The sequence below is a fragment of the Taudactylus pleione genome, unplaced genomic scaffold, assembly GCF_031769625.1.
Source record: "Taudactylus pleione unplaced genomic scaffold, aTauple2 ptg000656l, whole genome shotgun sequence".
Lineage (NCBI taxonomy): Eukaryota > Metazoa > Chordata > Amphibia > Anura > Myobatrachidae > Taudactylus > Taudactylus pleione.
The window spans coordinates 1,521,090-1,593,178 of NW_028285058.1; the positions used below are offsets into that span (position 1 = coordinate 1,521,090).

A 72,089-nucleotide genomic window follows, 5' to 3' on the forward strand; every position below is an offset into this window, starting at 1 on the left:
TTCTCCCCCCTTAGGTGTTTTTGGCTCAAAAGTGGTAATACTACCTACTTCGGTTTTTTTGATTGAAAAGTAGTAATAATCCCCCCTTCGGTGTTTTAGACTCAAAAGTGGTAAAACTCCCCTCCTAGGTGATTTTGGCTCAAAAGTGGTAATACTCCCCCCTTCTGTGTTTTTGGCTCAAAAGTGGTAATACTCACCCCTTAAGTATTTTTTGACCAAGAAGTGGTAGTACTCCCCCCTTAGGTGTTTTTGGCTCAAAAGGGGTAATACTCCCCCCTTAAGTGTTTTTGGCTCAAAAGTGGTAATACTCAACCCTTAGGTTTTTTTTGGCTGATAAGTGGTAATACTACCTACTTAGGTTTTTTGGATTCAAAAGTGGTAATAATCCCCCCTTCTGTGTTTTTTACTCAAAAGTGTTAAAACTCCCCCCTTAGGTGATTTTGGCTCAAAAGTGGAAATACTCCCCCCTTAGGTATTTTTATAACAAAAGTGGTGGTAATACTCCCCTCTTAGGTTTTTTGACTCTAAAGTGGTATTACTCCCCCCTTAGCTTTTTTCTTACTCAAAAGTATTAATATTCACCTCTTAGGTGTTTTTGGCTCAAAAGTGGTAATACTCACCCTAGTTTTTTTTGGCTCAAAAGTGGTAATACGAGGGCGTGGTCTAGCGGGCAGCAAGAACGTACATGCGCATTTGGAGCTCGTGCCCAGCACCCTTAAATTCAGCGCTATTTAGCCACCAAAGGCTTACTTGTGCTCCCTGACTTGCCCTGGCACTTAAGGGTGGCTTACCCATACTGAGGGACTAGGTGCGTGGAGCCGGGGTCCGTTTAAAAGCGGTCCCGCGTGTTGCAACCTGCCCTCTCACCTCAAGCCGGGGTGTTGCCTGGTTGTTGGATCCGGCCAGGCGTCATTTGGAGGCGCGGACTCTGGACTCCTTTCTGCTACAGCCTGACTCCGGTGGAGACGGGCAGACTCTTCTCCCTCCGGCTTACTACTGAATGTGGGCGTCTTGAAGCCGCGTGTCCCGGGCGTTGGCGGAGATCAAAGCTGGTGGCTGCTTCACCGCTCCTCCTTGTGGCTGCTGCAGCGTGTGCTCCAGACTGGAGGCAGCTGGCACACTGACAAAATTTGATTGGCTCTTCCAGGGGCCTCTCTGCGGTGATCCTCTCTGGCTTATAGGGAGCCCTGTGAGGCTGGAAGGTTTTGTGCTGGTCTCCCTCTTAGAGGTTGCATTTCTCATGCTACCAAGCCTACCATTGCTTATGGCACCATACACTTTACTCATTTACCCTCTTGTATATATCTGAAAGTATAGTGTTGGGAATATCTATACACTCTCCTTTTCTTACAGTATATCACCCTTCACATGGGAGTATTGGTGCCTTAGTGTGTGACAACTTATATGAATATATATAACAGGCTCCCCACATTTGAAACCATCACTGTTGTAAGTGTCAATTAATATTATAACATTTCTGGGCTTGGAGCTCCCACATGTGGTCATATTTGTAACTCCATACTTTTCTATTTGGAAAAGCCACTCTCTCTTATTACATAGTAGCTGCCTCTGATATTTTATATTGCCTAATATTACTACTCAATCTCCCACATGTTTATGTGGAGATATATGCTGGTTTATATATGCTGACATATGTGCTGTTATATGGTCATGATCCCCTGACTCACCCATATAATATGGGGAGGGGTATGCAGTGATTACACCCCGGGAATGTCTCTCCAGAGGCTATACATGTATTAATATTCTCAACCAACATTAATGCTGTGTTTACTCTTTTTCTTTATCTCTCTGATGGGAAAAACCAAGAAAGCAGTGCGGACACCCAGTGTTTAGAAAATCACAGATACGTCATCACAACCCAATTTATTCCGCTATCTCACTCCTGACGGTGGTGCTTTTGGTGATAACGCACGTTCTGATTCTAATCCGTCTACATCATCTGATAATACTGGACTTATGGCATCACCGACTCATACTAGTTCAGGACATGTGGCGGACACTACCATGGCTGACGTGCTGGCCCACCTCCACTCTCTTCCCACTAAACAAGACTTTCTAGACCTCGATAGGAAAATTGGGGCCACAGTAAAGGCGGAAATTGCTGCCCTTCAAGCGGACATTTCTCACGTTGCCCATCGGGTGTCTGACATGGAGATACACATAGAGGAAGTAGATTCTTTTCAACAAGAACTCCGAGACATTGTTTCTACACATGCACAGGAGATGAGAATAATGCAGCGAAGGTTAGATGACCTCGATAATAGAGGTCGTCGCAACAATTTACGTATCCGGGGAATCCCAGAAGATGTTCAAGGTTCGGGTATCATTGATGTTCTTACCAAGGTATTTAATGAACTTACAGATGCAGAGCCGGACAACACTATTCTCTTTGATCGTGCTCACCGGGCCCTTCGTTCAAAGGGTCTCCAATCTGAGGCTCCCAGAGACATTATCTGTCGCCTCCTCTACCATCATATTAAAGAAGAGATCCTCAGCAAATCACGCAAATTAGATGGTATTGAATTCAATGGCAGCAAAATTCAAATTTTCCCTGATCTCTCCTGGAACACCCTCCAACAGAGACGCCTCCTTAAACCTCTGACGGACATTCTCAAACAGAAAAATATCCGTTTTTGTTGGGGTTTCCCTTTGAATATTCAAGTCTCACATGATGGTCGTCAAACCATCTTACAGACGCCCGATGACCTAGATAAGTTCTGTGACGCACTTTCTATTTCTATACCACCTCTTCAAGACTGGCTACAATTATTTTCTCGTCTAGATCCACCTAATCCACCCACTGCACAAGCTCCTTGGGCATCAGCAAAGGGACCGAAACGTGGTCTGCCCTCTCCACGAGTTTGAACGGATGGCTTCCGACACTTGACGAACTGGGATGTTTTGATGTGACTATTTGTATCCATCCTGGGCTTAGACAAGGACCTTGTCCAGAAGCATATCCTTTTCAAATCTTTAGTGGTCAGTTTATTCACTGACTATATTGCTACTTATAGTTTCTCATAACTGGTTTTGTCCAAGGGTTCTTTGTTATACATTTATTGTTGCTCCCATTTTTCTTTTTCTATACACACAGCAGTTTTGTAAAGACTTTTGCAAATTTTTTCAAAAATATTTCACAAATATGCCTCACACATTTATGATAATGATGTAAACGGTATTATGGCTGTGTTTTTTTTTTTTTTTACTTAGATGATATTTTAATATTGCTGTTTACCTGATATATTTTTTCAATCCCGGGGGTGGTCGCGGCTGTCTCACCCCAGTTGGGTCATTCTGCATTCCGACCTTGGAGCATGGGTCAAATGTTGTTGCCTATCTGCTCCAACAGCGGTAATTTTCCACTATGGATATGTTTTTCTATATGTCTTGTCAAGATTGTTTGTCTTTTTTTTAACTTTTGTTTTATTTTCTATTCTTTATTTTTTCTTCCCCATTTTTTCCCTCTCCAGTCGCTATGTCCTTATTTCTCTTGAACCACTTTATAGGGTCCATATAATGGTATACTTTTCATATATATCTCACCCCTTCCACAGATATACCTATGGCCTCCCTCAAATCAGAAGATATAAAGTTATGTTAATGTAAAGGGCCTGAATATCCCTGAGAAGCGTTCCACTCTGTTGAGAGAACTTAGTTTAGAAAAAGTAAATGTGGCTTTTGTGCAAGAAACACATTTTAAACAACTAGTTGCTCCTAAGCTTGGAAACTACTACTATCCCCATGTGTTCTGTAACAATAACTCTCAGAGTAAGTCCCTGGGAGTGGCTTTACTTCTCTCTCGTAGGCTTGCAGTTTCAGACGTATCTCATCATACTCTAGTGGAAGGCAGATGTCAGGTATTGAAATGCAAGATATATAACCAATTGTATACTATTGTGAACACTTATTCCCCTAATCAAAAACAGAGGCAGTTTTTTAGCAGGGTCTTAAGACTTCTGGAGCCATTGAGAGAGGGATACGTAGTGTTAGGTGGGGATTTCAATTGGTCCTTAGACCCTGTTCTAGATTGTTCCTCGAGATCACCCCGAGCCCCATTACGAGACCATCGTAGAGTACGTCAACTTTTTTCTGAATATCAACTGATAGATTTATGGAGGACTCAACATCCAACGGTTAAAGATTATACGTTTTATTCTTCTCCACATGCTGTATACTCACGTATTGACTACTTTCTTGTAGATCATAGGAACCTTCAACATTTCCCCCATAATCAAATAGGTTAAATCACATGGTCTGACCATGCTCCAGTTTTTGCAAATATGTCTCCTCCTACTGCGACACCTAGACCATGGACATGGCGTTTTAATGAGCGCTTACTTAGTGACCCTCATACTAAGAATGACCTCCTTAAAGCCATTACTGAATATGTTGATATTAATGATGCTCCAGATATTTCTGCAGTGATGGTGTGGGAGGCGCATAAATGCGTGATCAGAGGACACTGTATTCAGCTAGGCTTAAACTAAAAAAGGAAAAGAAGGCCCAACGAAAACAACTTTTGGCCTGTATTAAGTCCCTGGAAACATCTCATAAATCTTCCTTAGATGAGTCTATATTGCATGAACTTACTGAAACTAGACTGGCTCTTAATAAGCTTCTTCAAGACAGAACTAAATTAGACTTACAGAAATGCAGGTACAATTTTACCAATGGGGTAATAAACCTGTCAAAATGCTTGCCAGGGCGCTAAAAACTCAGAGGCTACAATCTTATGTTTCTTCTGTTCGGGAGTCCGGAGGGAATACTGTACACATTTCCCCAAATTGCAGCCGCCTTTCAAAATTATTACATGAAACTTTATAATCTACAAAAGGAACAGCCCCTTAATAATCCCTTATCACATCAGGAGGCAGTCAGAGAGTATTTCTCCTCGGTTAATTTTCCACGAATTGAGGAAGATGATCTGACCTGTCTTGATTGCCCCTTTACTGACGAAGAGTTAGATTTGGCTCTGTCAACTACCCCACTTGCAAAAAGTCCTGGTCTGGATGGCTTCCCTGTGAGTTATTACAAGACATTTTTCGTTCCATACTTATGCCCCGTTTTTTTAAGGCCTGTAATGGAGTGTCTGACAAGGTGGGGTTTTCTCCTCAGACTCTTGAGGCTCATATTTCTATAATCCCCAAAGAAGGAAAAGACCCTGCCCAATGTGCAAGTTATAGACCTATCTCTTTATTGAATAATGATTTAAAATGATATGCTAAAATGTTGGCAAATAGCTTGAGTGTCCTTCTTCCTGGTTTGGTCCACAGAGATCAAGTAGGATTTGTTCGGGGTAGGGAGGCTAAGGATAATACCTCTAAGATCATTGATATAATCCATCATGTTAAGGGTACTGGGTCTCCTGTTATCCTACTGTCAACGGATGCGGAGAAGGCCTTTGACAGGATCGATTGGCAGTTCATGGAAGGTCTTCTACGGTACATGGGATTAGGCTCTCATTGTCTTCACCGTATTTTGGCCCTTTATCACTTTCCTACTGCTAGAGTGAGGGTTAATGGGGCCCTCTCAGATCCCTTCCCGATTCATAATGGCACACGTCAAGGATGCCCACTGTCTCCCCTTATATTTGTGCTATGTATGGAGGCATTGGCGAGGGCTATTCGGTATAATAATGATATTAAGGGTGTGCAGATGGGCGATTATGATTACAAACTGGCACTATTTGCCGATGATCTCCTTGCTACCATCTCTGCTCCGGTGACCTCTCTCCCTGCCCTCATGCATGAGTTCAATAGATTCAGTGAGGTCTCCAATTTCAAGATAAATTATTCCAAGTCTGTTGCCATGAATATATCATCCCCTGACAGTATGGTTGCGGGTCTCAAAAGCTCATTTCCTTTTCTCTGGACCTCTTCTAGCCTTAAATATTTGGGTGTTCTATCTCCCTCTAATAATAATTTGTTTCAGCTAAATTTCCCCCCCTCTTATTAAACAAATTAAGACAGATTTTCAAAAATGGTCTCTCCTGAAGTTATCTTGATTGGGTAGGATTAACACGGTTAAGATGTCTATTTTGCCTAAGGTCCTATATTTGATGCAAGTTTTGCCTATTGCAATCCCAACCTCTTTTTTTAATGAATTACAAAGTTTAGCCATTTTGTTTATTATGGTCATTAGATCCCGATTGTCACAGGCTGTAATAACTCAAAGTCGTACAAAAGGTGGCCTTCAGCTGCCTCATTTTCTTACTTATTATTACTCGGTTCACCTAACCAGGATTGTTGAGATGTCCAGATTGCCTGTTATTAAACAATGGATACTTATAGCAGGTCATACAGTTGCTACGCCATCCCATGTTCTCCCCTGGATTGTTAAATGTCCACCTATATCTCACCCGACACTAGGTCCCACTCTTCGTTGTTGGAACAAATGTAGGAATCCTCCTTTGTTTAGCCCAGGCGTTTCATTACCTACTCCATTGGTGGGTAATTTGGATTTTCCCCCAGGTCTTTTGGCCCCTAACTTATCTAGTTGGTCCTCAGCGGGTATCTCACGTTTATCCCATTTGATTACAACTAGTGGGTTACGATTCTTTCTAGATCTCCAACAACTATACCATCTTCCATCTCGTTCATTCTGGGTTTTTCTCCAATTAAGACACTACATTAATTCTCTTAAAACTGGTAGTCCTCGTTGGACTCCGACCAGGTTTGAAGTTTAATGTATGAAAGAAGACCCACCTTATTTCTCTAATATATCAGTTATGTCTTGAGTGTTCCAATCCCTCTATGCCTTCCTATGTTTCTGCTTGGCGTGGTGAATTGGGAAGGGAACTGACAGAGGATCAGTGGTCAGAAATATTCAGTTTTACCTTTGCTAGTTCCTCTTCCCTACAAGTTTTGGAGACTCAATACAAGATTTTGGCTAGGTGGTATAGGTGCCCTGTTCACATTCACCGGATGTTCCCAAATCTATCTGAACTGTGCTGGCGCTGTGGTCAAGCAGTGGGTACTCCTGTACATATTTGGTGGCAATGCCCAGTAATAGCCAACTTTTGGAAGAAGGTCCGACAGATATCGGAGTTGATCACTGGTCTTCCCTTATCTGATAAACCTGAATTTTGGTTACTAAATCTTTCAGCCCTCTCTATCTCCATATATAAAAAATCCTTGCTACGTCATCTGGTGAATGCTGCGAGGGCTACTATACCATGTTATTGGAGATCTCAGATTTGCCCTCCTGTGTTTCGATGGTTCCAGAGAATAGATCAATATATGTCTATGGAAGATTTCTCCTCCTTGAGATCACCTCCCTCTGGGTTTACAGCAATTTGGTATGGTTGGTTGAATTTTAAAGTCTTCTGAGTACAGAATACATAATACCTCAACGCCCCCTAGGACATAGTGACTTTCCCTATTGATTTTCTTTCCCTATGTATTGTTATATATATATATATATATATATATTTTTTTTCTTTTCTTCAATTTTTATACACTTTATTTTATTAGTTATGTTTGTTTTTATTTTATTTAGCAATGTCTGAAAGTATGAATATGTTTGTCTATTGAATTTATATTGTTATTTGGACTTATTTGATGTCTATGTAGGCCGTTGTGGGCCATATATGTACTATGCTATTTTGATTCCAATAAAAACAGATTGCATAAAAAAAAAAAAAAAGTGGTAATACTTCCCCCTTAGGTATTTTTGACTCAAAAGTGGTAATACTCCCCCCTTATGTGATTTTGGCGCAAAAGTAGAAATACTCCCCGCTTAGGTTTTTTTGACTCAAAAGTGGTAAAAGTGGAGCAGATTTTCTGGATCGCACTGGAGCAGAATGAAGTAAAGCAATGCTAGAGCAGGTTTTCGGGCATGCAGTGGAGCAGATACTGAACCAGAAGCCAGGTTACTAATCCTCAGAGAGAAATGTTGATCTGGCAATGAGTAGTCAGCAGTTTCTGGTTTAAATAGGGAACAGATAGGCTGGGTGAGTCATGTGACCATAGGCGCTGGAGATGGGTTTGCCAGATCATGTTGCACATTACAGATGAGTGCCTACGGTTCTCAGGGATGCCGCAGACAGCCAGTGGGGACATAGATGGCATTAAGGTAACACCGCCGGACCCGGTAACGGGGACCCGGATCCCGATGTGTGACACCTAAACCGCCACAAAATGCCCTCAAGTGTCACTACGCCCTAACAATTACTACAAATTACCTTGAAATGCTATTCGTGCCACAAAATGCCCTCAAATGCTACTCAGGCTTCTCATTTGTCACAAAACGCCCTCAATTGCTAATCACGTCTCCATTTGCCAAAAAATGCTCCAACTAATCCCAAAATAATGCCCCACATACCCTTATATCTCACAGGCACTCCAAAGTGCACTCCAAAACTCCCCTTGTCACAGCCCACTTACAACACTGCCACTGAGATCTCGCTCTAAATAATCATATAGGGGTTATCTCCTATAAGGGGTGTCCTAGGCAATATGCTGAGCTGATACCCCGAGAAACCCCTGATCAACGAAGTCTGCTGATTGGCGGATGGGAATGGCATGGGAAAAATCAGGGAAACGGCCCATAGATGTATTGGCCCGCATTAGATTAAGCAGCCGCTGGTGGAAACTCACTGGGCGACCTGCGGCCAATCACTGGTTATTTATTTGTTACGCTCAAATTGCAGACAGAGACTGATATTTTCTTCTCAGTGTGATAACCCGGATAAACGTTATCAAGAGAAAAAGTGGTAAATGGATAAATCATGAAGCGATGACAACATATTTTTGTTATTTTTTTATCTATAAAAAATTATTAAATGAAAAAATAGATTTGTACTAAGCTTCTTTGACAAAAACATGAGATCATCATTAACATCCCAAAATGGCTTTCACACAGTTTACATACAGTTTAAAATTTGTACCGTTTATGTACATGTAAAAAACAATCCTACACAAAGTAAACTAAGAAAACATCATTAAAACATAAAACATTGCTTGAACAGTTTTTTTTGTTTTTTTTTGAACATCATCCTAACAGCAAACGTACTTCACAGCAGATGGATAATAAATAACTTGGAAATAACCATTAGCTGAATTTGCCACTAGCTAATTGTGATTCAGTATTAATGTGCTGTAAACTCACAATAACAGTCGTCCTGGCAACACAAATGCAATCGCACTCACTATGTGACCGACATGACATAACCGCACACAGAGGAATGTATCTTTTGGATTAGAACCAGAGTGAGACATAATATTCCCTGTAAAGTCCCAGGAGTAAGAGCACTTTCTCAGATAAGCAAACACACATAAATACTCCCTAACTTTCATTTTCGTACCAAAATTCTGGATACAAAAATATAAATATCTAAAAAATACCTTCAATTTACCTGTGTAATATGTAACCTGTGCTTGTGTGACACCTTTTTAGTTAATAAGAGGTATCAGGGTCATTATTAGCAAAATGTATGGAGCTAGCTCAATGTTTGTTTTGTACCTTCCTATGTGATCCATCACTATAGGTGGGAGGGAGTCAGCCATATCCTCTCATTTAGCCAAAACTCAGTATACAGTAATAAGGTGTCCGGACTATTCCAGTGATTCTATTTGCATATGGGTTGGGATTTATTCATTGAGTGACTATCATAGTTAGGATATGTCCTTATGATCCTCCCTTTACCAACCTATTGTGTACTGCTAGCCTCTAATAAAAAAATAGTTATGTTTAGCAATTATTTTTTTGTAAGTTTGTAATTGTATATTAATTATATTAACTGTAATATCATGAAGAGCTCCGCAAAGAATGGGTGGGAGCCTGGTGGGCGTTCCTCCCTTGCTGGAAGCAAATGCTCATTTCTAAGACTAATAACAGCTGGAGGGGTGTAGCTGTTGGGTAAAACTGATCAGAGAATTTTTGGCTGACCATATAATTGGACAGGTGCAGTCATGGTCGGACTGGCCAGCAGGTGTACAGGGGAATTCCCCGGTAGGCCCCACTGCCTAAGGCCCCACCCCTTCTCCTCTTAGACTGTGCATATGTTACATTATACTGCATTCCCAGGATTATGGTGTATTCACTACAATGCAATGTAGTTATCAATCTGGTACATTATCATGCATGCACTAGCAGTATTTACTATATATTTTTATAAAAGGGCACAGACCATGCACTGTCTATGGTTAGCCAACCCTCTGGAGGCTGGCCACACCCCTCTGGAGTCTAGTCAAACCCTTTAAGCATGGGCCCCTATCACTGCAGTCTTCCGATAGGCCCTGTATGCCTCAGTCCGACACTGGGTGCAGACAGCACACCCCCGAGCAACAGTATGAATTTTGACTAGTGGTTCCACTCTACCTCCTACAGGACTATGGAAGTTGGTGGGGCCATGGGCGATAGTGAGATAAGTGATTGAGTCAAGGGAAGGGAATCCCAAAGGGTTTCTACAGAGTGGCTGAATTAACTCTAATTTTGTGTGTTGTTCATCTTTCATGTATATACAGGAAATATGCAATTAAGAGTACATTATTATCTCTAAATGGAATCGGGCCATGAAGATGAATCACCGACATAGTTTGGGTGCCAGCCAAAATAAATGATGTGTAGACATCTCTAATCTAGAAAAGACAAGAGCCCCGCAGATTACGTTGTACGCTGAGATCCATAGTCAGCGACTGGCACATCCGCCTGCTGGTTACTTTCAGTTCCTTGGCTGCCGCTAATGCTCGATTCAATGGCCAGCTCAGGTCATCCAGCTCTACGGTGTCTGGTTTAGGGGGAGACGTCACAGTATATGGAGGTCGGAGCTCAGCTACGTTATATCCGACAGGAACATAGAGACTGGGTGAAGTGCCATATCTAAAAAGAGAGGTGGAGAACTTAAATATGCATGCATTTTAAGAGTGCAATGTGACAATCGGAACGTGAGGTCCTGCACCCATCATCACTGGACCCAGATGTTTAGTTAGAACATAAGGACACTCCTAAGAATAATAGGAATGCTCAGGCAGAAGCAGGTGCGTTTCTAGAGAGGAGGGGGCTTGTGTGCAGTCTCAGACACTGGCCCCCTCCTCTCCGTCCGGCGGACGGCTGCGCACTGAGTGGTGCGCGGGCATGACCGAACTTATAGACTCTGGGCACTAGAGTGTGCCCAGAGTCTATAGCGCATACACAGGTCACCAGGAAAATGGCCGTGGTGGCCATTTTCCCTGTACTGCGCATATGATGGGAAAATGGCTGCGGCGGACATTTTTCAGCCATTTTTACAGGCACAGACACCGGAGCTGATGTGGGACTCCGGAGAGGTAAGTTTTATGGTTGCAGGGTATGCGGTGCGGGCCCCCCCTGGATCCAGGGGCCCGTGTGCCCCCGCACACCCTGCACCCATTATAAATACGCCCCTGGGCAGAAGGGAAGACCTGAACAGGTCCAGGCAACAATTCTACAGCCAACTAGAGAGAAGTGTTGGGGGGTCAGGGTCCTAGTGATGCAAGGTGCAGGTTGTGAGGTTATAGCCAAAAAGATTTATGGCTTCTAGTAAGGCTGATAACTACATAAAATCACATGTGGACTATAGGCCTGATTCAGAAATTTGCGCTAATGCAATCACATCTGCGATTTCACACGGAACGCAGCTGCAATAATATGCTAATGTCTTCCAAAGCTTACCCGAGCATAGGAATGCCCAATGCTGCCTTCTCATATCCGTCTGACGTCACGCACCAGGGTAAACATCGGTAACATCGATAATAGATTGGGCAGCCATGCAGCATATGAGGCAAGTCTGACCTATCTCAAACACAGTGTCTCTATGCACGCCCACAAAACGCCATTAAAACGGTCAGGCATGCCTGCGTTTGCCTAGCCACACCCTGTTACCTCCCCTATACACTGACTACCTGCTACCTACTTTGTGCATGAATCCTCTGTGCGGGCGTTATCACAAAACAATCGCACACTGTCTTACACACATGCGCAATGGCAGTCAATCGCTCGATATGCGTAAATATTGGCAAAGCGTACATCTCTGAGACAGGTCCTATATACCCCATTTATTCCAATTTCATCCAATAGGACACATGTTGTATTTGTACAATATGTAAATAAGTAACAGGTGATGGGCAATTATTTTTTTTTGGGGGGGGGGGGGGGGGTTGATCCCCACTGAATCTCTTCTCACTTTTAGGTTATGATTGGATAAGGCTGAAGACATGAACAGTTATTTTTAGCCCTTTATGTATAAAACACACACAAGATGGATAACTCACATTACTGGAGGGCTGTAAGGGACAAGAGGAGTCTGTATGTAGCTCACGGGAGGCGCGAGGCTCGTGATCCTGTGCCTGCACTGCGGATGCCTCCTGCGCCTGTGGTGTGGGCGGCTGTTAGACTCCCTGTGAGACATTCCTGTAAAAACAAAATGGAGTCAGACGCAGATCTCATCCTGGAGACAATAAGGTGAAACAAGTGCAGGTAGAAGAACGGCTTCTCAGTGGACATACGCAGTCCAGCACCTTTGTCAGGCACTATTCAGCTGCCATCTTTGTGAGGTGTGATTCACGATTCAGAATATTGGCTGTGAGTATAATTTATGAAGCGACAGCGCGGTACAAGGGCACCGGGAGTCATGGTGACATTCCTAACCCGTGTTTGTGACCTGAGGAAATAGATTTACATAACCATGCATGTGTTTCCACAGCAAAATGGCATCTGGAGCAGGGTGAGCAAGTTCTGATCCAACTAATGGGAAGGCCTGGGAGAATGAGGGAGGAGCGTTCCTTATAGCTGTCAGACAGGGGCAAGCATGTACTGTACTATGTGCAGGAACCACAATAGCAAGACACTTAAATCATTAGAAAGAGGTGGAGACTGGATGACAATCACGTCGGACGCCTGGGTTCGCGGCGTAGTCTCGCAGGGCTTTGTTCTTGGAAGACGTTACCGTGTTCCAAGAAAAGTCCCACACACCTAGTTATATAACAGGGGTGCTCAATAGGGAATAGTGCACTGAATTTAGGGGCTGCACAAAATTAACAATGAGTGGGGCCACAGAGGGGGAGTTAACCCCTTTCACAGCTATAGAAAAAACATAAACAAGCACACAGTCACATTCAATGCAATAGAATAGGCAAATAATGCTCAACAATCCAACCCCAGTTGGCTGGATGGAGCTAGACTGTATAACTTGACCTGAGGGGAGGTATACAGGGAGACAGGAGCCAAACCTTTCAGAAGACCAACAGCAAGCAGCACAGCTCTGTAAAATGGCTGTTCAGTGACTTGCAAGTAAGGAGAGAGGAGGAGGAGTAAGCCCATGGCGGGAAGCCTCCATGAGGGATCACGCTAAGGGCCGGGAGAGGGGCTAACGTGGAGATCCTACCTCCCCCTGCTGACATAGATCCCACGGACAATGGCCGCCTACAGATCTGCTGGCGGTCACTAGAATCCTTCAGTGATCCACCAGCACTGCAGACTGCCAGAGTGCCCTGGTGGTCTAGCAGTGGTGCGGGCGACCCAGCCTCCCACTTCATCAGCACCTCCGGTGGTCTCCCTGCGGCAGGGAGCCGTTCTCTTTCCTGATGTTGCCCCCGGCGTCTGACTGCGGCTGGGTCCTCCGTGTGCTGTGAGGACCCGGCCGAGTTCTCCAACCCGCTCGCCGGCTCCGCGCCCACCGGCGATGGGGGTTGGTGGAGAGCCAACACCGGCGTCCTATAGCCCATAGGCTTCTATAGGGGAACGCCAGGTTTTTCTGGCATTAACCCCTGCACTGATAAAGGGCGGCCGGGGCTTAGCACATATGGAAATGCGGTAAAAACCCTGAAAACGGGGGGTTTACCGCATTTTTCCTTTAGTACATCCCTGCCTAAGTGTGGTAGCAGGAGGCATTGCTTGTGCTGCTGATGTGGTTACTTGTAGTGAACATGCGCTATAAAGACCACACTCAAAACCGCCATGATCGCTTCAAATGGCTGTTGCAGGTAGACGATAAACTAAGCAAGGGTGCAATTGTGTGAGATGGTCATGCATGTCTTCTCCTTGTCAGATCTTGCACTGATCATGTCTCACTGACCATCTATAAGCACAGCCAGAGGTGTGATTCACTGACAGGGAACGTTGGCACTTGCTAGAGATGTGACACACTCATTATTGCTGCCTGCAGGGATTATTCAGTATCTGTCTCTACAAATGAATGTGATCCTGCAGAGACTCACCAGTTCTCTGTGTATTATCAGAGTCATTGTTCCCATGGCAAAGTGGACAGGCTGGATGAATGGGAAGAGCGCTTTCATCCTTCCTTGATGCTTTCATGGACACTGCAGAGCACACAATTTATGGAATGCGTTATTACAGAAAACAGATAAAAAGGCATTGTACCACATTCTAATGAGGGCCCACATCTGCAGACGTGCTCGGCAGTGGCTCTGTAACTCCCATCTCCATTCTATTATATTCTAATGAAGGCCCACATCTGCAGACGTGCTCGGCAGTGGCTCTGTAACTGCTATCTCCATTCTATCATATTCTAATGAGGGCCCACATCTGCAGACGTGCTCGGCAGTGCCTCTGTAACTGCTATCTCCATTCTATTATATTCTAATGAGGGCCCACATCTGCAGACGTGCTCGGCAGTGGCTCTGTAATTCCTGTCTCCATTTTATTATATTCTAATGAGGGCCCACATCTGCAGACGTGCTCGGCAGTGCCTCTGTAACTGCTATCTCCATTCTATTATATTCTAATGAGGGCCCACATCTGCAGACGTGCTCGGCAGTGGCTCTGTAACTCCTATCTCCATTCCATAGTGTACACACATGCGTCTAAATGTGCAAGGACTGAGACGCCCGCTTTCAGCCTCTCTGCACGCAGTAAACCGACGGCGGTTAAATAGACGCCACCATTGACACTTGCACCAGGCCTATGGCTGCGGCTGTGCGTCTGCGAAAGCTGCCGCTTGCACTGACATTCCCGCCACGCTCACATTACACGCCCGTGAGACGGACATTTTCCGCTTTCATTTCTCAACTATGTGAAAATCGCTCAGTTATGAGAAAATCGGCCCAGTATGGTGTCATAATTACCCCATAACAATCCTTCCACCTTTATTGTTGCCGTTTTCCTTTATTTCATTTATAGACAATAACCCGGCATGCTTATGTCACTGTATAGAATAGGGGACATTGTTCATACCAGGATTGCTCTCAGTTTCCTGACATCTCTGACAGTGTGGGACGCTAGCCTGTTCAGTGCGGCTTGGGGAAGGGGATCCTGGAAGTTGGTACCGAGACCCTAAAATAAAATACACAGAAAAGTTCTGAGATGAAGGAACCAGAGTTATGTCGGTTTGTTTGCCGCTACATTTAAAGAGGCAATCAGTTATATAGCTGGTTTTGCCTTATAACTGATTGACAATTTAAATTTAACAGCGACCTGGCTGAAATCATGCCTTAGTGATTTATTCCAGTAGCTCACCTGTGTATGCCCCCCGGACTCCTCTCCCACCCTGTGCCGCTCGCTGATCGGGATCACGCCCGTGTGACACGGGGCTGCCCAACAGGTGCTCTGTGCGGAAAATAAAGAAGAATGATAAAACTCAGCTTCTGCCTAATAACAAATCCTGGGATCGTTTCAGTGGCAACTGACAGTGATTCTCTCTTCCCTGAGGAACTTACCCACTTTTGGTTCCCTTGAAGCAGCCCCACGTCTAGGAGAACCCAAGCCAGGGGCACAGTGAGGAGCTTTCCCTTCATGAAGCTTCCTGAAAAACAATGAACAATCTTTGACATAATATCCATACTGTCACCATACCTATACTAAATCATACCTATATAGTCATCATATCCATACTGTCACCATACCTATACTACCACCATAGCTATACTACCACCATACCGAAACAGTCATCATACCCGTATACCCACAATATCTATATGGTCACCATACCTATACAGTCACCATACCGATACAGTCATCATACCTATGTGGTTATCATACCCATATAGTCACCATATCTATACTACCACCATACCTATATAGTCATCATATCCATACTGTCACCATACCTATACTACCACCATAGCTATATTACCACCATACCGAAATAGTCATCATACCCGTATAGCCACAATATCTATATGGTCACCATACCTATACAGTCACCATACCGATACAGTCATCATACCTATGTGGTTATCATACCCATATAGTCACCATATCTATACTACCACCATACCTATATAGTCATCATATCCATACTGTCACCATACCTATACTACCACCATAGCTATATTACCACCATACCGAAATAGTCATCATACCCGTATAGCCACAATATCTATATGGTCACCATACCTATACAGTCACCATACCGATACAGTCATCATACCTATGTGGTTATCATACCCATATAGTCACCATATCTATACTACCACCATACCTATATAGTCATCATATCCATACTGTCACCATACCTATACTACCACCATAGCGAAATAGTCATCATACCCGTATAGCCACAATATCTATATGGTCACCATACCTATACAGTCACCATACCCATGTGGTTATCATACCCATATAGTCACCATATCTATACAGTCATCGCATCTATGTGGTTATCATACCCATATAGTAAAAATATCTATATAATCACCATACCTATACGGTCAACATATCGATATGGTCTCCATAGCTATACAGTCACCATACCTATACGGTCAACATATCTATATGGTCTCCATATCTATACAGTTACTATACCTATATGGTCTCCATAGCTATACAGACACCATACCTATGTGGTTATCATACCTATATGGTCATAATACCTATATAGTCATCACACCAATGTGCTTATCATTCCTATGTAGTCACCATATCTATACGGTCACCATACAGTCATCGTACCGATACAGTCACCATAACTATACAGTCATTACACCTATACGGTCATTATACCTATGTATGTATTTATCATATCTATATAGTCACCATAACTATAGGGTCACCATACCTATATGACCATTATACCTATATAGTCACCATGCCTACAGTATATTGTCACCATACCCATACAGTCACTATGTGGTTATTTAGTCGGAAAAACAAAACAATTGGCCATCATGGTAAACCCCCAATCATCCTGCTGCCTAGTCAATTGATCCATAGCAAGAAACAATATGCAAATTTATGTAGGGTGAATTTATGTTTGCTAAGTAAATATCCAATATTTTCTGGAACCTTATTTTAACATTGTTTGGGTCTATCAACACCAACGTGGGTGTGCATCCCATAGAGAACTGCTCTTATTGTAAAGAACCCTTTCTGCAGCTAAAAGTCAGGCGGTTTGTTCTCTGCAAGAACCTGACAATGAATATCTTGCAGCCTTTGGGATCTGCATTAAGACGCCCACGAGCGGCATCACAAATCCAAGCGACTGCGTACACAGACGCAGCTTGGTAGCAGGTCAGCGGATTATCAGACTTCTGAGTAACCCTATAATGATGCAGAATGCATAAACATTAATTGCATGACATTATTAGTCATGCAATTATATATGGAGGTCATATCTATGCATAAATAAAATTGCATAAATAAACCCAGCCGATGCAAGCATCCCTCAGCTCTCCCACATCTTATGCATTGTCACAAGCAGCCGCACTGCGAATACCATGCGAGGCGAACGCTAACGCTGGAGAAGTGTTCGCTGCAATCTCCTCCTTCCTCCTGTTTGGGCCTGTGGTTAGCAGCATATTGTTTGCAGTTCCAGTCTTGGTTGCTGCTGAGCCTCTGCACTAATTACTGCCTGTCTGTGTGCACTATCAGGTGCACACTGATTGATTCTCCAGTCTCTGCACAGCCCAGGTGCTCACTGGTCTGTCATTAGGGAGACTTGCTCTGGTTGGGCCCTGTTTCTGTTAAATTCCAGCCAGCCCTTCATTTCATGCCGGTGAGAGAGTTTCGTGTTCCGGTTTATGACTGTCTCCTGTATGCCAGTAGAGTTCCAGTGTTCCAGCCTCTCCATTGTTCCAGTCGTGATAAATTACCTTGGCCGCTGTGTTTCATCCAGGCGGCACGATCCGCATTCCACCTGCTGTGCGCTACTTGAGTCATCCAGGCAGCACAGCGTGCATCTCTGCGCTCAGCCGCGTGTGCCATCCTAGCGGTACAGAGTGCACCCCCGGGTGCATGTTAGCGTCCGGCGGCTTGTGTCAACTCGGCGACATTAGCCGCACTTTAGGTTTTATAAGGGAGCTGCATTATATGATTTTGGGGACCATCCTGATGCAATATAATATCCTGCTACTAACTGAACAAAGCAACATGTTGGTGAGTTCTAAGAGCATTTATGAGCCCAGCACAAGACTGCATCGAGTTCGAGGGCCATTTAAACTATCTGATCCTAAGCTGTTAATTCACAATTTATGCATTCAGGTCAGTGGGAAACCGGATACCCAGCTAATGCTCTTATAATCTGCAGCAAATTATATTGTTGGGTCGGATCTGATCTACCAGTTCCCTGTACATCGTGCAAAGTCCGGGAACTGAGAGAGACAACTAGGGCTACTGAGTCTGGTATCAGATATGGGGTAGATGTATTATAGCGGCACTTAACGTGCCGCTATAACGCTTCCCGCTTCGCCTCTTTACCGAGGCGAAGCTGGAAGCACTACCAATGAGATTCATGAACATCTCATCGGCCGGAGAGGGGGAGCGATAACTCCACCCTCCGGCACTACCCGCTAGTGACTACAGCGCATCAGCCTAGTGCTGATGCACTGTGTGTCAGTCCTGGACGGCTCCATTGAGCATGCGCGGGATCTCGCAAGTATCGTGAGATCCCCGCGTGCAGCCTGGAGCCGGCAGCCACCACAGCAGGGACAGCGCTGTCCCTGTTGTGGGGATAGGCTAGCGCCAGGCTGTAGCTGTCGATAACGACAGCTACAGCCGGCCGAACGGTCATGCGTTGTGACCGTTCGTACATGGCCCTGCCGCTCGGCGCTGCTATCTTGTAGATAGCAGCACCGATAATGACAGGGGCGCATAGCGCCCCTGTCATTTACTGCCCAGGCCCCCGATCATACATCGGGGAGAAGCGGTATCAGCGCACACAACGTGCGCTGATACCACTTCGGGGCTTCGTACATCTCCCCCGTGACCTGTTGGGGCCATATAGAATAATGGGGTAGATGTATGAAGCCCTGAAGCGGTATCAGCGCACGTTATGTGCGCTGATATCGCTTCTCCCTGATGTATGATCGGGGGTCTGGGCGGTAAATGACAGGGGCGCTATGCGCCCCTGTCATTATCGGCGCTGCTATCTACAAGATAGCAGCGCCGACGGCAGGGCTCCTGAAGTAATGTTGAGGTCTGAGAGACCACTGAAAACTATGGCAATAACTCTTGTTAGGTCATAGCTTGGTAAAAGATTTTTTGACACCTTAGTTAAACATTCGGCAAATTGTGAGCAAAGCAGGAGAGTTGTGATAGGATCAGTAATCCTACATATAACTACATTTTACAATATGTGTTAGGTCAGAGGTTCCCAAACTCGGTCCTCAAGGCACCCTAACAGTGCAGGTTTTAAGGATATCCATGGTTGAGCACAGATGGTTAAATCAAAAGACTGAGGTACTAATTAAGTCACCTGTGCCCAATCATGGTTATCAATAAAAACTTGGACTGTTAGGGTGACTTGGGTACTGAGTTTGGGATCCTCTGTATTAGGTAATGTATGGCACTAGCGATTGATCAGATGCCAGCGCCCTGATGTAAACACGCTCAAGCCCCTAAATCTGCACTCACTGATTGGCAGCAGGCGGCCCCGGGATTCCTCGCGTCGGAGATCGGTGCAGGCTGCTCTCTAGATGTTGTCGAAGATGCATCACCTCTTTCTGCAGGTTGCTTATGGCCTGACTGGAGGGAGAGAATGGAGATTACAGGGAACGTAGGTAAAGAGACATACATAACAGAGTGACTGAGGAGGTTCTATAGTTAGGAAAGTCGCTGAGAAGTTTCTTTGCAGCGGTTTTCGGCACATTGCCTGTATAAATGACAGTCACACCCCAACACCAATTTGCTAATATTTGTAACAGATAAACACTGGTGAACCCCAAAATATAGGTCTCATTACCATTTGGACAAAATCGCAAACTTTTTCTTCTTTTTCTTTCATTGACTGAATCCAGATCATCGTTTGTGATCAATACGTATACTACTCACATGCGCGCCTCTGCTACAATTTAGGGTCTATCTTCCAAAATAAGTGACTATTGCTTTCAGTACTCCATCATCTATTGTGATGTGTTCTATTATGTATGTATAGCAAATTGAGGAAAGCAAATCGCACCTACAGATGATGAGTAATTCACACCTAGAATTTTATCAATTTAAAAAACTTTGTGACATAACTCAATTTTTTTTAAAAATTGATAGAATTACAATTATAGCCGAGTTACATATGTACTAAGAACACATGAAAGTACCGATGTGTCCATATATCTTCCTTTGCGCTAAAAGTCGCGTTACACATAACGCGTGAGCGCTGTGCAGAGTGTCTTTTTGTGTAACTTTTTCCTCCTAAAATGTGTCTTATTCGCAAAGGACGCACAAGAAGCTCATGCTTATTAAACTGATATGCGGCATGCGTATATTCTGTGTGTGACTGCGGTTATATCTGCATGCAAAATGCTACGTTCTAGTGCCACAGCCACTGACATTGTAACGTAGCATTTTGCATGCAGATATGACCGCAGTGGCGCACACAGAATATAGGCATGCCGCATATCATTGTAATCAGCAGACGCTGCTTGTACGTCCTATTTGCATAACTTTGTAAATAAGACACATTTAGGGGAAAGCACAAAAAGACGTTCGGCACTACAGAGTCGCACGGCGATCACGCGTTATGTGTAACGTGACTTGTAGCGCAAAGGAAGATAGATATATATAGACACATCTGTACTTTCATGTGTTCTTAGGGCCTGATTCAGACCCACTCGCAAGCGGGTCGATTGTTAGGCAGTGCGCGTGAGCGCAAAAAGCACTCGCTCTGGCGCTCGCATCCAAAAGGGGCGGCTGTCGATGTTGAAAGGGGCGGGGGGGAGGTGGCTGGGCAAACGGAGCAGCTCGTGATGTCAGTAGGTGGACTTCCTGCTCTAATAGAGCAGGAAGTCCACTGGGGCTTGCGGCCACGAGACCCTACCGCAAGGGTCTCGTTGCAAGCCCGATGGCCGCGATGGTCTTGACCATTGTGACCATCACCTGGCCGCTCGCATAAGCTGTGGGTGGTAACCCACAGCAATGCGAGCGGCCAGGAGGCCGCAACTAAAAAAACAAGCGGCCGCCCTGATTCAGAGTGAGCGCTCGCTTTTTGCGAGCACCTCTGAATCAGGCCCATAGTTCCATAATTTTTTTTTTATTTGATATATATGGAGAGTGTCTACTGAAAGCAATAGTGAATTATTTTGGAAGATAGGCCCCAAACTGTAGGAGAGGGGAAAATGTGAACAGTATATTGATCACAGATGACGCTGCTTGTTTGTCCTATTTGCATCGTTTTTCGAATAGGACGCATTTTAGGGGAAAAGTTAGATGAAACGACGCTCGGTGCTACCGAGACACAGCATGGCATGGCGCGCCAAGAATGGCTGTTTAATGCTCAAGGAGGCTACATGTATGTGGACACATCGGTACAGATACGGAACTGCAAACTAACTTTCTGTACAGACAGACAGGGCCCGTCTAACAGACAAAGAAAGAGTCTATGAGGGAGATGAGAACAAAGACAATATGTACACAAATAAATAAAAAACAAAAGAAAGAAAATTGGGAAGAAAGTGATATGTAACAGTGGCCAATTGTATCTATGTTCTAGGTGGTAACAAAATCTTCCCAATTCCAACTTCCAATGATAGTGATGGAAAACACAGTAATGTTACGATGAGGGATTTGCAGTACATGCACTTGGGGAGATGTTACTGTCTGTGTAAATTAATACATTTGGGATGAAGAACTTGCAGTCAGTGCTAATAAACGTAGCAGCACTGTGGTGGGGGTCTCTCCCCCGGATCCCCCTCCAGGACTCTGGTCTGTGAACAGCTACAGAATAAGTATATGGAGGTGGGGGGGGGCATTGCTTCAGGACTGTCCGGGGCTCACTACATTTAAGAGATATACTGGAAGAGAATTACACATAGGGATAAAAAGGTGGAATTTAATGATACAATCTATTTCTAAGAACAGATCCGGGAGGACATATAAGTACACAGGTGCATCAGCAAACAGAAATACCATGGGGAGCCAATTAGATGAAAGTCTGCCTGGGTAAAGTAAATCACCTGGAATGCTTTGAATCTCAGTCTACTGCTTAGCCTATTTCTTTACAACATAATATTTATTCACATGAATTAATTCTTACATTTCGGATCTAAAAACATAAGGCTCAGTATTATTATGTTCGTTTTCTCGAAGATATGTGATACCTTGTAGTGTTTTATTTTATTGTGTTCTAACCGATTTACGAATTAGATCAATAATATAATTAAATATCAAGGTGAGCAGGTAGTTAGGAACTTTGGGTCTGATTCAGAGCCGGACGCTATTTGCGCTCGCTCGTCCAGAAAAAGGGGCTGGCTATTTAAATTGACCGTTCGCTCTTTGCGGTCTGTTGACGCCTCTATGTGTGAACGAGCGAACAAAACATGCGGACGTTTTTTTGTAAAAAACGCCCCCTGGCCGCTCGCATCCTACGTCATCTCCGCTATTTATTTGATTAATCGAGTACATAGAAAGGCGTCTGAACTGCTCGCAGTGCTTGTGGTTGGATTTTCCTACCGCAATCATGCGAACAGTTCAGGCTAAGAGACAACCAAGTGACGTGGTCGATGACGCTGCTTTGTTAATTATGCACACCCTTAAAACGCCCGTTTTGACCTTTTGGCACGCCTGCGTTCGGATCACCACTCCCCGTTTTCAAGCACCTTCCCCTGTTACCACCCACAAACGTCTCATCCTGTCACTCAAATTAGCAGACATTCGCTATTTTGCGAGCACACGATTTTCGGGCCGCACTGACTGGTTCGCGCATGCGTATTAAAACCCATACGCATGCGCAGATGTGCGAACATCGCTCGGAGCGAACGAGCGGTCGCTTACGAGCGGCTCTGAATCAGGCCCTTTGGGTGATATTCAATTGTTTTCATGGTCCGGATCTCCCGTCTAAAGTGATGGGAGATCGCGGGCCGCTTTCAATTGATACTGCTGATCGCGCCCAAAGTGGTCAGATTTAGCCACGCAATTCTGCTTCCCCCGACCAAAGTGCTGGGCGCGATCGCGAAAAGTGCTGTTTGGGCGCCCAAACAGGTCACTTTTCGCCCATTTCAGTTCGCACCCCCCTGGGGCTGCGAGCTGAAATGGTGCGCTGGCAGCTGATCGCATCCGACAGGAACAACAATTGAATGGCTCCGGCAGGCACGAAGGGGGCTGGAAACAATTGAATTCCGCCCTTTGAAGTTACTAACTAGAGTATTGGCTGGGATTCTGAAACATATCAATGCTGCCCAATTGCCTTATCTATCTAGCCAATCAGAAGGTAAGGAATCACAAAACAATTATAGTGAGGGCAATCATTATGTATTGATTAAGGAGTCACATTTAATTAATAATATTCTTATGGTGGTAATATTACTTTATTAATATGGCAATCATTATGTATTGATTAAGGAGTCACATTTAATTAATAATATTCTTATGGTGGTAATATTACCTTATTAAGAGAACAATGTTATTTATTCGTTATATTAAAGGGGCAATATTAATTAAATGTTAATCGTGTAAAAAATAATATAATGGCAGTGGCAATATTTATTATTCTATGATATGGCACCATCTGTAGAGCCATATAATATGAATGCTGTCCCATCATGTAAAGAGATCTCAAATAAAATCAAGGTGATGTGTTTAGTGGCATCTTCTAAGGGTGGTTTCCGGATGTTATAAGACTGCTAACCAAATCAACTTTACATAGCATGTTGATACCGAACCCTTGGCACCCTACAGCCACAAGGCAACTGTCTTACTAGGCACAACTCATCTACATACAGGGGGGTATCCAATTAGTCGCGATCCTATTATTTCGGATAAAATAATAGGATATTTCTCCCGAAAACACATAGGTCCGTGACCTTATCATGGATCCTATGTGTTTTCGCCATTGAGGCAGTGAGAAAGCTGAGATTTAGATATGGGAGGAGTGTGCCCAACTCAAATCTAAATTGCAGTGTACAGCTGGGTACACATTTAACGATGCGTACCCAGCCGACCTATCGTGCGGCATGACCCGGCGGGGGTCACGACATCAGTAAGTGCATACATACTTGCCGATGTAGGGAGCAACGGCGCGGCAGCAGGGTCCATGCTGCAGCCCCCGCTGACAATGTCGCTGTCAACGCACGGGAGCGCGCATCGTCAGTGACATTGAGTGTACACACTGGACTATGTGCCCGATATGTCGTCCGATCCGCTGGATCAGACGGCATATCGTCTGCATATCGTCTAGTGTGTACCCAGCCTAACAATAAAGCTGTCCAGCATTTGTGGGCTACATGCAACAGCAGCTATTATTTACCTTGCATGCAAAATAATACATGTATTTGCCTCCGTTGCATTGCAACTTGGGGCCTGATTCAGAGCCGTTCGCTATTTGCGGTCGTTCGTTCAAAAACAAGGGGTGGCTATTCAAATGATCCGTTCGCAAATTGTAGTCTGTTCACGCCTCTAAGTCTGAACGAGCGAGCAAAACATACGCTCGTTTATTTGTTAAAAACGCCCCCTGGCCGCTCGCATCCTACGTCATGTCCGCTATTTATTAGATTAATCGAGTACATCGACCAGCGTATGAACTGCTCGCTATTCTTGTGGTTGGTGTTTGCTACCACAAATTTGCGATCAGTTCTGGCTATAAAATAACCCAGTGACGTGGTCAATGACGCTGCTGAATTAATTATGCACACCCATAATACGCCCGTTTTGACCTTTAAGCACGCCTGCGTTTGGATCTCCACTCCCCATTTTCAAGCACCTTCCCCTGTTACCACCCACATACGCCTCATTCTGTCACTCAAAATAGCAGGCACTCGCTATATAGCGTACAAACGATTTTAGGCCGCACTGACTGGTTCGCGCATGCGTACTAAAGACCGTACGCATGCGCAGATGTGCAAACATCGCTCGGAACGAGCGTACTGCCGCTAACGAGCGGCTCTGAATGAGGGCCTTGGTTTGTTCCAGATAGAAAGTTATTGCTTGTTTCCATTATTGCCAACTCAGAAGCAGTACCAATGTTCTAACTAATTCAAGTAAAGATCACTGAATTCAATTTAAATACAATATAAGTACAACATCTAAAAATATAAATAAAAACGCTTCATTATGGTACATTCATGCTTGAGATTGTGCTCTACTTTGCAGAATTTGGAAAATTACCTTAAAATTCATGTTTTCTTTGTGTGTGTGTTTTCAATAAAAAGAGTGAGTCACAAATGTATTATAAAATGTACAGTAAAGGGATGCTCTAAACAACGTAGTAATTAAACCTATTGGCAGCACAGATGGTGTAATGGTTACTGCCTTACAGCACTGAGGTCGTGGGTTCGATTCCCTCCAAAGCCCTGTGTGGAGTTTGTATATTCTCCCTGTGCTTGCGTGGGTTTCCTCCCACACTGGCAGGTTAATTGGCCCCCAACAAAAAATAAAAAAATAACCCTAGTGTGTAATGGAGCATACACACGGTCAGATTTGTCAGATGAACGATTTTACCAAAGATTTGAACGACTGAACGATTTTTGACTGCATTAAAGTGAATGGAATCGTCCAAGTCTGACTGCAAACATCAGATGTCAGATATCGTTATCTGACCATCGGGAACGCGCATCGTTCATCGTTCAGGCATGTCAGATATGTCAGATTTTCCTTCAGATATGAACGATTGAACGATTTTTAAATCGTTATCGTTCAGATCTGAAGAAAAATCTGACCGTGTGTATGCACCATAATCATGTGGTAGGGAACATAGATATTGGGGCAGGGACTGATGTGAACGGCCAAATATTCTCTGTAAAGCGTTACGGAATATGTGTGTGCTATATAAATAACTGGTAATAATAATAACTTGGTATTCTAAATAGACCATCATCTAAGTCAGGGGAAGGCAATGTGTGACATCCCAGCATGCTCTTCCACAGTTTTTATGTTAGGTATGCTAAATCTGTGGCAGAGCATGCTGGAATGTGTAGTTCCACTGCAGCTGGAGTGCCAGACATTGCCTACCCCTGAGCTAAGTACAGTGGAGGCAAGGATTTTGTGCACAGAGCTAATACTAAAATGCATGTACATTTTCCCCAGAAACCAGTGACAACAGTTGAAGTGTAGTGCTCCAACAGAATATTCTGGGAACAACCAATGCTATAGGGAGGTGGGGAAAGACATTAAAATAATGAGAAGTAGAGAAAAGTAACAAGGAAGTATAGAGGAAAATAAATGAGCTTCCCCGGACTTACTCTCTCGCTGCACGAGACTCTACAATATTTCCGTCAGGCTGGGATAGTTCCTCAGTAGGTGACAGCAATGGGGAGGCTCCTGAGGAAGGTTCCCCCATGACGCCGTTAAGTGCTTCCTGCTCGGAGTCCGACTCATCTATCGTGGAGAGAAAAATGGGTGAGTAAGAAGCAACTATTGCTGTAGTGTAGAGTCAGACATGGACGTATACAGTATTTTATGTACAGTTATTATCCATATGAAATATGACATCTCTATGTGACTTTTATTACTACATTAACGAATAGAGACATTAGATCGGTATACGTTCGGGAAGCCGGCGGCCGCAATGCCGACCATCGGCTTCCCGACTGCTTAATCCCGGTGAGGGTTAAATGACAGGTGTCTAAATCTAGACGCCTGTCATTTTACTGACGCTGGGAGACCGGCGCCCAGCATCCCGATCGAAGGGATGCCGGGCGCAGAGCGCGGACAGCTGCACGGGGAGGGGAGGGTTAGGTTTAGGGCTCCTCGGGGGGACTTAGGGTTAGGCACCCCCCCTGGAAGTTAAGGTCAGGCTAGGGGAAGGGGGGGGTTAGGGATAGGCACCCTAAAGGAGGGTTAGAGTTAGGGGGTAGAATGAGGTTAGTTTATACTTACCTTTAGGACGATCGGGATTTCCTCCTCTGTCGGGCTGGCGCGGCCGGCGGTAATTCATACCAAATGCTTTAGATCTAATGTTCACTATACATATATACATTTTTAAGGCATGTTCCAGAAAGTTTTGCAGATTAGATGAACTATGTTAATTATAATGAAAATAGCAACAGAATCCTCTCTGGTAGTGCCGCGATGTTCCGCTTGCACATGTGAGTGAGGGTATTGCTAAGCACAGACTGGGCACACTAGTGCAGGGCAAACAGGAGCTGGGCAAGCCTGAGATTTCATTGTCCAGAGCAAGATTATTGACTTGAGATCAAAGAGCGGAGAGACGCATTTTTAGTGGTGGTCCTTACTGTGCGGAGAGGTGCATGGCCTGTCCCAGTACGCAAAAGGACTGTCATTTGCGCACACATTGTGTGTGTGTGTGTCACAAATGAAGGGTGTAAGGACTATGGGGGTCAGGTTGCATGTGAGCCCCAAAACCACGGTGTAGGAGCCCCTAGCCCCAGATTTTTATTACTATATTAAATCCGCAATTGTGCTCAATATTTAGTGAGGGTAAAAGGAATATTTACAGGAAACGGTGACCGTTTACATATCTATAACTACTATGGGCCTTATTCAGAGATGGACGCTATCGCAATTTTCACGTAGATCGAGCGATTGTTTGCCATTGCGCGCACATATACATCACAGTGCGCTTAGGCAGCTCTGCGATCGCACTGCAATCACGCAGGCAGCGACGACCCACTGCAGAATGACTGACAGGAAGTGAACATTTGGGGGTGGTTGGAGAGACACAGGGGTGCCTGGCCATTTGCACACCGTTACATGGGTGTGCATAAATTAGCCACTGCTTTTGCATACGCAGCGCTGCGTGTCAGAAGAGCAACCAAGGCTGCTGCAGATCAGACCTGCCGCAAAGGTAAGATGGCCGCCGATGTGCTTCGACGTTACCGATATTTGCGCAGGTATGAGTTGTCACACGCAGGTGAGAAGGCGGCAGTGGGCGTCTTTATGCTCGGGTGATACTTGCTAACATTAGCAGCTGCGTTCCGTACGAAATCACAGCTGCGATCACATTAGCGTACATCTTTGATCAGGCCCTATGGTTGGTAATTTACTGTGACTGAGCAGCCTCAGGTGGTGGATATGAGGTTGGTGATAGGATAAAGTACTGGTGGAGGAGCACAGTAACTTCTGGATACACCTCTGGAGGCAGCCATCTTGTAGACTAAACCAATATAGATGATAGCTAAGCCTGGCAATTCACCATGAACTGGAGACAACAACATGTCAAGACACCAGGCCTCTATTTATTAAAGGGGAAAACGTCCTATCTCTGGCATGATACGCACTATTTATCACCACCGGCATGGCAAGGGTAAGTACAGCCCAATGCTTCTTTTAAGCATCTTAGTTTGGCCATAAAAGAACAAAATAAATGAATAATGCCTTTAATTAACCTTCAAAAGCTTGTTGTCGCCCAGTATGACCCAGGAGTATCGCTCAGCTGCCCCGATGACATCTTTTTGATAAATTGCGGTGATCAGTGAAATCAGACATAACTTCTGCAGATTGCTAAATAGGCCCGACAGTGAAGGAACAATTTTGGGAGATGAAACAATATACTATAGATTCACTGTGATATCAGCTCATAAAGATTTACTAAGACTTCTAAAGATAAAAGTGGATGTCTTGCCCTTAGCAGCCAATGAGATGCTAGCTAATACTTATCTAGTACATCCTAGAAACTGATTTGGTTGCTATGGGGATCACCTCCATTTTTTAGATGTTTTAATGAATCTACTCCCTAGACCAGGGATGGGGAACCTCAGGCCCGGGGGCCGTATAAGGCCCGCGGAGTCATTTGGTCAGGCCCTCTGAGATTTTCTCTGCTAGCCTCATCTGCAACCAGAATCTATGCAGCAGTGCCACCAGGAGTGTCTTTAGGATGCTTCAGACGGTCACACCGCTGCCCTTACAGCTCCCCGGATCATCCTCAGGATGCTCCGGGCATTGCTGTAATCACCGGCGATTGTGGCCCTGTTCCGTGTGGGGGGGTTAGGGATAGGCACCCTAAAGGAGGGTTAGAGTTAGGGGGTAGAATGAGGTTAGTTTATACTTACCTTTAGGACGATCGGGATTTCCTCCTCCTCTGCATCGGGCCGGCAAATAATGTTATATCAAAATGGCCCTTGGCAGACAAAAGGTTCCCCACCCCTGCCCTAGGCGATAAGCAGATTGTGGCTATAGATTAGTGATAAAACAGCAAATGGTACAATTGCAAAAATCCACCCCCCAAAGTCTGAACAGATTCGTCAAAACCACTCACCAGGCTCGCTGGCTTCTCTGCTGTCACTTTCAGTCAGGCTCTTGGGGCCCGGGGAAGGAGAGCTGGCTTCTGAGGGACCTGTCCAGGGGCCGTTCTCTGTCCTATTCTCCCATAATGGGTTACGTGTCCTGGACAAGTGATCACTTTCGGGTTTAGTGGGTTGTCTCCCTCTGTTCAGAGGAGAATTGGCCGAAGAGTCTGGTAATTCTGCAGGACTGTCCCTGAGAGGAGATGGAAAGTCAGATGTAAGACTTTGGTTGTACAGGGAGGATATAGAAATGGGATGGAGAGCATCATGGCGTCCGAGGGTGGGGTCCAATGGTCCTTTTTAGTTTTTCCCATGATGCTTTGAGTGTCACTTTCAGTATTGGAGCATACGACGAGACGGGTATTTGCATAAGTACTAATAGCAATAATGACGACTACTCAGAGTAACACAAGGCTTTGCATTACCATTATTAACTATTTAGCTATGACTAATCTACATCTGTAACCCAATGCATATCACTGAGGATTATGCTGCATACAACTCCTCTGAAATATATCACTAGACCTACAATAAAAGTGAAATCATTTATACTTCCACTAAGCATGAAGAATGTAGAAGGTCAGTGAAAGGGAAGAAATCTGATATATTAATGGCTTAATCTAGTGGTTTCCAAACGTGGTCCTCAAGGCACCCTAACAGTCCTGGTTTTAAGGATATCCATGGCTGAGCACAGATGTTTATATAAAAATGAATGGGGCACTAATTAAGTCAGCTGTGCTCAAGCATGGATATCCTTATAACCTGGACTGTAAAGCTGGCCACACACTAGACCAACTTTCATCCAACTAAAAATTTTGAGCCAATCTAGCAAAAGCGATGTCATATTCAGAATCAGCACCACAATGTTACCCCAAAATCGCTTTAATATGATTGCCAATAAAATGAGTGTTGATCAGTTTTATAAATGAAAATAGGTGATCATATTATTCACAATTATTCACCCCTTTGGAGAAATCTAAATAAACCCTGATGCAATTAGTTGTTTTTAGCGCCCAAGTAACTAACTGTCCAACTATGTACAATGAGAGTATATAAATTAATTTGAAAATAATGCATCTATGCGAGAGGTCCCATGGTTGATTAGTGCTTTTCCAAATAAAAGCTTCATCACGAAGATAAATGAACAATCAAAGCAAAACTAAAATAGTGCATAAAGCATGGTGGCAGAAACCTAATGCAGTGGGGAGTCTTCTCTGCTTTTAGGACTTTCCTAGCCCCAGATCAAAAATCTGTGAAACGATTTGACAGTGGCTGTTCATCAATTGTTCCTATTCAAGCTGCTGGGACTACAGTAGCAGACCCTCCAACATGACTCCTTCTATCCAGTACAAAATGGACAAAAACTGTTGTTTGAACAAATAGTTTAGATCAAACATTTAACAAACTTGTCTGACGATGTAATCACAATAAAATAAATAAAATCTAAAGCGTGTGAATACCGTGTCCATCCAGCGTTACCTGCTGTGGCCCAGCGGATGTCTCTGCCTTTGGAGAGGTGAACGCCCACTCTCTGACCCAAGAAATCCGCTGTCAGTCTCCGGGGACAAGATCCTCCTCTGTGACATAGAAAGCACAACGTAAAGAGATTTTAGGAAAAACAAACCATCTTTCTATTTGGGAGGAAAATGACAACAACAAACACATAAACCCACACACAACAAATATACAATAACCGCAGCTGGAAAATTCATGCAATAAGAAAAACAAGAGTGTTAAGTATACAAACAACTAAACAGGGTTCATGCATCAGACCACGTGGGGAATATGTAATAGCCTGCGCCTTGCAGGCATCGCCAAGATTCCGGCGAGTCTGCCTGATGTTTTAAAGTGGCAATTATTTAAAAGGGCAACCCCATAACTCATCTCTGTGGCACCATCTATCTGGTGATAAATAATCGGAAAGATGGTGCAGACCTTGGTCCCCGTACTCTCAGAAAACGGGGGCGTCACACGCAGGACCCGTTCTGCACATGCACAGAAAGGGCCGTGTGCATGCGCAGACCCCCAACAATCAGAGGTGTATGCACACGTCTGTCCCAACATCCCATTTAAAAAAAAAGCAACCTTATTGCTGGATAAAAGGGGCCTAATAATAAATCAATGACCTGGAAGTTAATTGTTTTTAACACAAAAATGAAAGTAGCCAACATAAACCTCCGTGAAGATGTCACATAGAAAGTAATTATCATAATGTAACATAATTATGTACCCACCACTGTCACAAACAAATACAAACTGAATGAAAGACACAAAACTACTGAGGAACCATGTAACTATTAGATGGTAAATACCAATGTCTATGTATAGAGCCCGTCTTACCTGAACAATGTTTCCTTTCGTCCTTGATTGCCCGTTCTGGGCTGAGGGGCTAGCACTCTTGCTGCTGCTACTATTCTTCCGAGACTGGGGTCCTTGAGCGCTCTCCTCACTGAAAGGCAGCGCGGCTTTCGGAGTACTGGAGGACTGCTCTCTTAGCTGGGGCAATGAAGACCTCATAGATACACGCTGAGGAAATGTCTCTGAGCCATGGGACATCCTGATAGGACACAGAAAGGCGCTGATATAATAGATCCACAGCTGTAAGATTACAGTGCCGGCTTACAGATTATTACACACTAGGGCACAGGTTCTCGAACTCGGTCCTCAGGACCCCAAACAGAGCATGTTTTCCAGGTCTCCTCACAGAATCACAAGTGAAATAATTAGCTCCACCTGTGGATCTTTTAAAATGTGTCAGTGAGTAATGAATGCACCTGTGCACCTGCTGGGTGACCTGGAAAACGTGACCTGTGTGGGGTCCTGAGGACCGAGTTTGAGAACCACTGCTAGGGTATTGCTCTTCCCATCCTGGATGTATATAGAAGTGGAACGTGCACAAAATAGGGGTGTGATTCAACCCACTGACATAGAGGCCCAGGCTTTGCTGGCTATGCAGGCCACGTTTTAGTTCTCCTGATTGAAGACGAACTAGTGCACTGAACAGGTCTGGTCTGTGAGGGAAGGATGAGGACTAGGAGGGCAGGAGCAGTGCAGGTACCACTCAATACATCCTCTCATGCCACCTTGTGCCAGTAGTGACAGGGGTTGGCCACATCTACCCTATACTATATCCTCAGTGCACATATATAACAATTCTGTCAATATGTTACTATACTCCGACTGTGTTGACGTCACAATTTAGTTTAGTACATCCCAAAAAATGATCATACGATGAAATCAGTTAAGGGGATAGTCCTAGGGGAAGATTCAATTAAGTTTGAACAAAATAGGGGATGTTAGGCCTTATTCCATGGGCAGTATTCATCATGATAATTGAATTGGTCAGGTTAGGCAATCACACTTAATTTAACCTCGCCCTAATGCCATAGTAGATATGATTGAGAGGTAACTCTTTCCGTTATGTGCAGTTTCATGAGATTGGCAGAGCACAGTAAATGTAAGGCAATTAAATAAGTCTCAGTTTATTACATAAACACTTGTGATCTCAATACAATGTTGGCACCAGTACCTGCTCACTGAGAATTTCCCTTCATCTGAAGTAGTCCTCCGTCTACTTGCTATAGAAGGTGTTCTGCCCTGGTCAGCGGCTGATGGTGAGTGTCTCACACTGGTCCCACTAGTTGGTCTGCTCTCCTGCAGGTTGTCCATGGAGCTGCCAGCTGGCTGACTGCTGTGCGGTGTAACAGACTTGGGATGCCTCTGCTGAATAGCTGCTTGTGAGTGCCGCTTAGTTTTAGGAGCCCTCTGGTGATCCTGTGGACTGACAGCCTGCAAATCATCCTGATGGACCTGAGGCCTGCCGGTTGTCATAGGATCTAGACGTGGCCTTGTGGCGTGTGCATGGCTCTGCGATCTGGCCGGCTGCCCATGAGAACTGACATCCAGGGGTTGGTGATGTGGTCGGGCATTCTGCGGGAGCTGTTGCGGCCACTCATCCTGTTCTACACCTTCTACACCCAGAGCGTCAGGAAGAGACTTGAAGCTGCTGTATCTGGGGTATGAATAATAGGGAAAATTGATATAAGTCACAAAATGTAATAATACATAAAACTAAAGAAAATGCGGATGATGGTGATAAGTAATAAACAAAATGAAGAGAAAATGGACACCTATGAGGTAAGTTAATGTACCTACACTCTTTTGAATTAGAACAACCTGTTTGATGGTGGCCATATCCTCTAAGGTTTGAGCTAGTCCCACAATTACTTCAGGTCAGCGAATACCTTACACAAATGTGCCCAAAACACAGACATTTGTCTTATACACACCCAGGAGATCAGTGCGTTGGAACACTCACGTGGACAGCAAGTTGCCATAGTCTCTCTCCACCTGCATGTGCTTGTAGCGTAGCGGCTGAGGTAAATACTCTGCAGGATCCTCCTTATTCAGTGCCCCCACATCGCCACCAGAGAGTCGGGGGGGCTCTGGAGATGAGAGCTGCAGGGATAGTTATGTAAGTATTGTGGGTTGATATGGACCAAGTACTAGAGAGCAGGATGCTGAGTGATGCAGTACCAGGTCTAGGTGGCAGACAGTGGGAAGGATTATTGTATGTGATTGTATTACTCACCTGTGGGTATGGGGTTTGAAGAGCTGGAATGGGCACCACTGCTGATGGCACTGGGGCGTGTCCTAAATGGTGAGTGGTAATTGTATCCCCTGAATTACTTTGTAATTGGCTATTTGGAGAGGACAGGGCAGAATTGTGCACTCCTTCCTGTAACTCATCCAGTTGAACGCCCAGTTGGAATATGATTTCTTCCAGTTCCCTGTGATTACATAATTCCAATTACAGACACAAATGGAAAGAGACGAAAAAAAAGAAGAAAAGGGTAGAATGATTTCATATGTACCACAAATTGTCTAATTGGGGCCATTACAGAAGTATATATATTTTTCTTAAACCTAAACCTAGTGTAGAAGTGCTTCCCCAGCCCGCTACCCCTAATTTAATAACAAATGGAAGTAGAGCAGGTAATATAATTAGGTGCTGAAATAATAATCGGTGTACAGGTATGAAATAAGGATTATTATAGCCAATATGAGAAAAGCTTCTGATTCAGCACTTAGACTGGATAGCTAAGGGTGACACAGGGATTTGTCCATTCTAGCCCTAAAATTCAGGTTTCCTTATGTAAAACTTACAAATATACAGGTATATGTAACTGATTAACTGATTATACACTTGCTATATAGCTGAGGGCAAGTTATTTTCTTAGTTATCAACAAATCCCATTCTATAAGTGAAAGACATTTGATAAGTTTACAAACAGTAAGACTGCTCTGCATAGGAAAAATATCTTCCCCCAATACAACTTTTGATCAGTTTTCTTCACTTCTGATAAGCTACTGAATAGAACTTAGTTTTAGTTGGTCTTTAGCTATGTTTCTATTACTATAATTAACATTATGAGAAGCCCAAGTCTGGGTCTTGCACACGGCTTCACCACCTACACTGACTAATGTTTATCTCCCACACTCACCTTTGTGGATCTAGCTCCTTAGGCAGGTGCCCAGTACCAATGAGTCCCTGCTCCTGGCGACATTGCTCCTTTGCCTTTAAATACCTCCGTTCTAGCACATCCAAAGAACCGCGTAGCTCCCTCACTGCCTAGAGGAATCAAAGAGAACATAGAGGGTCACAGAACTATAGAATGAACCCCAGTATATAGACATTAGGAGAGTGATAGAGCATGAGGTATAACTTCGATCCGGATATGCCAGGTATAATTCATAAGGAACATGTGAGCTATGCCAGGTAGAATATTACAGTATATATGTAAAGTCTGCATGTGTATCATGTAATAAATTGTAGCAAAAAGGGTATACAGCAGTGGTTCCCAAACTCCATCCTCAAGGCACCCTAACAGTCCAGGGTTTAAGGATATTCATGCTTGAGCACAGATGGCTAATTCAAATTGACTGAGCTACTCATTAAGTCACCTGTGCTCAAGCATGGATATCAGTGAAAACCAGAACTGTTAGGGTGCCTTGAGTACTGAGGGCCTGATTCAGCAGTGCACGCAAGTCCCCGACTATCGGGAATCTGCGCGTACGCAGGACCCCTTCTGCGAGTGTGCAGAATGGGTCCTGCTAAGACGCACGCAAGCCCTTGAATGCCTCTGCCTGATTGACAGGCAGAGGCATTTAAAGGGCGATGCGGGGGGCAGGGTCGGCCTGTGTTTCTGGAAACGGGGCGTGTCCGCCCCGGTTTCCTGGAGTGGCCAGCCCAGGGACTGTGTGACGTATGCAGTCTGCTGGGCTCCCAAATCGGCCAGCCTGAGCAAGCTGAGGCTAACTCAGCTGGCCAGCCGCCGGCGCCGTCCACCATCGCGACCATCGATGGTCGCAATGGTGATCCCAGCCTATTACCTCTGTCGCAGTGCTGGGATTGCAAATGGAGCGCGGGGTGTCATACACCTCCTGCTGCATTTACATTACTGCAACGATTGTAACTGAAAAAGCTGCCTGCGTGCATACATCATATATCTATAGCCTGCGTGCATACATCATATATCTATAGCCTGCGTGCATACATCATATATCTATAGCCTGCGTGCATACATCATATATCTATAGCCTGCGTGCATACATCATATATCTATAGCCTGCGTGCATACATCATATATCTATAGCCTGCGTGCATACATCATATATCTATAGCCTGCGTGTATACATATCTATAGCCTGTGTGCAGCTTTGTAATTGCGATCCTTGCTAATTCAGGCCCTGTGTTTAGCAACCTCTGGTATACGGTGTCGGAACATATCTGGTGGATGGAGTCAGACATGTTATGTTCCTTCCAATGGGCTTTCATAATAGAAATCCTACCTGTCGCTGTTCAACTGGAGTCAAATTACCCCCATGCAACAATTCTTCAAAAAGCTCAACCTGCAAATAAAGCAATATTAAAATCAGCAAAATGTCAGCATACATGTCAGCAAAAGCTAAAAAGGCCACCTAAAATTACAGGCCAAGCACTGTGGCACAGGAATCCCAGAGCTGACGCCATGGGTTAGATTCAGACCATTGGTCTTCCTGTGTGGGGTTTGTATGTTCTCCCCATGTTTGCAGCGGTTTTCTCCAAAAGTCCAAATCATTCTGGCTGCTGACAAAAATGATCAAATGGGGAACAGACTGGACAATCTTCCAGGTGCTCCCTTCACAGGTGGTGTAAACTGGAAATCATTGGCACAAAATAATGTAAAAAACAAAAATGTCTATTGTCCCATTACCCCCAAGTTATTCTGTAGGAAAATGAGTATGAAAAAAATCATAATGATTACCATGGCAGGCAGAGCCGTAACTAGGGCTGTGCGAGCGGCGCTGCCACTCAGAGCGTAGAGCCCTATGGGCGGCACCGCCGCTCACCCGTGGGTCCTGCATCTGGCAAGCACGGTGTCCTTAGGGGATGCGTTCAGCATCTCGGCGGTTGGGATGCCGACGCTTACATTACCAGCACCAGAATACCGACGCCGGTCAGAATCCAAGCGCCGGCCTGCCGACCGTCGGGATGCCGAAGGTAAGTAACGGGGTTGGGGTGGAAAGTTAGGTTTAAGGGTTAGGCACTGTCGAAACTAGATTATTGGCTGAGACAAGATCAGTTTAAAATTGAATCGCAGCGACACCATCTTGCGACTGCCCGCAAGACGCCATTTTGCAAGATGGCCGCCTAAGCGCCATTTTAGATAAACCCACACTTTAGTACATGTGGCGATAATACTATTAGCATCATGTGAATGCATCTGTGACCATCGCCATAAATTACGGCGATTCACCAGAAGCCTATTTCATGACTTTACGTATTATAAAGGATATATTTCAGAAATGGCTTTACAGTATGTAAAGAAAATTGGATTGCATAATGGCTACGTGACAACTAGCTTGTCCTGGACATTGTCTGCCCTCACTACAGGTGGTCTGGCTAGAATACACACCTACATTAGCAAGCTTCCTACAATGACATGACTTCAAAGAGTAGAGTGTCATCTTAGGTCTGTCTCTTGTAGCTGGGCTATTTGCATTTCACACAAGAGACTGGGAGAATAAAGAGTTTTTCTTTTGAAGCCTGGGACAGGTGGGGGGGACTGCTGGCAGAGTGGGCATGTGGAACTATCTGGCTCAGCATGTCACACTGCTAAGATGTTCACTTAGTGAGAGTTAAGTGCACCCTTCCTCATACACACATTAATACGTCTTTATATCAAACCCCGAATACTCACACATTACATATTCACACATAAGGTTTAATAAGCTTTAAAGTACAGGTTGAGTCTCCCATATCCAAAATGCTTGGGACCAGGGGTATTTTGGATAACGGAATATTACGTATTTTGGAATAATTGCATATCATAATGAAATATCTTGGGAATGGGACCCCAATATACACACAGAATGCATTTATGTGTTATATACACCTTATACACCTGCAGCTCATTTATACAATATTTTAAATAATTTTGTGGCTCAAGCAAAGTTTGTGTACATACATGAAATAAATGTATGTTTCATTTACACCCTATACACACAGCCTGAAGGTCATTTTATACCATATTTTTAATAATTTGTGCTTTAGACAAAGTTTGTGTACATTGAACCATCAAAAATCAAAGGTTTTATTATCTCAGTCATGCCAAAATTATTCCGTATTTCGGAATATTCCGTATTTCGGAATATTTGGATATGGGAGACTCAACCTGTATATGATTTAAGTTGGTTCAGTTAGTTTAAATGCTGAGAAATAAAGATATTTGATAACTAAGGTTTTATACATGTTAAGACAGCCGTGTTTGGTTTTGTATTGATTCGTACTCTTTCCACAGTATTCCGGTGTAATCGGTTGGGAGATCACATCATGCATTCTCGAGTTATGGATCGCAGAGGCTTCAAACAACAAAATGTATATTTTATGAACAACTGTTAGGATGACTGTTAGGGGGCAGGTGGGCAGAGACCCCTAGTTGTTGGAGGCTGGGTTGAGTCTATTTGAAGCAGCCTGTTAAACGCTCTGTAACAGATGGTTCCCCCATGGGAACCAATGGCATAAGCAAGAAACTTCTCTATTGTCCTGTCTATTCTGGGGGGGTATAAACATGTGTGCTCAAACACTGGGTCTTTAGTCTTCTTGCTGAATGCTGATAGACGGAGGTTTTCTTTCTGAATGCTGGGATCTGGTCCAGAGGCGCTGCGTATGTATACTGTACTTGGGGTCTGTATAATTCCTTTGCGCTAAATTGTACACAGATCATAGCATGTAACTGACTGTACTTTTACTTGAATAATACTTTGTGCTTCGGAACCACATGTTCTGAGTCTGGAGTCTCTATTTATTGTATGACTGCGTACGCAAATTAGCGTCATCCTTAGAGGTTTATAGGAAGGATTTTAGAAGGTACAGGCAGGGGTATATAGAGGTTTATGTTAATATCGTCAGCACTAAGGGGAGGCTTAGGGTTAGGCACTAAGGGGGAAGGGTTAGGTTTAGGTTAGGGAGAGGGGGAGGATTAGCATACCGACCAACAAGTGTCGGTATGTTAACCCTGTCGGGATCCTGGCATTGGGATTCTGGCCGCCCGGATCCCAACTGTCAGTATTTCGTCTTTAGGACACTTCAGACGTGCACATCGCTGTCATTACCGTCCCCTGGAGCATCCTGAGGATGCTCCGGGCTTTGCTGTCATTCCGGGCGATTGTGACCTCAACCCATCTGCATACCATCATACAGAGCGGGCGTTGTCTGCACCCAGTGCCAGGACCCACAGTTACAGCACTGATGGTAAGTGATCGTGATAGCAGAAAACTTGCGGTACAGTTTCAGGTACAGAGACATTTATACACACTTTATAGAAGCACAGTTTTTGTGCTACTCTTGTGCATTGTATATAACAGCAAATGTGACCTTGGAAAAGGGGATTATTTATTAAGTGGAAGCTAGTAAAAGAAGGCGCTTCCCGACATGTGTAAGCCTGACATTTCATAAACCAATGCTTTCAACAGCAAAACAAAGGGTGTTTTGCGATTAAGAGCGTTGCCCATTTAAACTTCAAGTTTAAACATGCCGGGAAGTGGCAGCTTGGTCAGTAAATAGACCCCCAAGTATTACACAATTACATGAAATGCTCCAGGGAGACTACAGGTGAGAAAGTATTATATATTTGCTACTACATCCTATTAATGATTATAATACAAAAATAATAACTGAGTCAAAGACGCAAAAAAACAATACAGGCGACACTAACCTCTCGGTGAAGGGTCTCTAAGTGCGACGTGAGGGTGGAAGTGACGTCCTCAGGCGGATGTAGGGGAGACAAACCAGAGGTGCGATTGTGAGTGGGCTCAGTCTCGGCAAGTATCGCAGGGGGAATAGAATCTACAACCGAATGAAGAAAGTTTTCTTTAATTTTATTTTTGTGACTCCGCACCACTCAGATGTCAGATGCCTGTTGTCAGTACAGTTCACCGACTTCATTCTTGGTATTATTGCACTAAGGGACAGTTTCAGTTCGGATCGCAAGTGCAATCGCCGCTGCGAATACGCACGTAGTCTCATTGCGGAAATATGCTAATGTTTGCGATTGCTATGCCATCGCAGCACAACATTAGGACGCCCACCTTACCTTACACACATCCGTAATACTTTGCTAGTCTGCGAAAACATTGGTAACAGCGAGTACAATCGGAGTCTCATGCACACTTGCACAAGGTCAGACCTTACTCAGAAATTGCTAACCTTAAGGTAAGCAGTCAGGCTGCGTATGCTATCGCAGTGGCTAATTTATGCACGCCCCTGTAACGGCGTTCAAACACACTGACACGCCTGCGTTTCGCTGACCACCCCCAAACGGTCACTTCCTGTCAATCACTCTGCGATGGGTCTGAGTGATGTCTGCATTCGCAGTGGTACTTTCGAGCACTGCGATGCATACGCTTACGCAGAACGCAACAATCAGCCTTCTGCGTGCGTGATCGCAGTTGCAATCCTTGCTGAATCAGGCCCTAAATACATCATTACAAAAAATTAAACAAAAATAAAAATATATACATATCCATTCGTATGGGTTCTATAATTACTGGTTATATTGCATCTGATGTGGTCTAACAACATGTAAACTTAAGGAACAATAAGAAAGAAGCGTCTACAGATAACCTTGCACACTCTCAGGTATAATAATAAGCTATTACAGGTGGAATTCCTGATGATCCAGCAGCACTGTCAGAGGCTGGCTTACAGGTGGGAGAAAGGGCAATCCAATCAGGACGCAGGATATGATGAAAGCTGTCATACCCAGTAGATGAATCCCTGCACTCTGATTGGTGAATAGCTGTCTACCTATCAGCAGCTCCGCAGTGGAAAAATGGACGTTGACAAAAACAAATAGGCCTTGTTTTTCTAATGTGGGCATGGTTTATTTATACATCAAATTCAGATCCACTTATACTTGAAGATGCTACAATTGGGGCAGAAGACATTCTATTGCTATCCATAAAGTACATACCCCCCAAACAAACACACAATTATAATTGCTGTTTATTTTATATATATTTAGCACGCCCTACTAGAGAATGTATTTCCCAGCAAGGTTAGATGGGTAGGGAGTTTAAATGTTAACAAAAACCCAAAAGTTATTTAACATTTCAACTGTCCAAAAGATTGTGCACAAATAGTAGTGTTACGCATAGGAGCCTCACTGCTGTCAGAGCATGCACCCATTTGTAGCTGAGGTCGGGACCTGTACATATTATTCCCAGGGAAAACCTTTAGTCATTGATAACACAGAATGTATCTTACCAATGGGAGCATAATGAGAGCTGTTGGCTGCATGCAGGCATACTTACATACCCAAGGGCTATCTATGCTTCACTTACCAGTGCCCCCTTCAGTTACCCCATGATGGGCATTGGCTGGGGTGAGCGTCGCTGTCTGTATGTGAGGTATGGTGAACTCCATAACCTTTGAGCCCTGGAAGACTGTTCCCATCTGAACACTGTGACTGGGTTGTGCAGGGTCTGAGTAGAGGTGCACCTGGGAGAAAGAGAGGAAGATGTATAGGTTCAGTCACCGATGTCCCAACGCTTTTATATGCAATGTGGTCAGTCTGGGCAACATGCAGTGTTCTGTGAAATATACGCTAGCTCATAGGTACCCAACCGCTAACTGACAGCTTGGATAAGCAGAGATACACAGGACAGGAATGCATGAGTACATTACATTGTAAGTACATTGGCCCCGATTCAGTACGGATAACAATTGCGATAACAGCTGCGAAATCGCCCGGAAGGCAGCTGCGAAAATATGCTAATGCTTGCCAAAGCTCAGCCGGCATAAAGACGCCCACTTCTGCTTTCTCATATCCGTCCACTGTCGCTTTTATGCATAAACATCGGTACCATCGACCACTCACGCAGCACTTACAATAGCTCTGACCTGCCGCAGACACTGCACATCTCTTTGCACGCTGTGGGCTCTCATGCTGCATATGCAATCGCAGTGGCTTATTTATGCACGCCCACGCAATGGCGTTCAAACGGATAGGCACGCCTGCGTTTTTTACGACCACTCCCCCGTCACCACCCCCAAACGCTCATAGCCTCTCACTCACTCTGTTATGGATTCCTCTGTGCGTACGTAATCGCAGTGGGATCGCAGCGCACGAGCAGTGCGGCTTATATGTATGCGCAATGGCTAACAATTGCTCGTTCTGCGTATGTAGTTGCATTTGCGATCGCTGCTGAATCAGGCCTATTGTATGCACTTAAATGTAAGTGTATTCAATTCTACAAAGGAGCCTACGTGCACTAAATTCTTAAAACCAATGGTATAGGTCAGGGGTCTTCAACCTTGGCTCTCCAGCTGCTCTGGAACTATACATCCCAGCATGCACTGCCACCTTTTTGATATAACAGCATGCTAAAACTATGGCAGTGCATGCTGGGATGTGTAGTTCCACAGCAGCTGGAGGGCCAAGGTTGAAGACCCCTGGTATAGGTACACAAAACCTGTTTAATAACATACTGCAAACATAACAAACATTGGCTGAACCAATCCAGTTCATCTAATGAAAACTAACTTCTGGTCCGTTGTTATGGATTGCCACAGATTTGAGCTCTATTCTGCTAGGGGTACACACTGTCCGATTTGTTTTTGATCGAGACAATAAAAGGGGGGAAATTTCTACAAAAGCTCCAATATATGTGCTACACACTATGCAATTTTTTATCAGAAGCTGTTGATTTTCTGTCACACCAAACGGATATTGCATATGCCCACCCACAAGGATGACACCACACGGATATTGCATATGCCCTCCCACAAGGATGACATAGCGGCAGGAGAACACAAAATATATCGGGAATTTGAGGCCGTGATTTTCGGTCTTCACTGACAGATCGTATGAACGAGTTTGTGGATGTTTTCCAACCGTTTTATCGGTGCAACGGTAAAACGATCATACATACTATACAATAAATGAGGGCAATCACCCGAATCGGCCCAATAATTGTATAGTGTGTACCTAGCTTTAAAAACTTCAACATGGACTACTAGAGGGAATCTATTTTTCACTTGTATGCCCTTCAATATTATTTTATCTAGACTGAGACTTTACATACAAATTAAACAGTGCAACGAGTGAGTTTTCACAGGAAGGCTTTATACAAAATCTGATGGCACTTTTCAAATTTGATAATACCTGACACATCAGAGAAGTGGGAAGATTTTTTACCTTGTCCGATTGACAAGGTACCCTCCCCAAACCAACAAGCGATGACATTCAAAGGTTTGTACTTTTGTATCTTATGCAGAGCTACATCTGTATGTAAAATGCATCTATCGCAAAAAACACTGGCGGCAGCCATTTTCTGCATTGAAGCAATATTGATAAACATGGACAGAGGTTCCCAAACTCCTCCATTACAGTCCTCGTTGTTTAGGATATCCAGGATTGAGCACATTTGACTAAATTAGTACCTCAGTTATTTTGATTTAACCATCTGGACTAACGCATGGATATCCTTAAAACCTGGGCTGTAATGGCAGAGTGTGGGTACCTCTGCACTAGGAAACAGTGACACTGCTGAGCATTGGGGCTTATTCTGAGACAGTCCATTTCCATTTTATATCTCTTACTTTAGCTCCAAGTCGCAGACGGTCAATAGTATTTTCAGCTTCTGCATACTTAGTGAGCAGCTTGTGGTAATCCTCCTGTCAGGAAGTGAGGAGGGGGAAGGTAAATTAACGAAGGGAGATTATACATTAAGGGTAATAGTCAATTACAGAAAAACAGAATAGCAGAAATGAGAGTACGTAAAGACAGCAGAAGGGAGAGATATTAGAACTATGTTATTTTCCTTTTCATAAATTATTTGCTATAAGGTACACCTGCCGCAGATACAAGGTCTAGAAAACAGATGATATAATACTAAACAAAAGGAAAGAATAACCAAGAAACTCAAGACAGAAAATCACAAACCAATGAAAAGTATAATAAAGAGAAGCATTATTAAGATGGGTACACATTACCCGATATGTAGGCGATATGTCGTCCTTTCCGGCGTATCGGGCCTACACATCATCGGCATTGGCCAGTATGTACGCACTACTAACGACTAAGCGCACTCCCGGTTGGACGTCGCATCGTCAGGTCGGCCCTACATGCAGCTCAATCTGACAATCTGGCTGACGACCCCAAGCAGCAGGATGCGGCTGGTGCCAACATATCGGGCGGTCGGGCACCAGATCGTGTGATTTGTACTGGCTGCACGATATGTCGGGCCGTCGGCGGTGTGGTTGTCTGTCGCATCGCTGGGTACACTCATCGTTAGGTGTGTACCCAGATTTAGATTTGGGACTATGAAGCAGAATTGAATCCCCCATTACCACACATAGCTCCTATGAGTTGAATGCATATAGATTATTGAGAAAATTACTTTTTATATATATTTGGTTTTTAGCAGAATAACCTATATCTAGAATGCTGCAGTGCATAATAAAAATAAAATAAAGAGAACATAAGACCTCCTTGTAAATAAAGTGTATGTAACCATTAACTATGAACTTGAAAAGCCACTATAATAAATCACCTGCAGCTGATGAACCAGCTGAGTGGCTTGCTGTGGGGTTTTGAATTCTTGTGGTACACTAGGTGCAACGACTGGTTCCTGAATAGGTTTTTCGGTGCTGCTCAGCAGTACCTCCCTCACTATCTCAGCTGGTGATTTGAAGATAACAGGAGCTCCGTGGTTTTGGTTTCCTATTTTACGTGGCTGAGGGGGTTGATAACCTTGCTCATCACGGGGGAATCTGACCCGTGGTCCAACTTTGGAGAGATCAGGCAAGGGGTAGTTCAGTTGCCCTTTCCCATACAGAGGAATGTTAGAACGTTTAGTTTTCTTCACATTTAAGTCATCTGCATGCTGGGTTCTTAGAGATGTAGAACTTGACTGGGTAGGCTTAGTTCTTAAAGTTCTGTCCTGTTTGGAGACCTTCGTGAGGCTGGAGATATAGGTAGGATCTCCAGCAGGGTTGGCACCTGGGTTTTCGACACTGTCTGTACATGAAGACTCTGGAAGAGTTTCATCTTCTATACGAGGTGAAAGGCTCAACCGACCGAAATGGCTCATAAGTCTGGTGCCCCAAGTGCTGGGAATGGGAGGGGAAGATGGGGATAAAGATTCTCCAAGAGCTTCATCTTCCTGAATCTCTTGATTTTCAGGATAGTCTTGCTCATGTGTCCCAGGGTTGTTGTCCCATAGTTCTTCTCGTGCTGAAGTTTGCTCGTATTTTCCAAACCTTCCGTTTTCAGGACTTTCATCATAAAGAAATTCAGAGCGCTCCTGATTCCAGTTCTCATCTTCATCCCCGTCCCATGCTCCCAAGGAACTCCCTCGATCCACTTCGTCTTCGGTCATGTCCAGCTGTTGGTCTCGGCTTGGAGGACGTCGGCCTAATGCAGAAGGCAATGTGACTGACATGCTGGGGTGTTCGACAGAGCTTTGATCATCTGAAAAGTTAAAAAGACACAATAGGTAAGCGGCTGATGTAAATCTTTCTTTCTTTCTTTAGTACTACATCTCTAGTAAAAACTGGAAAAAAAAACTGGGAAACTCAGACTGATGTAAAAGAACTTACTTTCATCACCATTGATGGTAATTTCACCGTTCCTCAAAGCTGCTTCATCTATCAAATTATGACTTCTTTCCTCGACCATTTGGGAGAAGCTGAATTCTTCGTTCCAGCTCTGATCGCCTGAACTGCCTCCTTCAGAAGGGCTTTCTGGATATGGCAAACCATCTTTGTATGGCTTCTCACCCATGTCCAACATCTTCTGTTCTTCATCTTCTTCAAGTTCTAGAACCCCTTGGTAATCCAGCAGCAAGTTCCCATCTTCCTCCAATCCAATGATCCCACTGTCATCCATGTACCTTGTAAAGGTGTTCTCCTCATCCTCACTGCTCTCACTGTGTACCGCTCTGTTGTGGCTGTCCATGGTCAGGGAGCGTGCTGCGTGCCCCCCACGTCATCCCACAGGGTCATATCACCTGTAGACGCAAACAACACACATCATTATCGCCCGAGACACATTAAGCGCGCAGGGCTGCAATCAGACATTGCTCAATAGCCTCACAAGAATGACACACTTGTACTTTTCACACATGTAACAACCTCTCTGCTCTGTTCTTTCTTCCTGTTTCTCCCCCTCACTATTTCGATTCTTCCTGTCTACTTCTTCCTTTCTACGCTCTCTGTTCTTTCCTGTTAGCTCAGAACGTTTTACATTCTTTGCCTCTTTCATCATTCTCTTTAATATTCTTTTTTTTTGCTTTCTTATATAAACCACCTTAAGTCTTAAACCTTCTGCAGTTTCCCAAACAATTGGTCATGAAGCTGTCACTTTTTTTTTTCTCTGTGCTTGATCTTTGCATCTCTCTCTCTCTCCCTCCCTCCCTCTCTCGCTCCCTGTCCTGCTGTCTTCTACATACCTCGGCCCCTTTTCCCAGTGCTTTCTGTAGCTTACAGCCATTTCTGTTGATTCTCGCGGCTAAGTCAGCTGACAAAAATAAAAGCTTCTTCGTAGCATCCCTCCCCCTTACTTACCACATCCCCAGCTTCCCCCCTCTACTTCCCCTCCACCAGTGAAGCAAAGTTACTATACCCACAAAACCTTACGGCTGACCTGCGTAGACTGCAAAAACAAAAGCCACGTCCCGACTCTTTATGTGTGTGGAGAACGGTCGTGACAGATATATTAGCCTAGGAAACAGGCTGCATTTCTAATTAGCAGACATTTAAAAGTATTGTTCGATATGTGTAATTTGCTCAAAGCTCCCGCACTAGAAAGGAATGACTTATCATTCTAGGGATACTTAAATGATGCATGATTTTATTTTTGGGGGGAAAGGGCTTTCACACAAAGGCCCCTTAAACTTAACACAATCTCAATGAGAATGCAAATCCACACACCCATTGTACAGACTGGTGGTGCTAAGGCTTTCATGCCATCTGCTTCATTTAAAAGCCTGGCACAGTAGATGCATACACTTTAAAGTTTTGCCCACAGGACAGCCTTGTAAAATGCATTTGTGAAAGGTTTGATAAGCCTTAAAATATTTGTTCTTTATAACTGACAACCACACATGTGTAATGACATTATTTCTGTAGTACGTAAATATGGAGAGAAAATTAAGTGAGACAACAATGTAGAGGACAGAGCAGTTCGGAAACTGAAAATAAACTCAGGACTCAAGTTCAAACCACTAACTGCAGCCCGTGTTATGTGCGGTTTTGTAGCATAATTTAGCATATACTTATTAGTCTAGATTTTGTACTGACAAGCAAAATGTATATAGGTTTTACAACCTGTTAGCAATCATGACTTGTGATAAGCATCCTTCCTCTTAACAGTTAAATGCAGAATATAAATATTTTTTAAAATGATAATGCATTTTTAATGCTGGGTGTATTGTATCATGTTTTAGCTGTACAAAGCAGATTATTTTTTATTTATTTTTTTACATAGCATTCAGAAGGCAAAGCTGCCTGAGGGGCACAAATCAGCTTTAGTATTGTGTACGGAGCCCCTTACTATAAGAAAGAGTTATGGCTTGCAGCCACTATACACTGCCCTATATAAATCTGTGTCTGGTCCACCAGCTGTATATATAGAAGTCTCCACAGCCTGGGCAGCTGGTGTTTAATAAACCAATGCGATCATATCTGGCGTACTTGTTTGTGCATGTCTCCACAAGTGATTGAATGGTACTTTATGTCTTTTTTTGTGTAATGGGTCACAATCGAACCATATAAAAATAGACTATTGCCAATAGTATGGAATTGCCAAGCAGACACAAGTGTGACCTTATTACAAGTTTGCTATAACAAAGACCTAATTATAGCATGCACAATTAATTAAATCATTCAGGCTTCAACGCTTATAAACCCGTTGACTATCACAAATCGGATATCACTAGCGGTGATCCCTCTCTATGGCAGCTAGTAGTTCCAAATAACCCCTCTATGTCCCTCTCTATGGTAGCTCCATATGCCCCCTCTCTCTATGTAGCAGTTCCACATGCCCCTGTCCAGTTACACATACAGTATGTATACACAGTGACAGCAGAGACAGAGCCTGCACACAGAGTGATAGACAGGAACTGAGTTATGTCTCCTAGATAAGGCTGAGAGGAGAGGTGAAGGTAGGACTGTGAGAGGCAATAGGGCAGGAGGAAGGGGCAGTGCCTGTATACATGATATAACACTAAACAAAGGGCAGGGGTAGGGGCTGTGCGGGGCAATAGGGGCAGGTAGTAAAGGCATTCTTTGTATAGTATACATATAACAGAGGACAGGGGAGGGAATGATGTGTGTCAGGGGCAATAGGGGCAGGAGGTAGGGGCAGTCTCTGTATACATATAACAGGACAGGGGAGGGAGTGATGTGTGACAGTGTCAGGGGCAATAGGGGCAGGAGTTAGGGGCAGTCTCTGTATACATATAACAGAGGACATGTGAGGGAGGACTGTGTGTGAGGGGCAATAGGGGCAGGAGGTAGTTGCAGTCTAGGGGAGGGAGTGATGTGTGTCAGGGGCAATAGGGCAGGAGGTAGCTGCAGTCTGTATACATATAACAGGATAAGGGAGGGAGGACTGTGTGCGGGGCAATAGGGGCAGGAGGTAGTTGCTGTCTCTGTATACATATAACAGAGGACAGAGGAGGGAGTGATGTGTGTCAGGGGCAATAGGGGCAGAAGGTAGTTGCTGTCTCTGTATACATATAACAGAGGACAGAGGAGGGAGTGATGTGTGTCAGGGGAATTAGGGGCAGAAGGTAGTTGCAGTCTATGTATACATATAACAGAGGACAGGGGAGGGAGTGATGTGTGTGTCAGGGGAATTAGGGGCAGAAGGTAGTTGCAGTCTATGTATACATATAACAGAGGACAGAGGAGGGAGTGATGTGTGTCAGGGGCAATAGGGGCAGAAGGTAGTTGCAGTCTATGTATACATATAACAGAGGACAGGGGAGGGAGTGATGTGTGTGTCAGGGGAATTAGGGGCAGAAGGTAGTTGCAGTCTATGTATACATATAACAGAGGACAGAGGAGGGAGTGATGTGTGTCAGGGGCAATAGGGGCAGAAGGTAGTTGCAGTCTCTGTATACATATAACAGAGGACAGAGGAGGGAGTGATGTGTGTCAGGGGCAATAGGGGCAGAAGGTAGTTGCAGTCTATGTATATATATAACAGAGGACAGGGGAGGGAGTGATGTGTGTCAGGGGCAATAGGGGCAGAAGGTAGTTGCAGTCTATGTATACATATAACAGAGGACAGGGGAGGGAGTGATGTGTGTGCAGGGCAATAGGGGCAGGAGGTAGTTGCAGTCTCTGTATACATATAACAGGACAGGGGAGGGAGTGATGTGTGTGCAGGGGCAATAGGGGCAGAAGATAGTTGCAGTCTATGTATACATATAACAGAGGACAGGGGAGGGAGTCATGTGTGTCAGGGGCAATAGGGGGCAGGAGGTAGTTGCAGTCTCTGTATACATATAACAGGACAGGGGAGGGAGTGATGTGTATCAGGGGCAATAGGGGCAGAAGGTAGTTGCAGTCTATGTATACATATAACAGAGGACAGGGGAGGGAGTGATGTGTGTGCAGGGGCAATAGGGGCAGAAGGTAGTTGCAGTCTATGTATACATATAACAGAGGACAGGGGAGGGAGTCATGTGTGTCAGGGGCAATAGGGGCAGAAGGTAGTTGCAGTCTCTGTATACATATAACAGAGGACAGGGGAGGGAGTGATGTGTGTCAGGGGCAATAGGGGGCAGGAGGTAGTTGCAGTCTCTGTATACATATAACAGGACAGGGGAGGGAGTGATGTGTGTGCAGGGGCAATAGGGGCAGAAGGTAGTTGCAGTCTATGTATACATATAACAGAGGACAGGGGAGGGAGTGATGTGTATCAGGGGCAATAGGGGCAGAAGGTAGTTGCAGTCTATGTATACATATAACAGAGGACAGGGGAGGGAGTGATGTGTGTCAGGGGCAATAGGGGCAGAAGGTAGTTGCAGTCTCTGTATACATATAACAGAGGACAGAGGAGGGAGTGATGTGTGTCAGGGGCAATAGGGGCAGGAGGTAGTTGCAGTCTCTGTATACATATAACAGAGGACAGAGGAGGGAGTGATGTGTGTCAGGGGCAATAGGGGCAGGAGGTAGTTGCAGTCTCTGTATACATATAACAGAGGACAGAGGAGGGAGTGATGTGTGTCAGGGGCAATAGGGGCAGGAGGTAGTTGCAGTCTCTGTATACATATAACAGAGGACAGAGGAGGGAGTGATGTGTGTGCAGGGCAATAGGGGCAGGAGGTAGTTGCAGTCTCTGTATACATATAACAGGACAGGGGAGGGAGTGATGTGTGAGGGGCAATAGGGGCATTCTCTGTATACATATAACAGAGGAAATAGGAGGGAGGACTGTGTGAGGGGCAATAGGGGCAGGAGGTAGGGGCAGTCTCTATATACATATAGCAGAGGACAGGGGAGGGAATGATGTGTGTGCAGGGCAATAGGGGAAGGAGGTAGGGGCAGACTATGCATCCATATAACAGAGGACGGGACGGATGGCTGTGTGTGCGGGGCAATAGGGACAGGAGGTAGGGGCAGTCTCGTCTGTGTGTGCGGTTATCTTTATGTAGATATAACAGAAGACAAGAAGTAGAGAGAGAGGAGGAAGATGAATCACGCCGGGACCCAGCCATTGGGCATCGCTGCCCGGGGGGAGGCAGGAGAAGGGCTGCGGAGGGGGACGGGAGGAAGGGGAAGGAAAGTAAAGTATGACGGCCGGAGAGAGGACGGAGACAGCAGCATGTAGCGGGGAGAAGGTTACAGTGTAAGGGAGAATAGGTGGCTCTGACCTGCGATGAGGGTCCTGTCCGCTCCCAGTGCCCCAGCTCCGTCCAGGTTGCCAGGAGAAGCGCAACACAAACCAGAGTCTGGGATGGAGGATTGTGTCTCCACAGCAACACAGCCATGTACACACACAGCCTGATATACACATCACACACAGCACAGCCACTCACTGCTTACACACACAGCCTGATATACACACACAGCCACTCACTGCTTACACACACAGCCTGATATACACACACACACACACACACACACACACACACACACACACACACACACACACACACAGCACAGCCACTCACTGCTTACACACACAGCCTGATATACACACACAGCACAGCCACTCACTGCTTACACACACAGCCTGATATACACACAGCACAGCCACTCACTGCTTATACACACAGCCTGATACACACACACAGCACAGCCACTCACTGCTTACACACACAGCCTGATATACACACACAGCAGAGCCATGTACACACACAGCAGAGCCACTCACTGCTTACACACACAGCCTGATACACACACACTGCACAGCCACTCACTGCTTACACACACAGCCTGATATACACACACAGCACAGCCACTCACTGCTTACACACACAGCCTGATATACACACACAGCACAGCCACTCACTGCTTACACACACAGCCTGATATACACACACAGCACAGCCACTCACTGCTTACACACACAGCCTGATATACACACACAGCACAGCCACTCACTGCTTACACAGCCTGATATACACACACAGCAGAGCCACTCACTGCTTACACACGCAGCCTGATACACACACACTGCACAGCCACTCACTGCTTACACACACAGCCTGATATACACACACAGCACAGCCACTCACTGCTTACACACACAGCCTGATATACACACACAGCAGAGCCATGTACACACACAGCAGAGCCACTCACTGCTTACACACGCAGCCTGATACACACACACTGCACAGCCACTCACTGCTTACACACACAGCCTGATATACACACACAGCACAGCCACTCACTGCTTACACACACAGCCTGATATACACACACAGCACAGCCACTCACTGCTTACACACACAGCCTGATATACAGACACAGCACAGCCACTCACTGCTTACACACACAGCCTGATATACACACACAGCACAGCCACTCACTGCTTACACACACAGCCTGATATACACACAGCACAGCCACTCACTGCTTATACACACAGCCTGATATACACACACACAGCACAGCCACTCACTGCTTACACACACAGCCTGATACACACACACAGCACAGCCACTCACTGCTTACACACACAGCCTGATATACACACACAGCAGAGCCATGTACACACACAGCAGAGCCACTCACTGCTTACACACACAGCCTGATACACACACACTGCACAGCCACTCACTGCTTACACACACAGCCTGATATACACACACAGCACAGCCACTCACTGCTTACACACACAGCCTGATATACACACACAGCACAGCCACTCACTGCTTACACACACAGCCTGATATACACACACAGCACAGCCACTCACTGCTTACACACACAGCCTGATATACACACACAGCACAGCCACTCACTGCTTACACACACAGCCTGATACACACACACAGCACAGCCACTTACTGCTTACACAGCCTGATATACACACACAGCAGAGCCACTCACTGCTTACACACGCAGCCTGATACACACACACTGCACAGCCACTCACTGCTTACACACACAGCCTGATATACACACACAGCACAGCCACTCACTGCTTACACACACAGCCTGATATACACACACAGCAGAGCCATGTACACACACAGCAGAGCCACTCACTGCTTACACACGCAGCCTGATACACACACACTGCACAGCCACTCACTGCTTACACACACAGCCTGATATACACACACAGCACAGCCACTCACTGCTTACACACACAGCCTGATATACACACACAGCACAGCCACTCACTGCTTACACACACAGCCTGATATACAGACACAGCACAGCCACTCACTGCTTACACACACAGCCTGATATACACACAGCACAGCCACTCACTGCTTACACACACAGCCTGATACACACACACAGCACAGCCACTCACTGCTTACACACACAGCCTGATACACACACAGCACAGCCACTCACTGCTTATACACACAGCCTGATACACACACACAGCACAGCCACTCACTGCTTACACACACAGCCTGATACACACACACAGCACAGCCACTCACTGCTTACACACACAGCCTGATATACACACAGCACAGCCACTCACTGCTTACACACACAGCCTGATATACACACACAGCACAGCCACTCACTGCTTACACACACAGCACAGCCACTCACTGCTTACACACACAGCCTGATATACACACACAGCACAGCCACTCACTGCTTACACACACAGCCTGATATACACACACAGCACAGCCACTCACTGCTTACACACACAGCCTGATATACACACACAGCACAGCCACTCACTGCTTACACACACAGCACAGCCACTCACTGCTTACACACACAGCCTGATATACACACACAGCACAGCCACTCACTGCTTACACACACAGCCTGATGTACACACAGCACATCCACTCACTAATGTACACACACAGCACAGCCACTCACTGCTTACACACACAGCCTGATGTACACACAGCACATCCACTCACTAATGTACACACACAGCACAGCCACTCACTGCTTACACACACAGCCTGATATACAGACACAGCACAGCCACTCACTGCTTACACACACAGCCTGATATACACACACAGCACAGCCACTCACTGCTTACACACACAGCCTGATACACACACACAGCACAGCCACTCACTGCTTACACACACAGCCTGATACACACACACAGCACAGCCACTCACTGCTTATACACGATACACACACACAGCACAGCCACTCACTGCTTACACACACAGCCTGATATACACACACACAGCACAGCCACTCACTGCTTACACACACAGCACAGCCACTCACTGCTTATACACACAGCCTGATACACACACACAGCACAGCCACTCACTGCTTACACACACAGCCTGATACACACAAACAGCACAGCCACTCACTGCTTACACACACAGCCTGATATACACACACAGCACAGCCACTCACTGCTTACACACACAGCCTGATATACACACACAGCAGAGCCATGTACACACACAGCAGAGCCACTCACTGCTTACACACGCAGCCTGATACACACACACTGCACAGCCACTCACTGCTTACACACACAGCACAGCCACTCACTGCTTATACACACACAGCCTGATACACACAGACAGCACAGCCACTCACTGCTTACACAGATAGCCACTCACTAATGCATGCACACAGCCTGATACACAGCCACGTGTACACACAGAGCACAGCCACTCACTGCTTATACACATAGCCAATCACTATACATGTACACACACAGCACAGCCACTCACTGCTTACACACGCAGCCTGATACACACAGACAGCACAGCCACTCACTGCTTACACACATAGCCACTCAGTAACGCATGCACACAGCCTGATACACAGCCACGTGTACACACAGAGCACAGCCACTCACTACTTATACACATAGCCACTCACTATACATGTACACACACAGCACAGCCACTCACTGCTTACACACACACAGGCAGCCACTCACTGACTAATGCATGCACACAGCCTGATACACAGCCACATGTACACACACAGCACAGCCTCTCACTGCTTACACACACATCCACTAACTGCTTATACACATAGCCACTCACTAATGCATGCACACAGCCACATGTACAAAGTACAAACACAGCACAGCCACTCACTATCACTAATACATATACACACACAGCACAGCCACCCACTGCTTACACACACAGCCACTCACTAATGCATGCACAGACAGCTACAGATACACACACAGCACATCCACTCACTGCTTACACACACAGCACAGCCACTCACTGCTTACACAAACAGCCTGATACACAGCCACATGTACACACAGCACATCCACTCACTAATGTACACACACAGCACAGCCACTCACTGCTTACACACACAGCCTGATACACAGCCACATGTACACACAGCACATCCACTCACTAATGTACACACACAGCACAGCCACTAACTGCTTACACACACAGCCTGATACACAGCCACATGTACACACACAGCACAGCCACTAACTGCTTACATATACAGCCTGATATACAGCTACATGTGCACACACAGCACAGCCACTCACTGCTTACACACAGCCACATGTACACACACAGCACAACCACTCACTGCTTACACACACAGCCTGATATACAGCTACATGTACACACACAGCACAGCCACTTACTAATGCATGCACAGAGCCTGATACACAGCCACATGTACACACACAGCACAGCCACTCACTAATACATGTACACACACAGCCACACTCACTAATGCATGCACACAGCCACAGGTACAGACACAGCACAGCCAGCCAATCACTGCTTACACACACAGCCACACTCACTAATGCATGCCCACAGCCTGACACACAGCCATATGTACACACACACAGCACAGCCACTCACTATCACTAATACATGTACACACACAGCACAGCCACTCACTGCTTACACACACAGCCACACTAACTAATGCATGCATACAGCCTGATATACAGCCTCATGTACACACACACAGCACTGCCACTCACTATCACTAATACATGTACACACACAGACTGATACACATCCACATGTACACACACAGCACAGCCACTCACTAATACATGTACACACACACCCACACTCACTAATGCATGTACACAGCCTGAAACAGCCACATGTACACACACATTACAGCCACTCACTATCACTAATACATGTACACACACAGCCACTCACTAATGCATGCACACAGCCTGATATACAGCTACATGTACACACACAGCACAGCCACTCACTGCTTACACACACAGCCACACTCACTAATGCATGCACACAGCCTGATATACAGCTACATGTACACACACAGCACAGCCACTCACTGCTTACACACACAGCCACACTAACTAATGCATGCATACAGCCTGATATACAGCCTCATGTACACACACACAGCACTGCCACTCACTATCACTAATACATGTACACACACAGACTGATACACATCCACATGTACACACACAGCACAGCCACTCACTAATACATGTACACACACACCCACACTCACTAATGCATGTACACAGCCTGAAACAGCCACATGTACACACACATTACAGCCACTCACTATCACTAATACATGTACACACACAGCCACTCACTAATGCATGCACACAGCCTGATATACAGCTACATGTACACACACAGCACAGCCACTCACTGCTTACACACACAGCCACACTCACTAATGCATGCACACAGCCTGATATACAGCTACATGTACACACACAGCACAGCCACTCACTGCTTACACACACAGCCACACTCACTAATGCATGCACATAGCCTGATATACAGCCACGTGTACACACACAGCACAGCCACTCACTACTTATATACATAGCCACTCACTAATGCATGTACACACACACAACTCACTAGGGGGCCTATTTATCAATAATCACATTTGCAATCTGATCTGGGTACAATATTAGTCCCAAAATCGCATTGCAGGATGCGATTATACCACCCAGATGTACTAAATAACACCCGCAGGGGCTCTGTAAGGAGCCGCCTCTGCCATGTTCTCTGAGAGAAGTGACTGCATCAGTGGTTTCTTTACTGCTGTGCTGGGACTCCTGTGCATGCGTGGTTTTCTGAACATGCATTTGCGACGGCCATTGCTGGGGAGGGTTCCGGAGGTTCCCTCTCCCGGGGGATTCTACAAAATGTAGCCCAGTGTAGCTGCAGTGGCCAAACTCCATAATGCACCGCATACCAGAGCTTAGTATATCTGACCGCATCGCGTCCCCCATGGAAACTTATGGGGGCTGCGGCTGATGTTGGAAATGAAGGGATCTCAGCAGACTTCATAGCTATCTGCTGCAGTCCCTCCTTCATACATTGGGGTGATACTAAATATTTGCGGTTATCCCCCTGAAAACAGATTTTTTCAGGGAATATGCTGCAATTATTTAATGATAAATAGTCACCTAAGGGTATGTTTTTGGGGGATACCCGCAAGTATCCCCTGAAGGTATTTCAGGGATTCCACAACTGCAGTTCAGCCGTTTCAGCATTCCGGAGCTTGGCCCCGTAAACGCCATCTGAAGATGGCGTTAGCAATTGTAGACTATAAGCTACATATCGCATAATTTACAGAGGGAGGCCTCCCCGGTAATAGCCATTCAAGCATGCGCTGTCTGATGACTACACATGCGCAGTAGTTGCCCGAGGTCCTGCAACATATAATAAAGTGTAGGGATGGGCAGAGGGATTCACAGTACTGAGCTGGGCCACATGGCTCAGCTCAGGGGAGTGTCTCGGGACACGTCTCTTTTAGTCTCTGCAGACTGCACTCACTGCAGATCTGTAGCAAGCAGGGGAGCCGGGCGACTCCGAGTGAGTCGCTAACAGCTCCGCCACTTGCAGCCCAGCACTGATGATTATACTTCTGCACTGACTCACCCGAGTGCACACACCTTGAGCCCCGGAAGTAGCGTGCGTCTCCAAGTGAATCGCTGACAGTTCCGCCCCTGCACTGCTGATCATACTTCTGCACTGACTCAGGAGAGTCAGTGCACACACACACACTCCGGGCCCCGGTGGTAGCGGCTCCCGCCTCCTATTGACAGAGAGGCTAGAGAGAGAGGTGGGTGTCTCGACACACCAAACTTTGAGGGACTCGAATCATTCGAACATCTAAATCAGTGGTTCTCAAACTCGGTCCTCAGGATCCCAAAAAATCCACAGGTGGAGCTAATTATTTAATGGATTCTGTGAGGAAACCTGGAAAATATGCACTGTTTGGGGTCCTAAGTTTGAGTTTGAGAACCTGTGATCTAAATGATTCGAGTCATTGTGTCAAGACACTCAGTAGCCATCTCTAATAAAGTGGTCGCTGATGCTATCATTTTAAGGGGCCCATTTATCAAAGGGAATTCCCCGAAAACACCGGTGTCAGCGCTCCGGAGTCCCAAGTCGGCACCGGTAAAAACGCCTGGAAAATGGCAGCAGCGGCCATATGCAGCACAGGTAAAATGGCTGCCGCGGCCATTTTCCCGGTGACCTGCGCATGCGCTATAGACTCAGGCACACTCTAGTGCCCAGAGTCTATCAATGCGGCGCTGCGTTCAGTGCGCTGCCAGTCACCGGACTGAGGAGGGGGCCCATGATGGAGACTGCACACGGGCCCTCGCCTCTCTAGAAACGCCCCTGGGTGGCCACACCTATAAGACATAACATGAAGTCTAAAGACAAATATAGATCATATAAGACATGGGGCCTGATTCAGAGCCGCTTGCGAGCGCACAGCGCTTGCAAGCGGCTCGATGTTTGGCCACTGCACATGCACCGCGTCCAGCGTGCGCATGTGCGAGCCCCGCCGATCGTCTGAACTTCTGTCGCTTCGGGGCTCGCTACAAGACGGGGCGGCTGTCAATGGTGAGTGACAGCTCCCCCCGTTTTGTAGGCGGGTGGGGGGGGCTGCCCAAACGCAGACGTTCCCTTAGGAACGCCTGGCATTTGTGGGAGGACCTACTGACATCACTCTATTAGAGCAGGAAGTCCACTCGGCCTTGCAGCAGCCTAGACCCTACTACAGGCTCTTGTCACAAGGCCGATGGTCGCGATAATTGCGACAGTCTCCAGGTCGCTTGCACAAGCTGTGGGAGGTCTCCCACAGCTTTGCGAGCAGCAGGAGAAAAAAAAACGCCCACAGACCCTGCGAGCTGCCTGCAGCAGCGAGCGGGTCTGAATCAGGGCCATAATACAGTTAGAGTGAATTTAACTCTCTTAACGTGTTGACATTTTAACCATGGTGACCTAGTTGTATGTCAACACACGTCCATGGCGACATTCAGAACTGGTTGACATTCTGGTGTGACATTCTGAATGTCGACTAATCATACCACATCCGTATTTAATTATAGTCCCCCCCCCCGGTCCGATGGCACCCAGGGCACGTGCCCTGTTCTACCCTCCTGGTTACGTCACTGTACCTAACCCCTAAATCTAAGCCTAACCCTAATCCTTACCATCGTGATGCCAGCAGTCAGGATTCTGGAGCCAGGATTACGGCACCGGTATTCCGAGCATCGGCATCTCAGCTGCCGGGATGGTGACTACTGCAAAAAGCATTTCCAATGTGAAGTCTGCTGCTGCCAGCTGGAATCTGGACTAGAAGACCGAGGTCTTACTAGGGAATAGTAGTAGATTTTACTTTGGCGGGGTGGTGGTTGGGGGGGGGGCTGTAGCTCTGCAGCCCATAGGTAAAATCTGTCACTTCTTACTTGTCGTATCACAGTTTGAGTACAAAGGGGAGAATTTCCGAAGCAGCGGCTTCTGTAAGCCGATGCGTCCCGGCGGGTTGCGGGTCTGTATTTAAAACGGACCCCGCAGTCAGTGTAAAACCTGGCATGCTTAACACTGACTGCTGGTGCGTTTTAAATACTCACTTGCAACCCGCCGGGAAGCAGCGGCTTACAGAAGCCACAGCTTTGTAAATTGTCCCCAAAGTCTAATTTTGTATTCAAATGGAAACCTGTGTATTTCTCTTTTGCAGCCACCAGGTGGCAGTGTTGCCTCAAATGCAGAAGTTTTATTTTGCTGTATTCCAAATCATTAGCAGTGTAACATATAGGGGCTCATTTATCAAGGATCGCTTTTGCAGTGCGATCAGGGCATACCAGTAACGCCCATGATCGTATTGCAAAAAGCGATCTCTTCGGCCGGATGTATCATCCGGGACATGCATGGACACGAGCTTCGAAAGGAGCCCGTCCCAGCGATGTCTCTGGAGAGCTGCTGGCCAGTGCAGGGGGTGGTGCGCATTCAGAGTCCCGTGGACAGCAGATGCACATCCGACCATAGCCGGGGAGGGTTCTGGTGGATCCCTCCGCCGGCTAATAGTGCGCGGTGTAGCCCATAGGCTACAGCAGCTAATGCTATCTTCAGATGGTGCTAGCTGCGGGGGCCAATATCTGGAATTCATCGCATTCTGGATATTGGTACATTTGGCAGCATCGCATCCCCCACACTCGTGATGTCAGTAGGTGGACTTCCTGCTCTATTAGAGCAGGAAGTCCACTGGGGCTTGCGGCAACGAGACCCTACCGCAAGGGTCTCGTCGCAAGCCCGATGGTCTTGACCATAGCAACCATCACCTGGCCGCTCGCATAAGCTGTGGGTGGTAACCCACAGCTATGCGAGCAGCCAAGAGGCCGCAACTAAAAAAATAAACCCCCGCCCTGATTCAGAGCGAGCGCTCGCTTTTTGCGAGCGCCTCTGAATCAGGGCCTCTGGGCCTGATTCATACCCGGTTGCAAGCACTAAGTGCATGCGCACAACCTGGATAGCGATGGGCAATCCAATGCTCTGGGTCTTGCACCAAAGGGGGCGTGCTGTCGATGTTGAGTGACAGCTCACCACCTTTGGTGGTCGGGCCGGGGGGGGTGGCTGCCCAAACGGAGGCGTTCCCATGAGAACACCTACCGTTTGGGGGCGGGCCCCACTGACAGCACAAGTGATGTCAGTGGAGAGATTCCGGCTCTGTTAGAGCCGAAATCTCTCTGGGGCTTGCGGCCACAAGACCCTACAACAAGGGTCTCGTCGCAAGCCTGATGGTCGCAATGGTCTTGACCATTGCGACCATCATCATGGCCGCTCGCTGTAGCTGTGTTTGGTCACCCACAGCTATGCGAGCGGCCAGGAGACCGTTCTAAAAAAAAAAACCCGGCCCTGATTCAGAGCGAGCGCTCTGTCAGAGCGAGCGGCTCTGAATCAGGCCCTCTGTCTCCAAACACTGCTTAGTAAATAGACCCCATAGTCTGTAAACCTCACACACCACCACCTAAAGCACCGGGACTGAGACAAGCAGCAGGAGGAACATCACACTATCCGGGTATGTACATTTTCACTTACCTCAACTGCATCAATAGTGTCCTCATAAGTTCCTGATACTGTGCATAATATTACATTTGAGGTGGCGAGGAAAGGTGAAGAGGGCTGAGACTTAGTTAATAAGAACATCCATCCAACAGGCCTCGTGAACCAAAGCTAAAAGTTACATCAGTGTGTTCTGGGATTTATATGAACACCCTACCTACACAGGACATTTAAGGACTCATTTTCTACTACAGTCAATTTCTGAACTTTGGGCCTGATTCAGACCCGGTTGCAAGCGCTGAGCGCTCGCAACCGGGTCGATGTTTGCCCACTGGGCATGCACACGACGGAGCCGGCTCCGTCGTGCCCATGCGCGAGACCCAGCTAGCGATGGCTGCTCCGTCGCTCCGAGTCTTGCACCAAAGGGGGCGAGCTGTTGATGGTGATTGACAGCTCGCCCCATTTGATAGGCAGGCAGGGGGAGTGGCTGGCCAAACTGAGGCGTTCTCGAAGGAACGCTTACCGTTTGGGGGCGGCCCCACTGACATCACCAGTGATGTCACTGAGAGAGCTTCCGGCTCTATTAGAGCCAGAAGCTCTCTGGGGTTTGTGGCCACGAGACCCTACCACAAGGGTCTCGTCGCAAGCCCGATGGTCGCGATGGTCTTGACCATCGCGACCATCATCCTGGCCGCTCGCAATAGCTGTGGGTGGTCACCCACAGCTATGCGAGCGGCCAGGGGGCTGCACAAAAAAAAACGCCCAGATTCAGAGCGAGCGCTCTTTCAGAGCATCCGTCTCTGAATCAGGGCCTTTATACGAATAATTTGTGGATATATATGGTGCTGTAACACTTTTACACACTGATAAAGTAATCAAAGATACCGTACATTGTTAAATCATCAGATAACTTTAAGTACCCCAGAGCGCACCACGTTATATTTATTCAAAAACCTACTATATATATGTTAGTGTGTTTGTAGGGTGGGAAATGTAGACTGTACCATCCCCAGGGCTTAAGCACGTCTTGTTGTAAGGAAAAGGCAGCTTGCTAAAGGTGAACTCCTCAAGTTGTAATGGTCTTATCATCTCTCTACTGCTACTGCCCTAACATAGACCTTATGAGATCTAAGAATAATGATATGTAACAAGAATACAAAAAAAGAAGTATAACTTTAAATTATGAAATGCAATGAATTGAAACCACTAATATCACCAATGATGTTTATTCGGTAAGATAAGTGGCCGATGGTGTTATTGGACAATGCAACAAGGTGACGGCCTCGGCCCAAGCGGATCTTTTCATCACCTTCTATGGGCACATTCCAGATGGATGACAGAACGTGCGCTACAACGAGCTGTAGTCTTCATCTAAAGGGAATTCAATGAAAGTTTCAGATCATTAATTCATAGGAATAATTCAACATTTCTGTTTTAACAATAGTGAGAATACTCTAATAATGACAGCAATGACAGGGAAATTGTAACCAGAATACAATTCCCCAACTAATTCTAACGGATAGTATGTAATGATAAAGTGTAACCAATCAGAGTTTCAGTAATGTAGAAAATCAGTAAATTTTTTTATCCCAATTTTTAATTTGTAATCCAATGGGATTGTGTTATACAGTATATGGAATCCACAGGAAAATATTTAAAATTAGTAATTTAATGGGATCTTCTTAATTCTTAAGGCAAATACATTTTAAATCTTTTTATCTACAGGAAAATCTTTTTTAATTGGTAGTAACATTGATTTTTTTCTTGTAAATTATTGGTACTCTTCCTAATGTGTAATCCAAAAGAAATAAAAAAACAATGCAAGACACAAACAGTTCCGCTCAGACTGTCTCTGCAGAATGACTATGAGCTGGCTGCTCAGCCAATCACAAGAGGTTTCCTACTACACTAGCTGTTGTGATTGGTAGACTGTGAGGTGAGCCATTGGGATTCTTTGCTTTAACCAAACAATAGTACAGATTAAAGAAATATCTGCTGATATCGGAAAAAAATAATTAGCAATGATATGAGGCTCCATTACTGTCAGTGTCCCATTCATTTAAATTTTCTATACCGTATATACTCGAGTATAAGCTGAGTTTTTCAGCACATTTTTTGTGCTGAAAAAGTACCTCCTCGGCTTATACTCGAGTGAAGTGTAGCGCTGACCGGACGGAGTTCGGTCAGCGCTACACAGCACAAACACACAGCCGCCGGAGCCGGCAGCTGTGTGTTTGTTGTAATCAGCAGCCGCTGAGAGTCTGTCAGACTCTCAGCGGCTGCTACTGCTCCCACTGCGGGAGCCGTCTTCCGGCTCCCGCAGTGGGTAATGGGAGAGACGTCATGAGTAATGACGTCTCTCCCATGCACAGCGGCCGGAGGAGCTGTTAGCGGCGGGACCAGGAGCGGGGTTTCAGGTAAGTGATTTTTCTTTTATTCTTATTACGTCTCTCTCTACTGGGGGGGGGACGACTACTTGGGGCACTGCCAGGGGGCGATTACTACAGAGGGCACTACCAGGGGGCGATTACTACAGGGGTCACTACCAGGGGGCGATTACTACAGGGGTCACTACCAGGGGGCGATTACTACAGGGGGCACTACCAGGGGGGGATTACTACAGGGGTCACTAAAAGTGGGGATTACCACTGGGGGAACTACCGGGGGGGAATACTATTGGGGCCACTAAAAGGGGGGGATTACCACTGGGGGCACTACCAGGGGGGGGATTACTACTGGGGGCACTGAAAGGGGGGATTACCACTGGGGGAACTACCAGGGGGGGATTAATACTGGGGGCACTGAAAGGGGGGATTACCACTGGGGGAACTACCAGGGGGGGATTACTACTGGGGGCACTGAAAGGGGGGATTACCACTGGGGAACTACCAGGGGGGGATTACTACTGGGGGCACTGAAAGGGGGATTACCACTGGGGGCACTACCAGTGGGGGATTACTACTGGGGGCACTGAAAGGGGGGATTACCACTGGGGAACTACCAGGGGGGATTACTACTGGGGGCACTGAAAGGGGGGATTACCACTGGGGGCACTACCAGGGAGGATTACTACTGGGGGCACAACCAGGGGGAATTACTACTGGGGGCACAACCAGGGGGAATTACTACTGGGGGCACTACCAGCTGCTGCATTTCCCACCCTAGGCTTATGCTCGAGTCAATAAGTTTTCCCAGTTTTTTGTGGTAAAAGTAGGTACCTCGGCTTATATTCGGGTCGATTTATACTCGAGTATATACGGTAATTTCAACAGCGTTTCTATGTGTAGCACACAACTCCATTGGAATAAATGGGCCACTGGAATGCCCACTGACAGGAATGTGAAAAATATAGTAGAATGTTGGTATAACCAATGGCATATACAGCATGGATGCAGGGTCTCTACCCAGCCTCTTGATTTATTGTCCCATCCCACCCCCACTGATGAACTGGAATAAAGTGTAGATGATAGACTAATAACCCATCTTTGAAGCCTATTTAATGCAGAAGCCATTAAATTGGACATTACCACACACTAGCCATCAGATTATGGGACTGTTTTATACAGCATATACATAATTGAATGTCTGCTTTATATGCTAGCCACCAGATTGGGGTCACTTAGTATACAGGCCACCAGATTAGGGTCTGCTTAGTATACTGGCAACCAGGTTTGGGTCTTCTTAGTATACTGGCCACCAGATTGGGCTCGCTTAGTATACAGGCCACCAGATTGGGTTCTGCTTAGTATACTGCCACCAGATTGGGGTCTGCTTAGTATAATGGCCACCAGATTGGGGTCTGCTTAATATACTGGCCACCAGTTTGGGGTCTGCTTAGTATACTGGCCACCAGATTGGGGTCTGCTTAGTATACTGGCCACCAGATTGGGGTCTGGTTAGTATACTGGCCACCAGATTGGGGTCTGGTTAGTATACTGGCCACCAGATTGGGGTCTGGTTAGTATACTGGCCACCAGATTGGGGTCTGCTTAGTGTACTGCCCACCAGATTGGGGTCTGCTTAGTGTACTGGCCACCAGATTGGGGTCTGCTTAGTATACTGGCCACCAGATTGGGGTCTTCTTAGTATACTGGCCACCAGATTGGGGTCTTTTTAGTAATCTGGCCATCAGATTGGGGTCCGCTTAGTATACTGGCCACCAGATTGGGGTCTGCTTAGTATACTGGCCACCAGATTGGGGTCTGCTTAGTATACTGGCCACCAGATTGGGGTCTGCTTAGTATACTGGCCACCAGATTGGGGTCTGCTTAGTATACTGCCACCAGATTGGGGTCTGCTTAGTATAATGGCCACCAGATTGGGGTCTGCTTATTATACTGGCCACCAGTTTGGGGTCTGCTTAGTATACTGGCCACCAGTTTGGGGTCTGCTTAGTATACTGGCCACCAGATTGGGGTCTGGTTAGTATACTGGCCACCAGATTGGGGTCTGCTTAGTGTACTGGCCACCAGATTGGGGTCTGTTTAGTGTACTGGCCACCAGATTGGGGTCTGTTTAGTATACTGGCCACCAGATTGGGGTCTTCTTAGTATACTGGCCACGAGATTGGGGTCTTCTTAGTAATTTGGCCAGCAGATTGGGGTCTGCTTAGTATACTGGCCACCAGATTGGGGTCTGCTTAGTATACTGGCCACCAGATTGGGGTCTGCTTAGTATACTGGCCACCAGATTGGGGTCTGCTTAGTATACTGGCCACCAGATTGGGTCTGATTAGTATACTGGCCACCAGATTGGACTCCTTATACATGCAGATCATCTCCACCTTGGAATATCTTGTTTGAGCACAAGATTTTTTTTTCCCAAATTGAGAATCAGTGAGCTCATCACTACATCTGGAGGTTCTGCTGAGTATTTGGGACACTATCCCTAACAGATCTTGTAATACACATACAGGTTGAGTCTCCCATATCCAAATATTCCGAAATACGTAATAATTTTGGCATGACTGAGTTAATGAAACCTTTGATTTTTGATGGTTCAATGTACACAAACTTTGTCTAAGGCACAAATTATTAAAAATATTGTAGAAAATTACCTTCAGGCTGTTTGTATAAGGGGTATATGAAACAAAAATGAATTTAATTTCTGTACACAAACTTTGCTTGAGCCACAAAATTATTGAAAATATTGTATAAAGTGACCTGCAGGCTGTGTGTATAAGGTGTATATAACACATAAATGCATTCTGTGTGTATATTGGGGTCCCATTCTCAAGATATTTCATTATGATATGCAATTATTCCAAAATACGGAATATTCCGTTATCCAAACTGCCTCTGGTCCCAAGCATTTTGGATATGGGAGACTCAACCTGCACTAATAATATAGTTAGTTATAGAGAAATTAAGATCCGCAATATATATGTGACTGAGAATATATAAATGAAGGGGTCCTGCATAGTACTGACCAGAATGGACTATAATAGCCAAAAGGAAGGAGGGCCCTGCTAGAGAGAGCTTACATTCAAAAGAGAAAAGATTGAAGTAGTGGCACAAGGGGGTGACATGAAGAGGGTAAGGATTTGGGGAGGAGGTGGGAAGGGTAACGATCATATCCTCAAGGGCAGTATTAAATAGAAATAAAAGAGCATATTTTACTACAAGCATAGCTTCATTCTAAAACATTATAAGGAATGACTAGATATATTATATATTATTGGAATATATCAGTTTTTTCTGGAGGTTTTCCATGCTTAGGTTCACATTTCTTAGTTTAATATGTTTAGCTTATCTAATGGACCTGTCCACTGCTGGGCACAATAAATGCAAGACTGACAATTATCTTTATTTAATTTACAACTATAATGGACTATGTTTTTGCCAGGTCATTTCCATTACAAGAAACTTAATTTTCATTTCTCCAAATTGTGTATAAATTATGATACATGAGGAGTAATATGAGATGCAAATGTCAGTGTAATAAGAAATATATTGGTATGACAAAGAGATGTATAAATGGGAGGTAGTTTAAATCCCGGCAGTCGGGATGCCAGGGCTCAGAATCTCGGTGCCAGCATACCTATGGTAAGTAGTGGGGTTAGGGTTAGGCACTAGGGGGAGGGTTAGGCACTAGGGTTAGGCATTAGGGTTTGGGGTTAGGGTTGGGTACTAGGGGGAGGGTTAGGCACTAGGGGGAGGGTTAGGGATAGGCACTCGGGGGAGGGTTAGGGTTAGGCACTCGGGGGAGGGTTTGGCACTAAGGGGAGAGGATTAGGTTTAGGCACTAGGGGGAGGTTAGGTTTAGGGTGCAGGGAGGAAGGGTTAGGGGTAGGGTTAGGATACTTATCGACAGGTGTCAGTATCCTAACCCTGCCCAGATGCCGGTGTCAGGATTCTGACCGCCGGGATCCTGAGTGCCAGCTTTTATAGTATATGGGTTGTATAAATGCTAGGTTATAAGGAAAGTGAAAGTAGACACAATAACACTAAGAGCACTTACGGTATTGCCAGATGTTTCCTTGGCATTGCCAGATGTTTCCTTGGCATAGAGATCACGGGGGCAATTTATGCCACAAAACCCTAAAAAGAAAAAACAGACACCATAGTACCTAAATGACTCAGTGAGAACATTATACAATGTAATGAGGCTGATTCACGTCATTGGGACATTGTCCTCCTCATTTTATACTCATCAGTTCTTCTATATTATTATACAGAAAGATAAATATATTACAGTGACATTTTAAGTAAAATGTAATATGCTCTATGATAGTTACTGAGATGCAATGATTAGTATATGAATGGGATCCATAACTAGATATTATGGCAGAGCTGTAACTAGACATTGTGGTGCCCTGTGTGATAAGGAGCATCGGTGCCCCCACCCCCCAAGTCATCATTTGATATTACTCTTAGTTTGCAACACTGGAGGGGCCATGGCAATGATACTGTACCAGTCTGGTCCTGGGGCTCTTGGCTGTTAATATTATTTGCCCCTATTTTGTGTGTGTAATAGCTGGAAGGTATGTACATAGAGCCTGATTCAGTTTGGATCGCAGTTGCTAATACACCTGCAATTGGCCGATTGTTGCATTCTGCACATGCATACACATCGCAGTGCGTGAGCCGGCCACTGCGATCGCAGAGGCTATGCAGACCATCGCAAAGTGATTGACAGGAAGTAATGTTTGTGGGTGGTGATGGGGGGTGGTCAGGCGTGCCAGCGTGTTTGCACGCTGTTTAAGGGGTGTGCATAAATTAGTCACTGCAAAGCCATAGGCAGCCTGAGGCCTCATAGCATACGTGGCTGTCAGCAATTTCTGGCTAAGGTCAGGGCTTGTGCAAGTGTGTGTATGGGTCCGACAGTACTCTTTTGTACTGATGGTACTGATGGGTGTCTGTATGTAGTGCTGAGTATTATGGATGTGCGTATGGTAAAGTGGGCGTCCTTATGTAGTGCTGAGTATTATGGATGTGTGTATGGTAAAGTGGGCGTCCTTATGTAGTGCTGAGTATTATGGGTGTGTGTATTGTAAAGTGGGCGTCCTTATGTAGTGCTGAGTATTATGGGTGTGTATGGTAAAGTGGGCGTCCTTATGTAGTGCTGAGTATTATGGGTGTGTGTATGGTAAAGTGGGCATCCTTATGTAGTGCTGAGTATTATGGGTGTGTGTATGGTAAAGTGGGCGTCCTTATGTAGTGCTGAGTATTATGGATGTGTGTATGGTAAAGTGGGCGTCCTTATGTAGTGCTGAGTATTATGGGTGTGTGTATGGTAAAGTGGGCGTCCTTATGTAGTGCTGAGTATTATGGATGTGTGTATGGTAAAGTGGGCGTCCTTATGTAGTGCTGAGTATTATGGATGTGTGTATGGTAAAGTGGGCGTCTTTATGTAATGCTGAGTATTAAGGGTGTGTGTATGGTAAAGTGGGCGTCCTTATGTAGTGTTGAGTATTATGGATGTGTGTATGGTAAAGTGGGCGTCCTTATGTAGTGCTGAGTATTATGGGTGTGTGTATGGTAAAGTAGGCGTCCTTATGTAGTGCTGAGTATTATGGGTGTGTGTATGGTAAAGTGGGCGTCCTTATGTAGTGCTGAGTATTATGGATGTGTGTATGGTAAAGTGGGCGTCCTTATGTAGTGCTGAGTATTATGGATGTGTGTATGGTAAAGTGGGCGTCTTTATGTAATGCTGAGTATTAAGGGTGTGTGTATGGTAAAGTGGGCGTCCTTATGTAGTGCTGAGTATTATGGATGTGTGTATGGTAAAGTGGGCGTCCTTATGTAGTGCTGAGTATTATGGGTGTGTGTATGGTAAAGTAGGCGTCCTTATGTAGTGCTGAGTATTATGGGTGTGTGTATGGTAAAGTGGGCGTCCTTATGTAGTGCTGAGTATTATGGGTGTGTGTATGGTAAAGTGGGCGTCCTGATGTGGTGCTGAGTATTATGGATGTGTGTATGGTAAAGTGGGCGTCCTTATGTAGTGCTGAGTTTGCATTGTGATCGCGGTGGATTAGCTTGTTATCGCAGTTGAACTGCGTGTGTACACGGTATTTGCGATCTGTAGTGAAGAACACAATTGAACACAGTATATTACTCTCTGTAGGACACCATTTCCTAATAGTACAGGCTGGCAGTAGTGTCCTTACATTACATTACTGACATGAAATCTGTTGTGTAGATGAAAAATATCCCCATGGTGTAAAGTAATATAGTATAATATATGTGGTTCCAGTGAGTCCCTGACTGCTGCATACATACTATACATTTATATATTAGCTGTACTATAGGTATAATGGTGTAACTGTCAGTATGAGGACACTGTGATATGTGTAACCTATTTACCTGCTGTGACTGTGCACTGGAGTCCTGTGTGTCAGAGTGACACTCACACTGGACCCTTGTATGTAGGATACTGGCGCCGGACCTGTCACGCTGCCTGCCGCTGCCGCCATCTCCTGCACGCCCAAGTCCCAACTTCCAACAAACAGCTTCTCTTGGAACTGTGGGAGCTGAGGAGAGACGTCATGACATCTCTCCCGTCCCTGCAGATGGGTCAGGAGGCGGAGCAACCAGAGAGTGACAGGCAGGGCTGCAGCTACAGTAATGTAGCCGGGTGCAGTGCTACTAATACATAGCAGTGGGCACCCAGTGGCATATAGAGATTGCATCAGGCAGCCGGTTCTGCTCCCAGGGCATATTGCACTCTGTGCAGAGGCAGCAGCTGCACCACCCTAGTTACTACGCTGTATTATGGTATATGATGAACATTTAAATAGAACTAGCTAAAAAGATTTCAGAATAATCTATTCTTATCTATAAGTTACACTATTTCATTATCTTCCATTTTTATCCATAATTCTCATTGTTACATATTGTTCATGTGATATCAGCACAAAGTACGTACGTGCATCTCATAAGAACAATGTCCCTGGAACTGAGCCTGTTGTCCTTCTAGTACGGTCCTATGGAAAATAATACAGAAATAATACAGTTACTATTGTGTCTGGTATATGATTTGCATCAGTTATTCAATGGATTATAGTTTGTAAGTATAAACCACTATTTGTTCCTATTCATTAGCAGAACTAGCGGTGGTGCAGCTGATGGCTTGCATCGGGGCCCGCTGTGGTGCAGGGGCCCATAGCCGCCGCAGCACTACACAGTAAAAAACTTTGTTATAGCAGCCAATGAGAGTCAGACAGACTCTCATTAACTGCTGCGTCTACAGAGGGAGTCGGCTGGAGGTCACTCATGAGCTCCGCCTTCTGGCTCCCCCCACCGCTGGTGATGGGAGAGACGTCATGATGTATCTCCCGTAGAGTAGAAGAGCGGGCCAGGAGGAGCAGTGGCGGTTGCGACAGGAATGGGGATTCAGGTAAGTTGTGGGGGGTTATTGTGTGTGTATAGCATAGGGGGTGCTACTGGGGACACTGTATGGGTGAAGTGGCTGCTACTAGGGGCACTGTAAAGTGGGGGCCCCTACTGGGGGCACTGTATGGGGGGTGGCTGCTACTGGGGGCAATGTATAGGGGGAGCTACTACAGAGTGCACTGCATAGGGGGGACTACTACTGGGGGCAATACATAAGGGGGACAACTACTGGGGGCACTGCATAGGGGGGACTACTACTGGGGCACTGCAGAGGAGGGGTTACTACTGGGGGCAATGCATAGGGGGGACTACTACTGGGGACAATGCATAGGGGGGCTACTACTGGAGGCACTGTATAGGGGGGACAACTACTGGGGGCAATGCATAGGCGGAACAACTACTGGGGGCACTGCATAGGGGGAACAACTACTGGGGGCACTGCATAGGGGGGACAGCTACTGGGGGCACTGCATAGGGGGGATTACTACTGGGGGCAATTCATAGGGGGGCTACTACTGGGAGCAATGCATAGGGGGGATTACTACTGGGGCAATGCAAAGGGGGGATTGCTACTGGGGGCAATGCATAGGGGGGATTACTACTGGGGGCAATGCATAGGGGGGGGACTACTACTGGGGGCAATGCATGGGGGGACTATTACTGGAGAAATGCATAGGGGGGACTACTACTGGGGGCACTGCAGAGGAGGGGTTACTACTGGGGCAATGCATAGGGGGGACTACTACTGGGGACAATGCATAGGGGGGCTACTACTGGAGGCACTGCATATGGGGGACAACTACTGGGGGCAGTGCATAGGGGGGGCTACTACTGGGGTCAATGCATAAGGGGGATTATTACTGGGGGCAATGTATAGGGGGATTATTAGGGGGCAATGCATAGGGGGGACTACTATTGGGGGCAATGCATAGGGGGACTACTACTGGGGGCAATGCATAGGAGGGACTACTACTGGGGCAATGCATAGGAGGGACAACTACTGGAGGTAATGCATACGGGGGGCTACTATTGGGGCCACTGCATAGGAAGGACTACTATAGGAGGTACTGCATAGGGGGGACTACTACTGGGGCAATGCATAGGGGGGATTACTACTGGGGGCAATGTATAGGGGGGACAATGACTGGGGCAATGCATAGGGGGGACTACTACTGGGGGCACTGCATAGGGGGGACTGCGTAGG

The 72,089-nt window shown here is 45.7% G+C and overlaps 1 protein-coding gene and 1 long non-coding RNA gene across 4 annotated transcripts; both read right to left on the minus strand.

Annotated features, from left to right (window-relative positions):
* Window positions 1-8,768: 8,768 nt before the first annotated feature.
* On the minus strand, window positions 8,769-51,110 carry AKNA (AT-hook transcription factor). 3 transcript variants are annotated; one of them, XM_088455465.1, is made up of 22 exons: window positions 50,973-51,110; window positions 45,688-46,097; window positions 44,640-45,559; window positions 43,687-43,761; window positions 41,427-41,583; window positions 39,800-39,930; window positions 36,393-36,452; window positions 35,045-35,172; window positions 34,132-34,330; window positions 33,859-33,998; window positions 33,070-33,552; window positions 31,881-32,097; window positions 31,020-31,117; window positions 29,513-29,733; window positions 26,538-26,673; window positions 19,786-19,896; window positions 15,654-15,739; window positions 15,454-15,543; window positions 15,172-15,270; window positions 14,196-14,297; window positions 12,252-12,390; window positions 8,769-10,842 (listed from the first exon to the last, which is right to left on the minus strand). In XM_088455465.1, the coding sequence occupies exons 2-22, from the start codon at window positions 46,043-46,045 to the stop codon at window positions 10,602-10,604; spliced, it is 4,191 nt and encodes a 1,396-aa protein (XP_088311591.1). In that variant the 5' UTR covers window positions 46,046-46,097; window positions 50,973-51,110; the 3' UTR covers window positions 8,769-10,601. The 3 variants fall into 3 exon arrangements, with proteins under 3 accessions (XP_088311591.1, XP_088311592.1, XP_088311593.1); XM_088455466.1 differs by lacking the exon at window positions 50,973-51,110 and adding an exon at window positions 46,539-46,587; XM_088455467.1 differs by lacking the exon at window positions 50,973-51,110 and adding an exon at window positions 46,222-46,289.
* Window positions 51,111-62,357: 11,247 nt separating this feature from the next.
* On the minus strand, window positions 62,358-69,963 carry LOC148478404 (uncharacterized). Its single transcript, XR_015872396.1, has 3 exons — window positions 69,857-69,963; window positions 67,512-67,591; window positions 62,358-62,423 (listed from the first exon to the last, which is right to left on the minus strand). It is a non-coding gene; the product is annotated as an uncharacterized LOC148478404 (long non-coding RNA).
* Window positions 69,964-72,089: the final 2,126 nt, after the last annotated feature.

Excerpts from the sequence above, each read along its gene's own strand:
- AKNA (XM_088455465.1), bottom strand. The coding sequence starts at position 46,045 with ATGGACAGCCACAACAGAGCGGTACACAGTGAGAGCAGTGAGGATGAG. Across the intron at positions 36,453-39,799 it reads TAGAGACCCTTCACCGAGAG|GTTGAGCTTTTTGAAGAATT; the intron begins GTTAGTGTCGCC and ends CTTTATTTGCAG. Across the intron at positions 33,999-34,131 it reads TTCAAACCCCATACCCACAG|CTCTCATCTCCAGAGCCCCC; the intron begins GTGAGTAATACA and ends CTATCCCTGCAG.